Genomic DNA, 71,565 nt, shown 5'->3' with positions numbered 1-71,565 from the left:
TCACCTTGCACTTGCCTGGATCGTATTTCATTCCTAGGGCTAGAAAGGGGATATTGGGACAGTCCTAACTCAACCATAAAGGCTGGGAGCTAGGCAGGGGGAGTTCCCCAAAGGAAGATGCCTTGCTATAATCAGAAGAAGGTGAAGGTTAATGTTAATCCTACCAGATGCTCTTTTCAGGGCTCTCTCTCCATTCCCACATCCAGCTGGGTAACCCCATTACTCCCAGAGACCATGACTCCATCTGGGACCCCCATCCCCACCCCCAGTCTTTGCCCACTAGCTTCCTGGGGCTCCACAACCTGTCCCTGAAACCTGCCCGCACCTGGCATGACAGGATGAGGAATTGGGAACCGGCTACTGGTGATGGAAGAGGCAGACAGTCTCTGCTTGTTCCCATAACAAATGGGCGCCTGTCAGAGAGGAACTTAGGAAAAGACACGGCCCCTGAAGGTCTCTCGCTTGTAGACTTTAAAATTTTCCGCTGCACCCTGGTATGACTGTTAATTAATATTATTATTATCTTTCACTGAGATGGATGGGAATACTAATTGATCCTCTCCCACCAGTCTCTCCATAGTCATACTTATCTTTAGACAAATAACAATCTAAGGACGAATGATGGACTCTCGGCATTTAGCACTCTTTTTGTAAAGTGGATAAGCAAGAGGGCAATGAGGCTGAACTTCTGCAGTTAAGCTCCCTGTGCCAATCTGCCTGCCACCATCCCGGGACCCTCTGCTCTGAACTCTCCTCCCCGCTGCCCTCAGAGGTCCCACCCTTCTGCCTGTCCCTCTTTCCCCATCCTGTCCCTTCTGTGGCCATACCACCAGTTCCTCAGTTTAGGGGCAGAGAAAGGGAGAGATCTCTCTGAAATAAAGCGTGGCACAGTGGAAGGAAAGGGGTCTATGGAGTCAAACACACAAGACCCAAATCCTCCTGCTGTTATTCCTTAGCTGTGTGACCATGAGAAGTCACCTGTCCCTCAAAGCTGCCTCAGTTTTGTGGAAATAAGAAAGACCACCCAAATAAGAAGACATTCTGTTGTCATATATGGTCTGGCCATTGTCCATTTGTCTATTCAATCTCCCAGTTTCCTCGCTGGTAAAATGGAGAAGAAAATAAACCCTAACTCAGAGATGGTAGGGGAAATAGTAGTAAGACATGATCTAAAAATCCCTTGAAGAAAACCCCCCTGCACTGTCAGTGGGAAGGTAATTTGGTACGGCCACTATGGAGAACAGTATGGTGGTTCCTTAAAAAACTAAAAATAGAGTTACCATATGATCCAGCAATCCCACTCCTGGGCATATATCTGGAAAAGATGAAAACTCTAACATGCACCCCAAGAGCAACACTATTTATAGTAGCCAAGACATGGAAGCAACCTAAATGTCCATCGACAGAGGAATGGAAGATGTGGTCTATATATACAATGGAATATTACTCAGCCATGAAAAAGAATGAAATAATGCCATTTGCAGCAACATGGATAGGCCTAGAGATTATTATACTGAGTGAAGTAAGTCAGAGAAAGACAAATATCATATGATATCACATATATGTGGAATCTAAAAAAATGATACAAATGAACTTATTTATAAAACAGAAATAGATCCACAGACGTAGAAACAAACTTATGGTTACTCAAGGGGAAAGGGAGGGAGGGATAAATTAGGAGCTTGGGATTAACAGATACACACTACTATATATAAAATAGATAAACGGGGACCTACTGTATAGCACAGGGAACTATATCCAACATCTTGTAATAACCTATAATAACCTATAATGTATATATATATATACATATATATGTAAAACTGAATCACTTTGCTTATACCTAGAACATTGTGAATCAACTTTACTTCAATTTAAAAAAAAATCACTTGACTTCATGCCTGGCATTCATTCATGCAACCCACAAATGTTTTTCAAGCACCTTTTCTTGGTGATGGGGATATATATTGCAATGCGCAAACAGGAAAGGTCCCTAATCCCATGGAACTCACATTTTAGTGGTAATATGCAGCTTACAATGCAGCAAGCAATAAATAAAATACTTTCAGACAGTGATAAATGCCATGAAGAAAAGCAAAGAGGGCCTGGGAGAGTGGGTCACTGGGAAGTGGGGTGGGCTGGTACTTTAAAAGGGTGGTCAGGAAAGACCTCTTACTAAAGACTATATTCAGACCTGAAGGAGCCAGCCACGCAATGACCTGGAGGAGAGGCATCCAGACAGGGGGACAGAGAGCATTTGCGAGGAGCATGATGAAGTGCAGGGTGGCTGGAAGGGCGTGAGCCCAGGGGACAGATGCAGATACTGCCTCAGAGAAGCAGGCACGAGTCAGCTCACAGAGAGGACTTTGGCTTTTATTTTAAAAGCAAAGAAAAGACACCAGGGCTTCCCTGGTGGCACAGTGGTTGGGAATCTGCCTGCCAATGCAGCGGACACGGGTTCGAGCCCTGGTCCGGGAGGATCCCACATGCCGCAGAGCAACTAAGCCCGAGAGCCACAACTACTGAGCATGCGCTCTAGAGCCCGCGAGCCACAACTGCTGAAGCCCGTGTGCCTAGAGCCCTGTGCTCTGCAACAAGAGAAGCCACCACAACGAGAAGCCCATGCACCGCAACGAAGAGCGCCCCCGCTCGCCGCAACTAGAGAAAGCCCACGCACAGCAATGCAAGACCCAGCGCAGCCAAAAACGAATAAATAAGTTAAAAAAAAAAAAATGTCACCAGAGGGTTGAAACAGGGTGATGCCACGTAACCGGATTTGCATTTCTAATGGATCATCCAGAGTTAAGAAACTGCCCTGGTGGTTTGGGCAAGAGGTGGGTGGCTTGGACCAAAGCAGCAGCAGAGAGGGAGGGAAATGATCTGACCCAGTGTATATTGGAGGCAGAGCCAGCAGACCCTGCTGACGAGCGGGACTTGGGGAAAGGGAGGGACAAGAGAGGATGGTTCCTGGGTGCAGTGAATGGAGAAGGAGCCGTAATTAATACCTTAATTGCTATTAATCACCAGTTGCTGGGAAGAGGCGGGAGTGAGGAGAGAAGTGTGGCTGGAGGAGGGGGAGAGAGATTCGCCTCCAGCCTGCTTCGAAAATACATGAAAACTACCTCTGTGATGCACAGTTCTCCATACACACAGGCCCCTGCTTTTCTGCCCTCTCCCTTCTGATCCTGACGCAGCCCCTCCCTTCCCTTCCACAGGGAGGAGGAGACGGTTTCTGTGGCCAAACTTTCCTAATTACCTTCACAGCGGCTCTCAGGTCCCTGGACGACTCTCCTGAAAAAGAGAAATCGCCTCTAGATGTGGGCCCCAAGCAGGGAGCAGGCCTGCGATTGGCCCAAGATAATTGGGCTGTTGTCTAGGTCTCCAGAACGGGCTGTTTGGGAACATTAGCTGAGGCCACTGGCATCTTGCTGGGCTGGGGCATGCAGAGAGGCAGAATGAACCAAGCAGGGGGGTGTCCTGGTCATCAGAAACTCCGCTGGGGCCTGGGGCTGCCTCGGGTCCCCTGGGGGTGGAGGTGGGGGGAGGACTGAGCCACCAGCATTGCTGGGAGCTGCGTCATCCTCCCTGGTTTCTTCTCCCAAGAGCCATCTTCCCCTTCAGACTTGCTTCTCCATTGGCTCTTAAGGGGTATAGTAGACAGAGCATTGTGTTCCCAGAAGCCCTAAAACAGCTGGGACTCCCCACCCTGCTGCTGGATCCAATTCACTCACCTGAACCTCCGTTTTCTAATCTGTAAAACAGAGATAAGGACGCCTCCTGACTGGTATTGTTCAAGGATTGAGGGAAATGATGTATGTGAAAGTGTCGAGAAGAGTCTCTGGAATGTCCCATAAGTATTGTTCCTTGCATCCTTTACTTTCAATGGAGCCACTCTCAAAATGCCTCCTTTGCCCCTACGCCCAGCTCAAACGACACGAACCCCCAGACTCTTCCTGGATTCCTCAGTGAGGTTTCTCTCCTCTGCCCCATGCCCCCTACTAAGTGCTTGTCTGCACCTTCCATATTGCCTCCCAGCTCCTACTGAAGCCCCCGATGGGTGATTAGCAAGGTCCCTGTTAGAACAATCGCTGACGTCATTCTGTGTTTACAGGGCGCCAGGCACTGCACTGGGCATTTCCCATGTGTTACCCCAGGAGACAAGAGCTATTACCACCCCCCGTTTCAGAGATAAGCAAACAGATGCTCCGAAAGCCTGAAATGCTCTCCCAAATTTGCCTTGTTAGTAAATGAGAGAGCTGGGCTTCAAACCCCTGGCTTATCTGGCCGCACCTCCCACATCATGGCCCCCATGCTGCACCTGAACTTGCTCACCTCCATTTTCTCGTTCAAGGTTTATAATAACCCAGGTAAGGAGGAATTATTCTCTCTCTTCTCGATCAGACCCATTTCACAGATGAAAACAATCAAGGCCCAGCAGGATACAGTAACCGACTCAATACCAAGAGCCCCTAAGTAGTAGGTAAAAGATAAACTTACCTCGATTGATGGGGTTTTTTTTCTATTTATATTTGTTTTTATTTTGACTGACCCATTTGAAAATAAGTTGCAATCATCACATTTCACCTGTAAATACTATGAACAGGAATAGAACATTTGCCCACAAAAATACAAGGAATTTACCATTGATATGATAATATTAACTAATAGAAAGTTCATATCAAAATTTCCTTAAATGATCCCAAGCTGTCCTTTGTAGTTCTTCTTTGTTTTAAAAATGAAGTGTGGGCTTCCCTGGTGGCGCAGTGGTTGAGAGTCCGCCTGCCAATGCAGGGAACATGGGTTCGTGCCCCGGTCCAGGAAGATCCCACATGCCGCGGAGCGGCTGGGCCCGTGAGCCATGGCCGCAGAGCCTGCGCATCCGGAGACTGTGCTCCGCAACGGGAGAGGCCACAACAGTGAGAGGCCCGCGTACCGCAAAAAAAAAAAAAAAAGAAGAAGTGTAATTTCTATACCATAACAATAAACCATTATAAGTAGACAATCTCATGCTTTTTAGTAAATTTTAGAGCTGATTGATGGGTTTTAACCTAACAGGCATGGAGATGAAGTAAGGACACAGCATCACAACACAGCCTTTTTCCATCAACACAACCTCTCCCTTAAAGGACAAACATCTAGTTGTCCTGAAACCTCATTGCTGGATGTAAACTTGAAGTTGAAGCCTCAGTTCTAACTCTGGAATTAACTCACTCCCAAGTGGGTTTGGGATGGAAGAATTAACAACTGTCGGTTATTTTCCCGATACTTGTCACATGTTTGCTGAAGGGCAAAGGCGTTGAGATGGCAGGTGAAGACACCTTCTCTGGGGTCGGCAGTGAAGACCCCAGAAGAAAAAGAAGAGCTTTCTAGGCTGTCATTCAAAGCATCATTCTGTCCTCTTGCACGAATGCTGTTTCTGACCCCAGATCTTGGGATGCCAAGTTGTTCCTCCAGACATCAGAAGGGCAGGAGGCAAGATATCGTAGCTGTTAAGAGCACGTCTTGGCTCTCAATTGGGGCTGGGTTGGAGCCCAGCTCTGTCACTCCCTCACAGTGTAACCTTGGACAAGTGGCTTTACCTCTGTGTGCTGAGGATTTAATGAAACAGTGGGTGAAAAGTCTTTAGCCATCTTCTAAAGCTTAGTAAGAACTCAAGAAAGAGCTCCAGCACAGAGAGGAAGTGCCCAACGAAGAACGGGAGGGCTTGGAGAAACATGCTGTCTTCTTCCCAGTGAGATGGCAGTGAGGGGGAATGAAGCAAGTCCTGGCGTTGACCCTGGACAACATCAGCTCAATGACAAGTGCTCTCAGCTTCACTCTCATTAAGGGCTCTTATGAGGATAAAATAAAGCCCCACCTGTAAAGTATACAGCCTAGAGCAGGGCGTTCAATAAGCCTTGGGCATCTTTCCTTTCGGCTGCCTCAATTGCCTTGCATCCAGCCCTGGGTACAAGAGATTTGCCATCACCCTCCAGAAAGCCAGAGCCATTTGTTCCTTGGTGTTCTCTCTCCTCTCCGCAGCCCTATCCATCCTCCCCGGGTGTCCCGAGGCACCACCCACACCCAAGTCCCGGCCGCCATCCATCTCCCACCAAACTCACGGGGCTCCTTTGAAATTCAGGGTTCCCTCTTTCCCGTTGGCTCATTTCCTCCTTATTAAATCCAACTCTGCCACCCTCTCCTGAGAGCAGTCTCAGAGGCCCCTCCAAGTCGAAGATGAGAACGTTGTCAAAGTGGCCTAATTGCACTCTGGGGAGCCTGGCATGGAGTCTCATCCCTGGCTCGCTCCTTACTGACGTGTAGTAAGTAACTCGTAGATTTCTCCCGGAGTCCCTGCTCCTGTAGAGTCTGGAGAAAGGCTGTTTCTCCACCCTGGAAGTCAGGCAGATTCTCCAAACAGTTTGCCTCCCACTTGAAGAGCCCAATTCTCAACCCATTCATGGTGTCTCCGACGTGGACATGTTTGAGTGGGTTTACAGCTCACCTCTCAACCAACCAGAACACCCAATGATCTAAAATGTCCCCACACGTGCTCACAAGAGAACACCTACATCCTCACGCACTGCAGCTGGCCTAGACATTAATGTATTTCCGAAAAAATGGGTTCCATGCAAATCCAAGTTTCAGCAGGAAGGTCATCCCAGCAGGGGTGCCAGACAAGAGATGAATAAGGTGTTTCCCCTGGAAGTGAGTCTGAATCACGAATCACCTGAAAATCAGAAGACAGAACCAAAGTGGTGGTATCCAGCTGTTCATCTGAGAGCAAAGTGGGCTCCAAACAAAAGCAGTCTGAGCTGGAGGATCGGGGACACGTCAGAAAAGAGTCCATGGTGGGTCACGTGAACAGCTTTGGGAGATGTTTAGGTGGGGAGCAACACCCATCACCCCCATGTCACTCTGTGTTACTCCGTGACATCACATTGGTAGCCTGAGATCAGCCACGGTGGGAGTATTTACACCCCAGTAATTGACAAACTCTGCAAATTAGAGTTTAGTTTCACTGTGCTTTGGTTTGGTTGTGGGGTTTAGGTTTTGCAGAAAGCTGGTTGTTAAGGGTTACCAGCACACCAATGGTAGCATGGCAGGGTAGTAGGGTGGTTAAGCTCACAGGGGTTGTAACCAGACAGACTGGGAAATCTGAGTATGTTATTTACCCTTGCTGAGCCTCGATTTTGTAATCTGTAAAGAGTGTTGGGTCACCTTAAAGGGATTCATCAGATTAAATGCCCTCCTTGTACAAAGCACTCACCTCAATGTCAGGCACACAGGAATCCCTCTCTAATAATTATATCACAATAGCCATGCTCCTGGTGCCACTGCAAGCAGGTTAAAGACTTCTTTTCCTGCAATCCCTTCCACGGTCATGCCTGACCAACTTAAAGGAGACAGGCAGCTCAGAAGCCAAAGAAAGCTGAACACATATAGATGGTTTCAGAAGTGCCGAAGTCAAGAAGAAAATGTCTACTTCTCATCTCTGCCAACTTACTTTTTGGGTGTTTGTTTAAAAAAAATAGAATTCAGGAAGCCAAGTCATTCTAGGAGGATTTTTCAATAATTGCCTTTTTTTCCTTCAGATGTTCAGAGATGATTTCTGCCACCATCGAGATACAGATAAAAAGGAAGTCGAGTGTTTCAGTGCCGAGCCCGGCCTGCCTTGTGAGCAGGGAGGTTATAACGAGAAGATAGCTGTCTCCAAGTAAAGCTAATCCGTCGTTTTCATGTCCAACCTTTACAAATCGCGCCCGGGTGGTGGAGTTTGAATCACTCTCTCTGAAAACAAATGCAAAACCTTTCAAGTTCATTCAAAGTCATTACAACACTTTCCAGAACTGAATCCATTACCGTAACCTCCGTGGGTGTGTAAAGTATGAAATTACCAGCACCCTCGCAGAGCCAGAGAATGGGCAAATTAGCAGAAATTGATTATGGGAGCTTCGGGAGCAGCCCCTGTTGTATTAAGTGTCTTGATGACGAACAGCAATATATTATTTGTGAAGTTTTGTTTGATGAGATTGTCTTGTCCACTAATGACGCTCTGCCTTGGTGATCGCAGATTTCGCCATCTAACAAACTGACGTGGGGGTTGAGCTTACTGTGTTGTGACTAATGAAAACAAGACAATGAAATTGTTCTGATAGGTCCAGTATCCATTTTGTGTGACAATCCGGATGAGAATGTGGTCACTCCAAGTGAGCTCACCGTGGTTTCTCCTCCCTCGACACCATGGGTCATACTTCCAGAGCAGACTATAATTTAGACTTTTTGTCCTTTTCATCACTCCCTTCTCACACCCTGTGCCTTGCTTCTCTTCCCCTTTATTATCTTATGGATCCACTTCCGAGCCAAGTTTGTTAGCAGGCAGGATCAAGGTACCCTAAGAGATAAGCCATCCCAATGTAATCCTTTCTTCTAGCTCCTGTTTTCTTAATTTATACTTTGATTTGTCTCAAAGCAAGATGGACTTCGCTGGGAATGGAGAAGGAAAAACAGCAGTAGGACAAAACCTTCCAAGATTAGCATACTGAGACCTCTAGGGAAGTTACAATAATGTAACTTCTGGAAAGGGGTGCAGGTCAGTGACCTCCCGTTCTGCCAACCCAGCCGTAACCGAATAACCCCAGGCATGGGCACCTGAGCGAAGCTGGGCAAACTGGATTCCCTACTGGGACTTAGACATTTGGAAGGCTAAGATTTAAGGGCTGTATGTCATTGAACCTGAGTCCTGGCAGTCCAAAGAGAAGCATCATGGACTCTTGGGCTTATGTCACATGGGGCACACCTGGCTGTTGCAGGTTCTTAGTTCCCCAGCCAGGGATTGAACCCGGGGCCGTGGCAGTGAAAGCACCAAGTCCTAACCACTGAGCCGCCAGGAAACTCCCAGTTCTTGCCGTTATTGATTCTTGGTTATCCACTACTTTCTGGGGTGCCTTTTGCTACCCCCGTTCCTTCTCAATAAAGCCCCACTTTTTAAAACTTAAGTTTGCCAGAGTCCATTTCTATTGCTTGCAAACCAAATAACTTTAATACAGTAAAATTCAGAGAAGGTAAAAGCAATCAAACTGGGCTGAGCAATATGGCCAGTGATTTCCACGCTGCTTATGTGGTGAGTGGAAAAGAGTCTGGGCTTTGAAGTCAGACCCAGGTTTGAATTCTAGCTCGGCTGCCTGTTGGCTGAATAGCTGAGAGTTGGTTCCCTCATGTCTCTGTGCCTTGATTTCCTCCTCTGTAAAATGAGAATAAAACTGCTAAACTCTCAGGGCTATTTTTTTTTAACCCCACATTTGTTTATTTATTTATTTTTGGCTGTGTTGGGTCTTCGTTTCTGTGCGAGGGCTTTCTCTAGTTGTGGCAAGCGGGGGCCACTCTTCGTCGCGGTGCGCGGGCCTCTCACTATCGCGGCCTCTCTTGTTGCGGAGCACAGGCTCCAGACGCGCAGGCTCAGTAGTTGTGGCTCACGGGCCCAGTTGCTCTGCGGCATGTGGGATCCTCCCAGACCAGGGCTCGAACCCGTGTCCCCTGCATTAGCAGGCAGATTCTCAACCACTGCGCCACCAGGGAAGCCCTCAGGGCTATTTTTTATGTTTATTTTTTTATTGAAGTGTAGTTGAATTATAATGTTTCAGGTGTATAGCAAAGTGGTTCAGTTATACATATATTTTTCTTCAGATACTTTTCCATTATGGGTTATTACAAGCTATTGAATGTAGTTCCCTGTGCTATACAGTAGGCCCTGTTTATCTCTTTTATGTATAGTAGTGTGTATATGTTAATCCCAAATTCCAAAATTATCCCTTCCCCTCCTTTCCCCTTTGATAACCATAAGTTTGTTTTCTATGTCTGTGAGTCTATTTCTGTATTGTAAATAAGTTCGTTTGTATAATTTTTTTAGATTCCACATATAAGTGATATCGTGATATTTGTCTTTCCTGTCTGACTTATTTCACTTAGTATGATAATCTCTGGGTCCATCCATGTTGCTACAAATGACACTGTTTCATTCTTTTTTTACGCTTGAGTAATATTCCTTTGTGTGTATGTACCATATCTTCTTTTTCCATTCATCTGTTGATGGACCTTTAAGTTGCTTACATCTTGGGGCCATTTTTTTTTTGGCCATGCCGCACAGTAGGCAGGATCTTAGTTCACTAACCAGGGATTGGACCCATGCCCCTGCAGTGAAAGCGTGGAGTTTTAACCACTGGACTGCCAGGGAAGTCCCCTCGGAGCCATTTTGAAGAGTACACAAGACACCATGTGTAAAGCACAGCATGGACATGTTGTAGGTAATCAACAGTTACTCTTCAAATGGGAATCCTGAGACAGAGTCAGCGTTGCCCTCCCAGGTCATGCTGGAGCCAGGAGTGGTCACATGGCTGCAGAGAAGAGGTTGACATAACCTGGATCTACCTAACTTACTTGAACCTACTTAAAGGTGCAGGAAAATGGTACCTAACAGAACCCCCTCTTAGAAAGGCTAGTTCTCCAGAGAATGGCATGAGCAACATTGAGGAAGCTGGTGTGTCCCCCAACCATCAAGGCTTCCCTATAGAAGGATGTTTGGGCATCTTCAAGCAGGAGCCAAAAGCAGAAGGGGGAACTGGAATAATGAATCACAGATCACTGCATACATTTGAAGCCACCACAAGATCCCCTGAAACCTACATTTCTAGCCTCCCCATCACTCCAACTTCCATCATACCCTCCAGTCCAGCACATCAAAGAGACACTCCCTATTCCCTGGTATACAAGAAAAGCTAATGGTTGTGAGTTGAGTTCGTTTCCCACTAACCCACAGACACTCTCCCATCGACACTTCAAACTTGGGACGTGAAGACATGATGTGAAAGAAGCCAGACACAAAAAGATAAACATTGTACAATTCTGTTTGTATGAAATGTCCAGAATAGGCAAATCTGTAGACACAGAAAGTAGAATTGTTGCCAGAGCTGGTGGGAGGAGGAAATGGGTTCCTCTCTGGGGTGATGAAAATGTTCTGGAATTAGATAGTGATGATACTTGCATAACTTTGTGAATGTACTAAAAACCACGGAAGTGTGCACTTTCAAAGGGTGAATTTGGTGATATATGGATTATATCCCAATCCAAAAAAAAAGAGGAAAATAGTGGAAAATGGAAAAGAAGAGGGAAGAAAAAATGGAGGAAAGAAAGGGTTGGACTTAGGCTCTTAGGAGTTGGATTAACTCTTAGGAAGAGTGAGAGATGCTAAGTGTGGTGGTTAAGAGCATGAATTCTGAAGTGCAGCTGCCTGGGTTCAATTCCCAGCTCTTCCGCTTACCAGCTGTGCCTTTAAGGCTGGTCCTCTCACCTCTTTTGGCCTCACTCCCCCGGAGGTAATATAGGAACGATTTGGGGATTGTTGGGAGGATAAAACTAGATAATCCATGCAAGGTGCTTAGCACAGTACGTGGCACATACTCAGGGCTCAGTAAATACGTGTTAGTTTCCTTAGGAAGGGAGGAAATCATTGAGTTGAAGGGAGAGAAGAATTGCGGTAGAGGAAAAGGAGAGGGAAGTTGAGGAGTTGGGAGAGCAGGAGGGGAGGAGGTTGGGGCTCTCTCTGAGGGGTAGGAAAAGTCTGAGGAAGAAGCTTGCTTGGAGAAACAGGCTGGTGCCCTTGAGAGAGATCAGGGTGGTCCCAGCCCAGAAACTGCAGTCAGATCTCTTCCCTTCCCACCCCTGCTTGAGTGAAGTGCTCAGAATCAACCCCACCAGCAAGGACCACAGCCCTCCAATGTCAGCTTATGTTTCCCAGTCTGCTGGTTGCCCCAGTGAAGCAGGAACACAGAATGTCTGTCCTCTCCCTCTTCTAAGTCAAAGCCGGGGTGGAGGTGGGAACAGAAGAAGGTGGCAATATTTACTGAGCTCTCACCATCCCGGATGCCTTAGCATGCATGGCCTTGGGGTGCAGCTACCCCCAGATCGACTCTGTGATGCTCCCACCATCTTGGGTGCCTTAGCGTGCATGACATCTTAGCAATCAGGGTCCCCAGACCAACCTTGTGGTGCAGGGATGGCCGCCCTCGTGCTACAGAGGAGAAAACCAGGGCTCAGGAAGATGAAAGAACTTCATCGAGTCCTTCACTCATCCATTCAATCCATTCAGCAATATCTATTGAGCACCTCGTGCCAGATGACATCTCCAGGGCTGTGGATACAGCAGGGCAAAGACAAGAGTAATTTACATTCTCCTGCAAGAGACAATAAGCAGGAGATAAATCACTGAACGCAATGATTACAGATTGTGCCAACTGTGGGGAAGGAAAGAGGGACGCACTATTGAGCGGCGAGACAGGAGCACCGCTTCCACTAGGGTGGCCTCTCGGAGGAGGTGACATGAGAGGGTGGGATCTGAAAGGTGAAATAGAGCCAGGGTGTCCAGATCGTGGGAAAGAGCATTCTTGTAAGTACAAAGGCCCTGGGACAGAACTAGCTCACCTTGCATGGTAACAACTTGCACAATACAAAAGCCAGTACTGTGTTTAACTCTAGCAGGTACACAAGTGGTGCTTAATAAATGTCATCAGCTCGCTGTTCATCTCAAAGGCCCTTGCAGCTTCCAAACCCATGAAACCAAGTGGTCCTCCAAAGCAGCAAACGTCTTCTCTCTGCGTGTATCCTCAGTGCCAGGCACAGAGTGGAGGCCTTTTACCAAATGACTTACTAAGGAGACTGTGTCGTTGGCTGTTCTGTACTTGCTAAGTGAGGATGCACAGGAAATCAAAAACGCCTGGCTTGGATGTCAGGGAGACCCAAATTCAAATCCCAGCTCTGCCTGTTAGCGCCTGTGTGATTTGGGGCTCAATTTTTATCCAAGACTCAGTCCCCTCGCCTTGAAATGGGCATGAAATAGACACTTCCCCGTGGGTTCCTTGTGAGCACAAAATGAGATAATGTATCTGTGGTAAGAATTTTTTTTTCAATCATGAGATTTTTCTGGTTTTAGCCAATCCACATTCACTCTGAGCCTGCACTAATTCCTTCTCTTCTGTTGTCTTTTAATCCTCATATGAGACCATTAAGGGAGGTACTGTTTTTGCCCCACTTTATGGAAAAGGAAACTACGCCCAGAGAGGTTAAGGAACTTGCCTAAAGTCACACAGCTGTAAACAGCTAATAAGCAGGATCTGACTCCAAATCCACGGCATTACCCTGCCTCTGCCCTATAAGCGGTGTGTGTGTGTGTGTGTGTGTGTGTGAGCTATTTTTTAGCAACTTATTATCTTCCCCTCCCTATCATCTCCATGATATCTGCCAAGCCACTTGTTTCCTGATAGTTTCTGATACGAATTTACTCACCCAAAATGCACCTACATACACACACACACACACACTTTCTCTCATGAAGGAATCCATATTTTCAGATAATGAAAGAAGATGCAACTGCCTTGACTCCCCAGTCTCCCCTTTTCTGCAGACGATCCCATGCTGTTCTAGTTAATAGGCCCTGCCGCCCCTTCTGACCTGCTCCCCCAAACCCAGCAAGTTCTCCCAAAGCATCCAATCATCGCCTCCCCCCCTCCCTGCCTCTGGCACCGCAGGGAGCGCCTCGCGGAAGCTTGAGCAGAAGGATGATGCTTCTGTCAAAGGGAGCAGGACAGGTTTCCGCAGATCAGAGGGGAATGACTTCGCTGCTCCTCGCTCTGTTAACATAATGAGGGGATAATCTGGTCTTTAAATCACAGCCCAAGTGGTAAATCTGCATTGTCAGCCTTCAACGTGATTTACAAAATAATTTTAAAATGCATGAACCTTCTTCTCGATAAAGCATGGGGGTGCTAAGTTGGCTTCTAAATATTTTATCACCCAAGGTGAGCTGTTTGCCTTGTGGCCATCACATATGGAGCCAGCGAGGGGCGCGACAGGTGTGTGAGCTTCTGAAGACCCTCCCACATCAAGTTCACGGCCATCAAGTGAGGATCCGGGAGGGTGTGGGTGGTTTATGTTGCCTCTGGTCCTTTGAACGTGCTTTTCTAGCCAACTTCCTGGAAAATGGCTGCTTGCAGGTGTCCCCAGCAGACTCAAATGCCCTTCGCTCATTAGGACTGAGCAAGAGATCATTGACTTCGAGGGTCTCCCCGGCAAGAATCTGTGGAAGGCTAAGGGGAACCTGCAGGGTGGGCTGGGAGTGACACTCAGATGAGCACTTTGGAGAACACGTAGGGGGAAACAGCAGCCTCTCCCATCATCTTCACCACCTGGAAGAGATTGCAGCTGGCCAGGGTGAGAAGCAAGAACAAAGACTCGTTCAATCTGGGAAGAGAAGAAATGCTATACTTGAAAGAAGGGTTGTTGTTGGGTTTTTTAAATATTTATTTATTTATTTGGCTGCATCGGGTCTTAGTTGCGGCACACGGAATCTTTAGCTGCAGCATGCATGTGGGATCTAGTTCCCTGACCAGGGAAAGAACCCCAGGCCCCCTGCATTGGGAGTGCAGAGTCTTAGCCACTGGACCACCAGGGAAGTCTCAGAAGGGTTGTTTTGCTTTGTTTTGTTTTTTCATGTCACTAACTTCTTATTCAAGGGGACGATCATGTCCATATCCCCGGAGCTAAATGTTGAGTGTTGCTGTCCCAAACTGATTCTGAGCAGGACTTCCCAAAAGCCACGGTGGGACTCGAGTGAGAGCTCTCATAAGCAAACAGGGTAAGGGGGGTCCCGGGAGAAGGAGAACCAGGTGTGGCTTTCTTGACATAAGAGAAGCCATTTTTGGCCTAAGCCTTTTTTATGATCTGAGCCTGGTTACATTGCTTGCCCTTGAACAGGTCTCAGTTAAGGGAACAAAAGGATTCAAGTACAAAGGAAAAGCAATTAAGAAACAATAGTTCCCCCAAAAGTCAGAGTCCTAATTCGTCCTCAAGGGAAATATATTACAATCTGATACGTATCTTTAGTTTCTGCAGGAACTAAGGCCCTCACCTGGGTGGAGGATGGTAACTACACACTGAGACCCCAGGTTGGTCAGAAACTAAGGGATGATGATGTTGACCTTTTCTGACCCTCCTGACTTCAGTCAACTAAAGCTTGGACTCTTGTCAACCTTTGCCCCAGTTCTATGCTAAATTCTCCTCTGCTCAAGCCCCTTCATGAATATGCATCCACCCAAACCCCTTCATGAATATGCATGTACCTTAGCTTAAAACTTCCCCAACTTTGCTGATGGGGAGACACTGCTTTGGGAAAGATCCCTGGTGTTCTCCTTACTTGCTGCCAGTAATAAGTCCTTTCTTCTTCCGATCTTTGGCTTGGTTGTGTCTTTTTGCTCAACAGCCACCGAGAGGTGAACCCAGTTTTCGGGTAACACCCTATCACATGGACATCAACCCATCACTGGACCTGGCTCCTCCCTGTCACTGGAAGAGGAGAAGTGGTGGCTGGACAACGGGCAGGGGAGTAACCGAATCAGAATATCTGGGAAGAGGAGCCCAGGAACCAGCATTTATAATCAACTTCTGCCGTGGTTCTCACGCACACTAAAATTTTAGAACTTCTGGGCTATCGTAAAGGTTCTGAACCCTATCTGAACATTAGAATTTGTAAAGGGGGAGTTTTAAGAAGTACTGATACTCCAGCTCCTACCCCTGGAAATCCTGATTTAATCGATGCACCATGTGGCTTGGACATGGAGAACTTTATAAGCTCTCCCAGGTGATTCTGAGATGCAGCCAAGGTTGACCACCACGGAACCGGAGGAACTTAAGGCTCTTGGATTTCCATGAATTCGTGCCTGCATTCAACTTGAATTTCTCTAAGTGATGGCATGCTCACCACTTCACCTGGTAGTTCATTCCTTGACTGATTGTCTAATTTTAACACCTTATTCCTCCAACTGAGCTGAAACTTCACTCCACACCAATTCCACATGCTGGTCCTACCTGCCTTGAGATCAGGTCACCCCAACAGACAAACTCTAGAGTTGATGAAATTTGCATTCACTGAAATTGGTGAAATTGCATTCCCTTTGCCCTGTTACATCCTTATTTCTTCTCCAGGGCCCTCACCTCTTTCCCTCCCTCTAATCCCACCTGGAAGCCAGTGCCCTAATCTCTCTCCCTCCATGAAAACACTCTCAAGCAGGTGTCTGAGATGAGTCAGTTGCACCTTAGAATGAAGGAGTCAATGGAGGAGGGAGTCTTAGATGTCAGAGACCTGGCTCCAGCTGGCTCTGCCCATGTAGCACCTTGGATAAGACCCATTCACTCTCTGGGTTTCAGAGTTTTCACCCCCAAAACTAGGGGAATTCGTCTAGATTCATTTTTAGCTCCCACAATCCAATCTGGGAAAGGAATGGGAAAGGTAGGAATAATGGTTGATGTAGTCAACCAATGGAAGGAGAATGATGGGGGTTGGAGAAGAGATGGAAGGAGACAGGAATTGAGGGAAGAAAGGTAAGAGGTTAGGAAGGAAGGGGAATAGAGTCAAACAAGACCGGGAGGATGGGAGGGAGAGAGAGAAGCAGAAAATGGGGGAAGGAAGGAAGGAAGGAACGGAGGAAAGAGGGAGGGAGAGAGGGAAAGAGGGAAGGAAGAATGGAAGAGTGGGCCACAGGAGTCTTTTGAGAACTTTCTAAGGCATCAAACAAAATATTTTGAAAATGTAGACAACACTACTCTTTATATAGTTACTTATTACACGGTGCTGGTGTGCTGTTTGAATCACAAATTGCATGCTAATGGCCTAATTCATAAACCACTGACATTCTTTATGAGTTCTTAGCATTCAGAAATGAAGAATTTGTGTTCAAAATATAATTTGCATTGCAAAATTCAATAATTTAGTTTCTCATATTCATTAATGCCTAAAACCACAACACATAACTTATCCCATTCCAACTCCCTCCTTAGGACACTGAGAAAATAAGTGTTTCAGCTGGGATCTCAAGTACTGCTTGTTAGGGCCAAGTTTGGAACTGCTCTGAGAGTCATCACCAGGGGCAGCCATGCGGGTTTCCCTTAAGGAGTGGGCGCTGAAGGAGTCTGCACAGTAAGAAAAAAGAACTAGAAGAGCCTCTCAAGCACATGTTTATTTCAACTTCCCAACTGCAGGAACCCCACCTGAAACTTCAATTCCTGCTGAAAGAAATGTACAGTTTCCAGGGAAATGGTCGGTGGAAAATCCAGCAAAATAATCGATGTAACATTTAGTTGAATGGTCTGTGCTACCCACAGAAATATTGTCCAGGGACTTCCCTGGTGGCGCAGAGGATAAGATTTTGCATTCCCAATGCAGGGGGCCTGGGATCGATCCCTGGTCTGGGAACAAAATCCTACATGCCTGCCTCAACTAAGAGTTCGCATGCCACAACTAAGGAGCCCTTGAACCACAACTAAGGAGACCACCTGCCGCAACTAAGACCCAACACAACCAAATAAATAAATAACTCAATATTTAAAAAAAAAAAAAGAAATATTGTCCAATCAGATGTTTAATGGAAAAGACCATAGAATACTCTGCAAACTAAAACTAGGAACATTCTCTTGGCAAATATCTTTGCTGTGACTTAGGGACCCTGCCGCATCTATCTGAAGGATGAAGTTGGATTCATAGCCTGCCCAGCTATTTTTGTTTCCTGGTACAAGATAAGCACTGAGAATTGTTGAAAGAAAGGAGGGATCGATTGTTTATGGAAGAGCTGATGAGAATGCTTACCTGGCCCAGTGTCCCCTTAAGAACAGGTCTTCAGGGATATATGTGGGGTTGATCTCCAACACACCTATCTTGGTTTGATAGGTTATATTGCAATGTGCTAGGGTAAATCTTTTGGAGCAATATGTAGGCTCTTGGTTTGAACCAGAACCTTTCAGAACCAAGACCTGAGTGTCAGGACAATGAAATTGAACACATATAATTCCCAGAGTTCGAAGTTCTACATTTTAGTTCTCAAAACAAAACCTCCAACTTGCCGTGTGGATTTGTGCAATTCATGTCCTCTCTCTGAACCTTGTAAATAGGGAGGTTTGGTTCCTAAAAACTCTTCCAACCCTGAAACTTCTAGGACTTCAAGATGTGACCCTAGTACCATGCCCAAAATTGGATATTTGTCACTCCTGTCTGGATATGTCTGCCTGAGAGCTGGTTATCCAAGCCTTAGAAGGTCAAAGACCAAAGACCTTACTAGAATGTAAAGGGGTCCCTTAAAAGGAACCACATGCCTGTCATTCAATGCTGTATTCCCAGCACCCAGCCTGCACGTCATCAGTGCTCGAGAAATAACCACTCATTCATTCAACGGATGTGCTCTGAACACTGACAATGTGATGGTCTACATCCTAGGCAGTAAGGGTACAGTGATAAACAACATAAATCAAGTCTCTACCTCTGTAGGGCTTACATTAGAGTGGAAGAAACAGACAATAAACAAGCACACATAAACAAAACAAACAAACAAGTTCAAATAGTGATAAGAGCTGATAAAATAAGGTAATGGGATGGAGAGTGATGGAGATGGGCTACTTAGATTAGGTGCTCAGGCACATCCCCTCTGACAGTGGAGGGAGCATATGAGTTGAGATCTAGACCAAAAGGAGGCAGCCATGGGAAGATGCTGAAGCAGAGCATTCTGGGAAGAGGAAGTAGCAAGAGCAAAGGTCCTGAGGCAGAAACATGCTCTGTGTGTTCAGAGAAGATGAACAAAGGCCCCAGGGGAGGGAGTATTGTGAGTGAGGGACCGTGAGTAAGTAAGGTGGTCAGAAGAGCAGTGGGAGCGGATTATGTAGAGCCTTCCAGGCCCCTGGTCAAGAGTTAGGAATTTATTCTAAATGTGACAGGAAACTCTGGAATGTATTAAGTAGGTGAGTGGCATTATCTGGTCCTTAGCTCTAAAGATCCCACTGGATGCTTCATGGAAAACTGAATTGTTGAATGAATGGGGTACGAAGTACCTACTCTGTGCACCTTGGAAGAGAGTCAGCCTGGGAGGGTGATGCCCATCCATGAGAAGGACGTGGTCCGGCATTTCAGAAAGCCAGGGTGACGCCTGCTGCAGTGGCATCTGGCTGGGAAAGCCACTGAAACCACCTGGTACCCAGTACCTCTCTGTGAAGCCTGAAGTGGCTCTCATTCCAAAATCCACTCAACCTCCTCCTCCCATCTCTGCAAACTCTGCAGCCTTGTCGTAAGAGCAAGTCATTCGTCAGCAAATCTAAAATATTTATTGTGCATATTTTAAAGCCAAAGTGCTACATCATTGAGTTGTGCCCAGATGGGGACAAGGCTTCACAGTGCCGATGACTGGGATGAGGACGTGCCGGACAAAATTGCAGACAATTAATCTGTGCAAATGGAACTCTTCAAAGGGGACTGAAGGACTCACTTAAGCACCAGAGACAAACCAGCCCATAATGATCACCATTAAAATTTAATACAATTTGCTTATTTTGAAAAAATGAAATTCCTCATATCCTTTATGGCTATCACTTACCCTACTGGGAGAATGTGAGAGACGGTAGGACTGCTTTGAGGGCGAATCTTGAACCAGATTCTAGAAAGGGGGTCTCTCCAAAGGCATCCATGTTGGTAGACATTCAACCATCACTATTTTCCTTTGGGAGAGTTTGGATAATATGCATAAGTCCTTGGTGGGCATGTTGGAGGAAGAGAAGCTGGTGGCGAGGTGAGCGAGGTGGTGGTTGTTATTGACCTTGAACAGACTCTAGTTTCCTCTAAGTCTCGGGACTCTTTATTTAAAATGTGGGGGTGAGAGGAAAATTTATTCCGTGGGGTGGTGGCGAGGACTGAACAAGATGGCGCATGCAACATGTTGAGTACTGTGCTTGGCACGTGGTCTCATTGGATCCATGTACATCGTCATCTCATCGCCATTGTTGGTTGGGCCACCATTGTTATGGCTGAACTACTCACATACCAGCTGTTGGGCTTTGGGCAAGTCTCCTAACCTTCCCATAAAATGGGATGATGATTTTCTCTTCCCTGTGGAGTTCTTGGGAAGATTAGACAAGGTAATGCCTGCCTAACACTTAGGGCCGAGTGCAAGTCCAGTGAAGAGCTGTTCCCATCATTATCACCATCTTCATCATGTTCAGAGATTGACTTCACCATCCGGTCAGGAATCATCTTGGAATTGAGGCTGGTGCTAAGATGTTGTTGGAGGGAAACTAGGCACTAGGAAGTCTCTCCATCCAGGTGTCTGCTCTGCCTAATCCCTGAGCCTCTCCATGCCCCAGGGTCCCCAATCAGTATATTGGGGATCACATTGGACCCACACTCTCCATTAGCACTGTTTTCAAATAAAATGCAATTATAGATACGAAGGCATTAGGAAGGTTTAAAAACAGCTCTCTATAAATATAAGGTGTGGATGGTTATTGTTTATTAAGTAGAGAGGAAAATTTTTTGTTATTGTTTTGAGTCCCCCAGCCCTGAGATAGCAGACATATATACACTAATACGTATAAAATGGATAACTAATAAGAACCTGCTGTATAAAAAAATTAATAAAATTCTAAAATTAAAAAAAAAAAAGATAAATCAGAGCAATGTCAAGTCAGAGTGAAACATGGGTTTCCAGGATCCAGGGTACCGAGTTTCATTGGGACTTTTTTTTTTTCTTTTTGCAATCTTTGCTGAAAGACATTTGAAGTGAAGTTAATAATTGAAACGTAATGAATAACTGCAGTTTGGGGTCCAGAGCACAATCATAATTGCCAGTTTATTACTTTTTTAATATATTTGCCGAGTATTAATAATATTGAAATAATGCAAGAAGATCATGGAAAATAAATGAAATATATCATTTGTCAAGGAAAAAGGATTTCCAAACTGTAGGCACTGCTCTTATGAGTTCTGTGATGAACGCAGCAGGGTACCACATCATTCATCGTGGAGACATCACCTGCAAAGTTTGGTTCCTGCAGAATTCTCATCAGGTCAAATCAAGGTGAAGCTACAGAAGGCTCCTAGTGTAGACAGCCCCGCCATCTCTTATGTGCTTCTCAGGGGTGTAGGGAGCATGGTGCAGTAGAAAGTCCCCAAGCTAGGAATAATAATACCCTGGTTTTCGCCCCAGCTCTTTGGTTTGATCTTGGACAAGTCCCTTCCCTGCTCAAGTTCTCCTGGTCCTCAATATAAAGTAAAAAGCAAAAAAGGAAAAAAAGATAAAGGGATTGGAATAGATCCTGGATCCCAACTCTGTCATCTCTAAGAACCCATTTTATTATTTTTCTCCCCCAGGGACTGCCTGTTTTGAAAGGTCTTCATATACTAATTTGAACCTAACTCAATTCAACAAGGCTTGTCTTCTACCCCAGGAGCAGTGTAGGGAATATACATCCTCATCTGTAAAGTAGGCAGGTTGATTTGGGCAGAGGTATCTCAGCACTGGTGAACCCTGGCTAGCGATGGGGACGGTCACAACGAATTTGTTACTAAAATCAGCTAAAGTAATGAAGTCTGCAACTGAGTGTCTAAAACAAACGGGAGTGGATTCGAAGGTCCCTCTGACAAAGCCATTCTTGCTTCTTTAGGTACAGACACATTTCCTTTTGTCTGCTGCATGTCTAAGGCATTCACCTTATGACAGGCGGGCACCCAGCTAAGGAAATGAGTCCCAGGAAAGAAGTGGGCTCACAGCTGAGGTTCTGGGGCCCACCACCATTCCTGGTCTGTGTCTTCCATCCTCAGCCTATAGTAAAAGGCAGTGCAGTGGGTCTGGAGGGTGGGATCTCGGCCACAGTAAGCCTGGAGAACAGAGCATTGAGCCAAAGGGAGTTATTCTCCAGCCTTAAGATCTCATGGAGTGTGCCTCATAGTTTGGGCTTCCTTGGGGTCTGTTGGTTTTTTCTTGCTTTCTGTTTCTCCCTTTGGGAGTGGAATGTCCGTCCTGCACCTGTCCCAGCATTGTATTTTAGAAGCGCATCATTTGTTGGGTTTCACACGGTTCACAGCTGGAGAGCAATTTGCCTCAGGATGACTCATACCTGGTGTCTCACTCATTTCTGATTGAGATGATACTTAGATGAGACTTTGGATTTTAGACTTGAGAGTTGATGCTGGAATGAGTTAAGATTTGGGAGCTGTTGGGATGTAATGAATATATTTTGCATGTGAGAAAACATGAACTGTGGGGACCAGGGGTGGAATGCTATAGACTGCATGTTTGTAGATCCCCCAAGTTCATATGTGAACTCCTAACCCCCAAGGTGATGGTATGAGGAGGCGGGGCCTTGGGAAGTGATTAGGTCATGAGGGTGGGGCCTTCATGAATGCAATTAGTTCTCTTATAAAAGACACCCTAGAGAACTCCCTCACCCCTTCCACCATGTGAAGACACAGAGAGAAAACAGCCATCTATAAACCAGGAAACAGACCCTCATCAGGTACCAAATCTGCTGGCACCTTGATCTTGGACTTCCCAGCCTCTAGAACTGTGAGAAATAAATTTCTGTTGTTTATACGCCACTCAGTCTATGGTAGTTTTGATATAGCAACACAAATGGACTAAAACACTGATTCTAATATTTTAATGAACATTCTTCCCAATTTATATAGATATCCATATATATATGTATTCTGTTTTATGTAAACACGATAATATATGTGCTCAGCTACAGTCTGTTTTTTTTTCCCCTGTTCTATTCTATGCCAGGAACTTCTACTCATTACAGCAAAGCCCGGCAGAAGTTTTCCATTGTACTTATTTACTATTAATAATCCACCACTGACATTCACACAGCTATCAAAAAGTAGCTGTAAAAAGAACAAGAAAGCTTTTTTGTGTACTGATAGAGAACGATCTTCAAGATTGGTTGTTAAGTGTAAAAAGCAAGGTTAGGACAGTGTTTACTTTGCTCCCATTTGTGTAAAAAAAAAGAAAGAAAGAACAAGTAAGGTGGAGTAGGAAAAATATATAAACATACTTGCTCTGGAGAACCAAAGAGCTGGTGGTGCTGGTTGTTTCTAGGAGAAGCCCCAGTGGGCAGGGGCCTGAGGCTGGAGAGAGACATCTCATTGCAGACCCAACTCTATCTTTGGAATTTTGGGCTGTATGATTGTATTAACCCAGACAAAACACGTGTGTGTTGTGTTTTTATGTTTTACATACTTCACTGTGTATGAGTTAAGATTTGGGGTCTGTTGGGATGTAATGAATGTATTTTGCATATGAGAAAAACATGAATTTGGGAGGGCCAGGGGCAGAATGCTACAGACTAAACGTTTGTAGCCCCCTAAAAATCCACCCAATTCTTACTGACCTCTCAGTGTATAAAAATATATCATTTTATATGACACAAATGAACCTATCTACAAGACAGAAACAGACTCACAGACATAGAAAAGAGACTTGTGGATGCCAAGGCGGGGGGTAGGGGGGTGGTTAATGGACTGGGAGTTGGGGATTAGCAGATGCAAACTATTACATACAGGATGGGTAAACAACAAGGTCCTGCTGTATAGCACAGGGAACTACATTCAATATCCCGTGAAAAACCATAATGGAAAAGAACATAGGACTTCCCTGGTGGCGCAGTGGTTAAGAATCCGCCTGCCAATGCAGGGGACACGGGTTCGAGCCCTGGTCCGGGAAGATCTCACATGCCGCGGAGCAACTAAGCCCGTGTGCCACAGCTACTGAGCCTGCGCTCTAGAGCCCACGAGCCACAAGTACTGAGCCTGTGCGCTTAGAGGCTGTGCTCCACAGCAAGAGAAGCCACCGCAATAAGCCCGCACACTGCAACAAAGAGAAGCCCCCGCTCACAGCAACGAGAGAAAGCCTGAGCGCAGCAATGAAGACGCAGGGCAGCCAATAAATAAATAAATAAATAAAATGTTTTTTCAAAAAAAAGGTGCTGTGGTTACCAAGAACTTGAACCAGTTATGTCTAGTGCCAAAGCCCTTGCAGCCTTGGACTCAGAAGGCCATACAATTTGTCACCCAAACAAGAACACCGGTCCTTATCAATAATGCCAAGAATGCAGGCATAAAGCAGGACCGTCCCAGGCCACACTAGAAAACAACTCAAGATAAAGAACGTGAAAGGAACAATGACGTCCATTAAAAGATCAGAGACCAGGGCTTCCCTGGTGGCGCAGTGGTTGAGAGTCCGCCTGCCGATGCAGGGGACACGTGTTCGTGCCCCGGTCCGGCAGGATCCCACATGCCGCGGAGCGGCTGGGCCCGTGAGCCATGGTCGCTGAGCCTGCGCGTCCGGAGCCTGTGCTCCGCAACGGGAGAGGCCGCAACAGTGAGAGGCCCGCGTACCGAAAAAAAAAAAAAAAAAAAAAAAAGACCAGAGACCATTAAGCTGAGCATGGGATTCAGGGAGGGAAGAGTTCTCAGTGTAACCAGAAGATGGCTTTCTCGAAACAATTCCTCCCTCTGCTACAACAGGAAACCCCCTTCTACCCCAGTCCCACATGTGAAATATATTTGACATTTCAAAAAATAATTGTCACTTTTATTAATGTTTTAACCTATAAATTTTAAATGTGACAGATGAGTGAGAAACGGCAGTCTGTTTCAATGAAAATTTCATACTCTCCAGCAATAAATCATAGACCAAAGAGAACCCGACATGGGTCACAATATTTCTTGCCTGTCTGTGTAGGGGTTACTGGAGTTTGCCAACGTTAACTTAGCAGAAGGATTCCACTTGGGAACTTAGAATCCCTTGTCGAGAAGGATGGGAAGCCGGCCCCCTCTCACCCGCTCCACCGGGTGCCCCTGCTCCAGACTCTGTTCCAACATTAGGGCCCATTCCCAAACTTTTCATCCAGAATCTCTGCTAATATTCTATTTTCTCTCTTGTGAAGTCTTCAAGACATGCTTTATCCTATCCTTGGTTGGCAACAAACCAATTCCATCTATTCTATATGTTTTAAGAAACCCAGAGAAGGAGCTGCTAGGGTCTCCCCTGGTCATCCAAGCTGGCTTTTAATCCCAAGGTCGGTTCCTTCCTTCAACACCATCTCAGGAAACCTTCAAATCTGGTTTGTGGTTTACAAAGAATTGAGTCAATTCACTGTGATCTAGATTCGCTCTTGGAAAACTTTAAGTATACAAGAATAATTTGGAGGTAGTGGTGTGGTTGAAAATGCAGATTCCTGGACCAGGAGCTTATAAATGCTGATCCCGTGGGTTGGGGGAATGGGGACCAGGAGTGTGCCTTGGACACAGGCATCCCAGGTGAGTCTAACAAAGGCAGTTTGAAGATCACGCTTTCCGAAGCACCAGGCTGAACAAGCCTTGGTGGGAGCATGAAGCGCGAAGCCTGGGGTGGTGGGTGCTTTGGGGAAACTGGGATATTTCCAGCCAGAACCACCTGGGTATCAGCTCTCTGATCCTCCTGGCTCTGCCCCACATACTCCTTCTAAACCAGAGTTTAGCAAAGCTCGTCTTCTGAGGCCAGATTGAAATGCCAGAATGTATGGAGATTAATCACAGAATAATACAAACTGCAGCTTATCGTCTCCCATATATTTGACATAATTACCCTACAAGCAACATGAAAATGTTATACTGTAATAACTCCCAGCCCGAAGAAAAAGCAGTGTTGCTGATAACATGAAAGTAGAGAAGACAGAATAGAGCCCTTCGAAAACTTTTAATTAATTTTTCCCCCTTTCAGCATAATTGATGTCAATTAAGGCTTCAGTGTTTTCAAAGCGCCTGGCCTCAGAGCAAAGGAATTTAGGGCTGGTGCGGGTTGACTGCAGAGCAAAGCTGGGCCCTCCTGCATTTCTGCATCTTTTTTTTTTTTTTTTTAAAGTACAGTTGATTTACAATATTGTGTTAATTTCTGCTGTACAGCAAAGTAATTCAGTTATACATATATATATATAAATATATATATATACATATTCTTTTTCATATTCTTTTCCATTCTGGTTTAACACAGGATGTTGAGTATAGTGCCCTGTGCTATACAGTAGGACCTTGTTTTTTATCCATCCTCTATATAATAGTTTGCATCTGCTAATCCCAAATCCCAATCCATCCCTCCCCTACTCCCTCTCCCTTAGCAACCACAATTCTGTTCTCTATGTCTATGTGAGACTGTTTCTGTTTCGTAGATAAGTTCATTTGTGTCATATTTTAGATCCCACATATAAGTGATACCATATGGTATTTATCTTTCTCTGTCTGACTTACTTCACTTAGTATGATAATCTCTAGGTCCATCCATGTTGCTGCAAATAGCATTATTTCATTGTTGTTTATGGCTGAGCGATATGCCATTGTATATATAGGTACCACATCTTCTTTATCCATTCATCTGTCAATGGACATTTAGGTTGCTTCCACATCTTGGCTACTGTAAATAATGTTGCTGTGAACATAGGGGTCTGCATCTTTTAAACATGTAACAGACTGCATCACTTCCCTGTTCAAACTTCTTTCACAGCTCCCATTTCCTGCCCAGCAGAACACAAAGACCCAGGGTCTTTGGTGTCCTTCAGGAGCCTTCTGGTCAGGCACTTGCTTGCTACCTTGCCAATTTCACCTCTTGCCCCTCCCCCACGGGCCCCAGTCTTCCCAAATCGCTTGCAATTTTTCCAATGTACCATTCTTAGTCCATTTGAGCCACTATAACAAAGTACAATAGACTAGGTGGCTAATAAACAACAGAAATTTATTTCTCACAGTTCTGGAGGCTGGAAGTACAAGACCAGGGCACCAACCCGGTTGGGTTCTCGTGAGAGTTCTCTTCTGGGCTGCAGACGGCTGTCTTCTCGTTGTGTGCTCACATGGCAGAAGGAGTGTAAGAGAGCTTCCTGGGGTGTCCTTATAAAGGCACTAATCCCATTCATAAAGGCTCCACCTCCATGATCTAATTATCCCCCAAGCCCCACCTCCTCATACCACCACATTGGGGTCAGGATTTCAACATATGAATTTGGTGGGAGGGGGGGACACTGCACCTTCATTCCTCCAAATATTTGCACTGGACATCCATCCCCACACCCTCCCCACCCACTTCTTCATCTGGCCAGCCCAACTCATCCTTCAAAGCTCAGATAGCATCTCCTTCCAAAAGCCTTCCCTCCTCACCGGCAGCTGAGATTTCCACCTTGGGTTCCCAAAGCCTCCAGGTGTCTCCTCTCACCCAGAGCTTATCACACTCGCACTGTTCTATGAGTCACTTTCTCTCTCTCCTCCACTAGAAAGTGAATGTACCTTATTCAACTCTGTAACCCAGCATCTACAGTGTCTAGGATAGAAGATGCCTCAGAGAATATTGGAAGAATGAATGAATAAATTATTTATGATTACTAATCTCACACACTGTTGATGCCCATTGTATAGGAAACTATACAGTACATTCCTGGCAAGAAACCACTCATCTGTCATGATGAACTACTTTGAAGCGTTGCTCAAACCAGCTTCTAGTGCTTGCTTCAGCAGCACGTATACTAAAATTGGAACGATACAGAGAAGATTAGCATGGGAAATGAAATTGAGTTATTTGTGGTGAGGTGGATGGACCTAGAGTCTGTCATACAGAGTGAAGTAAGTCAGAAAGAGAAAAACAAATACCATATGCTAACACATATATATGGAATCTAAAAAAAAATAAAAAGAAGAACCTAGTTGCAGGACAGGAATAAAGACGCAGACGTCTTTATTCAACTAGAGAGTCCAGAGAATGGACTTGAGGACACGGGGAGGGGGAAGGGTAAGCTGGGACGAAGTGAGAGAGTGGCATGGACATATATACACTACCAAACGTAAAATAGATAGCTAGTGGGAAGCAGCCGCATAGCACAGGGAGATCAGCTCGGTGCTTTGTGACCACCTAGAGGGGTGGGATAGGGAGGGTGGGAGGGAGACGCAAGAGGAAAGAGATATGGGGATATATGTATACGTATAGCTAATTCACTTTGCTATACAGCAGAAACTAACACACCATTGTAAAGCAATTATACTCCAATAAAGATGTTAAAAAAAAAGCCAACACAAATAAAAGCCAAAGTCTTAACAGTGAAAAAAAGCAAATTATATAACCCATTGTTTCCCTTTTTTATTGAAGTATAGTTGATTTACAATATTGTGTTAGTTTCAGGTATACAGCAAAGTAATACAGTTATAAATAAATTTTTTTCAGATTCTTTTCCACCATAGGTCATTACAAGACATTGAACAGAGTTCCCTGTGTTACACAGTAAATCCTTGTTGTTTATCTATTTTATATACAGTGGTGTGTATCTGTTAATCCCATACTCCTAATTTATCCCTCCCCCCATTATGTCTCTTTTTGCCTAGCCTGCCAGGAAGCTCAAAGTTAAATGCCATACTTAATCATCACGATGGTGCTAGTCTAGATTTTGCTGATTAATTTTCTCTTTTCCTCTCTGTTATTTTATTATTGTTACTCTTTTCTACTTTCAATATACTGGCCCTATTTTCTCATTTTATTCATCATTGGTATTGCAAACATCTTCATATAGTTGGGCTGCAAAGAATAAGTAAAGGAAATACCCGCTGATGCATGCTTTATGTCTGACTTAACAGATAAGCACACCATTTAGATAAATAACAAGCATAATTTGTCTAAGCAGTAACCAAATAGCAAATGTCTGTTAAGCATTAACTGTGAGACAGGCAGTAAGCTAAGCCCTATGCATCCAAAGAAGAAAAACATATGGTTCCCTCACTGAAGGAGTTCCTTGTCTGCTGGGAAGCAGATGTGATTACAGCCCAGCACGGGTACCTGCCATGATAGAAGTTTGTCCTGGGTGCCATAGGAGTAGGGAAAGCAAAGCATGAGGCTTCCTGGGGAAGTTGGGGAGAGGTTTTCTAGAGAAAGCAATGTTGAGTAGGGTCTTAACGGATACGTAGGAGTACATCAGTTTGCTTCAAAAAAGTGAAGTGATATTGTTGGAGGACCACATATGGAGTGGGGGTGGGAGGTCGGTAGATGACCAGCCTGTTAAGACAAGGAAAGGCTAGATCATGAAACACACAGAGGAAGACCTTGCTGCCAAGTTTAGATCTTATCCTACAGGCCACTGGTCTATAATAACTGTTTGGCATACGGGGACCCCATTTCAATGTTCAGAAATTTCATGGCAGTAGTTTCAGTGCAAATTGTCTGAGAAAACACATCACAGCAAAAGTTATGGTAAGTCCAGTGATGCATTTAAATTAATTTGTACTTTGTTCAGCCCAATCAAATCTATAGACGTTTGAAAAATAGCTGCACCCAGCAAAACATAAGCTGTTCTCCTCGTAGCTATAAATAAAATACGACTGTGTCTATTGCACGTGGTTACCCTTCTCCCCAGCACCTTACATTGTGATGCTCAGCATTGAAGTACTATAGTCTCTGCGTTATGTCTTTCCACTGTGGTACCAACTCATGGACTGTTTTTATCAGATGCTTCTCTCTTTTATTTAACTAGGCCCGTTCTGCACCTTTTCTCTTCTCTATAAGTGCTCTTCACTTTCTTCAATATTCTTTATTGATAATCTGTTGTTGTCAAGTTACACTCTGATGCGTTCATCTAAATTGGTGGTCCTCAAACTCTCAGGCTCATCAGCATCACCCAGAGGTTAAAACACAGATTGCTGGGCCCCGCCCCAGAGTTCCTAATTCAGTGGACTGGGACCTGAGCATGGCGTTCTAACAAATTCCCAGGTGATACTGATGCTGCTGGTTGAGGGACCGTTGATTTACATTATCTCTCTTCTACTTTATTAGCAATCTGTCTATGGGTTCATGGATTTCTTACATATTTGTACCCTCTTAAAATTTTCAAACCCTTGATTTCAAAAACCAGCGGTCCCCAACCTTTTTGGCACCAGGGACCGGTTTCGTGGAAGACAGTTTTTCCACCGACGGGGGGTGGGGGGAATGGTTCAGGCAGTAATGCGAGCGATGGGGAGTGATGGGGAGTGATGGGGAGCGGTGGAGAGTGGTGGGGAGCGGTGGGGAGCGGTGGGGAGCGATGGGGAGCGATGGGGAGTGGTGGGGAGAGATGGAGAGCGGTGGGGAGCGGTGGGGAGCAATGGGGAGCAGTGGGGAGCGGTGGGGAGCGGTGGGGAGCAATGGGGAGCGGTGGGGAGCGGTGGGGAGCAATGGGGAGCGGTGGGGAGCGATGGGGAGCGGTGGGGAGCGGTGGAGAGCGGTGGGGAGCGGTGGGGAGCGATGGGGAGCGGTGGGGAGCGGTGGGGATCAATGGGGAGCGGTGGGGAGCAGTGGGGAGCGGTGGGGAGCAGTGGGGAGCGGCAGATGAAGCTTCACTCACTCGCCCGCCAAGTGAGCGCTCAGCCCTGTTCCTAACAGGCCACAGACCGGTGCTGGTCCACGGCCCAGGGGTGGGCACCCCTGTCAGAAACAAATGCTCAAAAAATATGAAATAATTAACTTAAGAAATAAATGTCAGGCAATGCGTAAAATCCCTATAACAGTTTAACATCTGCTTGATGTCTACGATGGATGGTACATATTCCTAAGAATTATAGGAATTCTTAACTCATTTCAAACTAAGTAAATGAATGCCTCTAATTTGCATTGCCTCTGTCACCTGTCAGTATATGTAAACACTTATCAATTAAGAGCCAAACCTTTTGTGTGATCACTCTATGTTTATATATTCATTATGAGAAACTGAATACACAAACAGACAATGGCCAGAGCATATTAAAATAGGTTTCTAACCCACAATCGGCAGCAAACAGCCCAGGAAGGTTATCTACACTAACCAGGCCAGGAAGCCAGCCTGCTCGCTATAGCTACATATATTCCATAGGTCAGACTGTAGGAAGTTAGACCATTATCTCTAACAACCAGTCCAGGAAGCCAAAATTGGCCCCAAACGGTCAGGACTTGATTAATAACTGACGACTTCCCTAATTGTTGTCCATTCTGCCAGCATGGAACTCACCAGAGAATGTCTCGTATATACCCCTAACCAACCACTAAGATGCCCCACTTCTAAGTAGCTCATCCCCAATTCCCCATGCCAACAGCCTCCACTCAGGGCACATCTGAAGACCCCCCCTTTTTCTCCTACAAAGCTTTTCCTCTCCTCTGCCTGCCTTTGAGCCTCTGCCCAAACACAAGGGAGTCAGCCACCATCACTCGCGTCTTGGCTAGCTCTGAATAAACAGCCTTTGCTTGTGCTCGTTTGGTCGGTCTTCGTTTCCTCAGTCAGATGGAGGAACCAGAGGAAAGCCCCAGCCAACTGAACCTTGGGGAGGGGTCTCTAAGCATTTCATAAAAAGATTTACACATGTAAGACCCATTAGGATATTATATACAATGGTTGCTGTGCGCATGTGCTCTCGGGCCCTTCTCCGTAATTATGCTGAAGGACTACGTGGCCCTGGTGATGGCAGCCATGGCTGTGGGCAAGTGGGAGCCCTCTAGGAATTTCTGAGCTGAGACATGTATGATCTGTGCGTTAAAATCATCATCCCAGCAGCAGTGCAGAGGATGAGGAATAAGGAAGGGCAGGAAGAGTCAATCAGGGTTTCTTTAAGGAGATTGAACAAGAACTGTAGACCAGATCCTGTCTCCATGTACCTTTCCTGGTCCTGAAATGAATTCCCATTGCCCTTGGAGAGCCAAGGTTTCATTCCTGATCACAAAGGATGGGGTCACTGTCTTCCCAGGCAGGGCCTCATGTGGCCTCCGTGTGAAGCTGCGCGCAGTCCCAGGCCACAGTCATGCTTTGTTTATTTTTCCCCTGGCTGCAGTGCCTGACGTGCAGGATCTTAGTTCCCACACCAGGGATTGAACCCACGCCCTGGCAGCTGAGTCCTAACCATTGGACCGCAGGGGAATGCCCAAGGTCATGGTTATTTAATTAGCACAGTAGATTTTCATCAGGAAACCAAGAGGCACATTCACAGCTGAGAATCCCCTCTTAATTGCTGGGTGTGGGAGGCCCATCAGTCCTTTGATGGGCCCGTGGCTTGCTCTTTTGCCCTCCAACATCTGGCCTTGCTGGGGCTATGGAAATGATTCCAGGCTAGGTGATAGGCATCCCAGGAATGAGACTCTGCCCAGAATATTTGGCCAGACTTCTTAAATTTCATGAGGATGGGAAATGCGCATTCCACACTCTCGGAGGTGCTGCAAGCCAGAACACCAGAAAACCCTGATCTTCCAATAAATTAAGTCGGACGCCCCGAGTTGGATCCAAGCCTCGGTGCCTAGCAACGGTGGGCACCCGACGGCACAAGTGCCTTACCCTCTCCATCCCTCCACTTCCCTGTTTGCAAAACGGGTGCAACGTGAACATCTGCCTCTCAGAGCAAAATGGTGCAAGTGAAGGGCTTGGTGGTCTGACCCACAACAAGCGCCACCAATAATGACACATACATCTCGAGCTCCAGGTGGCACTTTGTAGCATCCCGCAGTGGACGTCAGCAATTTCCAAATGCAAGCCCCTTGGGCCCATGCAGATCTACAGCAGCACTTCATGACCTTTTATTCATCACCACCTCCCCAAAGAGTCTTTTAGACTTTTTTTTCTTAATTGCCACCCCACCCACGAAATTTTAATAGCACAGATACACTGTATACCCGTTTATGGACTATGGTTCTTTGGAGAGCAAAAAAAACATGAATTTTTTTCACCTCCAAGAACCAATTTTCTGAACAGGGGTGAAATCTTATATGCATCTTTTATTCTCTTCCCTGCCCAGAGGGAAGCGACCTAAGATTCACTGTGTATATACGTGTACAAAGCATATACACACATATATTGATGATGGTAGCTTTACATTAATTGATTAGTATGACAATGTGAAATATTTACATTTTACATACAGGAGGAACTAGTGTTAAAAGAAATAAAGCACCTCCTAATTTTTTTTAAAAAAGAGCCAATTTTCACTCACGTTAAGAATGCATGATCTCAGGGCTTCCCTGGTGGCACAGTGGTTAAGAATCCGCCTGCCAATGCAGGGAACACGGGTTCGAGCCCTGGTCTGGGAAGATCCCACATGCCGCAGAGCAACTAAGCCCGTGTACCACAACTACTGAGCCCACGTGCCACAACTACTGAAGCCCTCGTGCCTAGAGCCCGTGCACCGCAACGAAGAGTAGCGCCCGCTTGCCGCAGCTACAGAAAGCCCACATGCAGCAACGAAGACCCAACACAGCCAAAAATAAATAAACAAGTAAATTTATAAAAACAGAAAAAATGCATGATCTCAAAGAGAGTGAACTGAGAAAAGTAAGACAGTCCACACATATTCAGTTTAAAGTACAACCTCCGATACCAAAATATTTCTCTTCCAGTGCATGCGTTGCATACATGCACACGTGTGTGTGTGTGTGTGCATGTGTGTGTTAGTGAGGGAGACATGGTAGTGACGGGAGATGGTAGTGTTTGTCTTTTTGTATGTGGTTTTGTGTGTGTCTGTGTGTTTGGGGGGTGGTTTAATTGATGGGCTGACTTGGCAAGATGAAAAATGGGTAGGAAAAAACCTTAGTCCTCCACATTTTTTTCCTGTTCAGTGAGATCTGAAGTCCGGATCCCTCTCGTCACTCTACCTGGCAGGGCTCTGAAGGTTACCTTCCTCCCACCCCCACAGTCACACGTGCTCATGGCCTGTTCATCGCCCTGTGGTCCTGGCCGGATCCACTGGAGAGAGCACTCCCTGCACCCCGGGGAGGGAACCACAGGAGAAGAAGGTGGACTCAGCATCCGTGGGCTCAGCTATTCTCCATCCTACCTTGTGCTTGGCATATGGAGGTACAAAGATGGACAGTTCACGGCTCTGACACTCAAGGTGGCCACAGTTGAACAAAGGTGACTGATCTCTCCCACCTTCCTGCTCCCACACTCTTTTGTTGGCCCCCAAGCTCATCTTCCCGGTGGCCAAAGCAAAGAGAGAAACTCCATAAGTGACAAGATTCCTGGTTTCCTTGGATAAAAACCTACTAACCGTTGAAGAAAAACATTGCCTTTTTGTCTCAGAGGCATGAGAGAAATTGTTCTTGCAGAAGTTGTAAACGATAGCCCAGCTGACATTACGGGGGCATTTAAATCAACACCCTTACATCATATTTAACATCCTTAGGCGATATCCTGTGATAAACCATAGTGGAAAAGAATATGAAAAAGAATATATATATATATGTATAACTGAGTCACTTTGCTGTACAGAAGAAATTAACACAACATTGTAAATCAACTATACTTCAATAAAGGTTTTTTAAAAAACATCTTTAGAGATGTTTTGGAGAGGAGCCTCCCCATTCAAGCCCATGTGCCAATCAGTGAAAACAATGGTCCCAATTACCAAAAGCTGGAAAGCCCTCTCATGTCCTTCAGTGATTGACTGGATTAGTGAAGTGTACCACATCGATGCTGTGGAAAACTACTCAGGGACAGAAAGGACAGAGCTATGGATGCAGGTCACACCCTGGGTGCATCTCATAGGCACTATGCTGAGAGAAGATGGGCCAATCTCAAGAAGTTACATACTGGGGAATTCCCTGGTGGCACAATGGTTAAGAATCCGCCTGCCAATGCAGGGGACACGGGTTCAAGCCCTGGTCCAGGAAGATCCCACGTGCCACGGAGCAACTAAACCTGTGCGCCACAACTACTGAGCCTGCGCTCTAGAGCCCGTGAGCCACAACTACTGAGCTCGTGTGCCACAACTACTGGAGCCCACGTGCCTAGAGCCCGTGCTCCACAACAATAGAAGCCACCGCAATGAGAAGCCCGTGCACCGCAACGAAGAGTAGCCCACAACTAGAGAAAGTCCACACACAGCAACAAAGACCCAATACAGCCCAGAATAAATAAATAAATTTATTTAAAAAAGAAAAAGAATAACAACTCTGAACTACTCAACAACAACGCTAGAATCCAGAATACAAGAAAAAAACAAAAGTTATGTACTTTATGATTCCACTCACGTCGTAGCCCCTAAATGACAAAACTCTGGCGATGGAAAACGAGATCTGACATGGGGTGGAAGGGGTGGGAAGTGCAATTCTAAACAAGTAGCACGAGGGTCCTGTTTAGGGTGATGGTCAAGTTCTGCATCTTAGTTATAGTGGCGGTAACAGGAACCTGTATGTAGGAGGAAACTGCATAGAACTACACACACGCGCACACACACACACACACACACACAGAAATGAGGTCTGTCCTCACCTTAGCATTGCACCGACTTCCTGATATTAACATTGTACTACAGTTACATAGGGTGTCACCCCTGGGGTTCACGGGACTCTGTGTACTAGTTTTGCAATTTCCTGTGAGTCTATAATTATTTCAAAATGCCAAGTAAAAACAACAACTAAAGACGACGGCCGTTATCTAGGCGTTCTCGCGAGTTCTCCAACCCCGAGACTTCTGCCTCCAGCTTGAAGGTGAATCCTCGCTGGGTCAGCACAACCCCCCTGCCCTTCCTGCAGCGCCCCCAAGTCAAGGCTGATGCAGCGCTCAGCTCTCAGGTGGCTGCGCTGTGATTCCAGTGCATCTTTGATTCCTCACTTTTGGTCTCTTACCACTTAAGCTGCCTGTGTTTCATGCTCCCTGAGTGATCTCCATCCTTTCATCCAGGCCCTTTGATGACTTAGTTCTGGTCAGTCACTAATCCGGCCGAGCTTCCTGCTTCCCACCAGGTTTTCTTCCGCCTTCTCATCATTTCCTTTGTTGTTGGCCCTTTGCTGGGCTGAAAGGCCACGATGGAAATGCCAGGGGAGTGCAGGACCTCTGACCACCGCTGTTGTATCCCTCTGGTCTAAGAAATACTAAGCTGACCCCAGGGCTTTGGCTCAGGGATCCTGCTTTCCAAACCATGACCTGTGATTTAATCCGTATCATTTCATAATTTGGAATTGGAGTCCTAGAAAAATCTGGCAACAGGTGGTCCCTACTGCAGGTACCTGCGGCCAGAGAACTCATTCAGGAGAATGAAAAAGGCCATGGAGTTTAAAGAATCAGGAGGTGGGCATTCAAGGAGTCGCATCACCGTTTGCCAACAAGGCTTTACCTCTCCTGGAGACGTGAATGACTGTACTGTACCTGCAGATGTGCTCCAAGCATCTGATGAGATAAAGGCAGGAAAGGGATCGGCAAACAGGACAGCACTTTGCAAATAAAATTTACAAGTTACTACCTTAGTTTCACCTTCTTCCTCTTCCAAGAACACTTTTTTGCTGTTGCCTCATTGGCCATTCATCTGATGTCATCTGTCATTAGACAAACTGAAGATTGTCCCACCTGAAGGCAAGGGAGCTGGAGTATCTACAAGCTCCACCCACTGTAGGTTAAGAGACGCTCCCAGGGCTCCTAGCTCTCCTGCACTTCCAGCCTACCCCGCGTATTAGCCAAGCACTATTAGCCAAGCTCTAGAGCCCGTGAGCCACAACTGCTGAAGCCCATGCGCCTGGAGCCCGTGCTCCACAACGGGAGAAGCCACTGCAATGAGAGGCCCGCGCACTGCAATGAAGAGAACCCCCGCTCCTCGCAACTAGAGAAAACCCACGTGCAGCAACAAAGACCCAATGCAGCCAAAAGTAAATAAATTATTAAATAAATAAATAATAAACTGTACCTGTCCAGCTGTCCAGGGAATGGAGCAGAAAAATCCCCCTGAACTTGGATCTGACCCTAGTTCCCATACCTGGTAGCTTGGTTTGTGAACCTAAACAAGCTATTTCCTTTCTCTGGACCTCAGTTTCTTCATCTGTGAATGGGTGACCAACACCCACACCCTGGGTGTTTTCTGGGGCATTCAAAGTCTCGAAAGAGATCCCAGAAGTGAACAAGCTTTGGAAGCTCTAAGATGTTCTGCACATAGGAAGGACATTTTCAACCCAAATGCCCCCAAGATAAAGGGTGGGTCCAGCAGGAGGCCCACGTGGATCAGAACTAAGGTGAGGCCCTGGGTGCAAAATGTAGGGGGACCCCAAATGACTCACTCATCCGGACAGATAACACTGCAGTGCACTGCTTCTTTTAAAATCAAAAGTAATCCTCCAAATACCCATGATGAACAGAATATCAACATCTTTAAATGAAGACGGGATCTGACCCTGCAGCTCCGCCAAGCCTTGCTCTCCTCACCCTGGTCTCAACCCCGAGACCTGGACTCCAGTGCGGGAGTGATTGAACGGCTAGTGTCGAGGAGGGGAATTCCGTGAGCGCAAGGTCATCCTATGGGTTTGGAGGTCGAGCCTGGACCAGGGTCCAAATCTCCTAGCCTCTAACCAGGAGTTCTTTCTATCCCACTGGGTGGCATGTGCCCTGCCAGGAAGATGCTTCAGGGAAGGTGTGTGCATGTGTGTCCCCTGCCCTCACCATCAATACTAAAGTCAACCCGTACGAGCAGGTGGTTTTCTCCAGAAGAGCCAGGAAGCATGAGAAACATCTTTACCGCTGCCCCTGATCTTCTACGTTCTTATCCACATTCTGAGCCCTTGGTGTTTCCATCCAAAGCTGAACTTGAAGGGACTGAAGCCCATTTCAGTAGAAATAGCAGGTCCTAAGACTGCTTCCCAGGAATCCTTCCTCCAGGATGATAAGAGATGCACTGGAGAGGGTTCCCACCCCTGAATCTTTCCCTTGGTGGAGCGCTGGGGCTGCGCAAACAGATGAGGCAGTGTTTTCTGCACAGCTGCTCCAGAGCTGGGCAGAGAGGGTACCTGCATCTTGGCTTTTCGTAGTTTCATGCCCCTCCTCACATGTCTCTGTTGGTAATTACGTGTGTGCCACCTGATTAATATCTGCCTCCCTCGCCCCTCCCCAAACCAGGCTTTCCGTGGGGTGGGGTCTGCCTCCATCCTGCTCACTGCTCCACCCCCGGGGGAGCGCAGAGTACGCCTCCCATACAGATTTGTTGGAAGTATGAACCGTGGAGTTCATTGAATCCATGGAGTGAGGCAAGGTCCGAGGTCTGAGCAGCCCTGGTTTACACTTACAAATGAGAGGCCCCATTCTAAGCTCTGCGCAGCGGGGACGCGTGTAATCGCTGAGACCGTCCCGAAGGCAGGTACCGCTAGGAGCCCCGTCTCATGGCTGAGGAAGTGACGGCACAGGAAGCTTAAGCCATTTGCGCATCACGCTCTGCAGGCCCTCCCTCGACACAAAGTCCAAGCAGAAACATGATGCCCATGGTGGGTGCACAGAGAGAGGTGCAGGCAGCAGGTGGCATCACCATCTGCCCGCTTCTGGGACTCTCCCTCCTTCCTCCCCGCTGGTCCCTCCTTCTTAGTAAGCCTTGTGGTCTCCACTGGTTTTGCCCCATTGGAGCCTGTGTTTATCGCAGACACATAGGGGCCTCTCCTCTCTCACACCACACTGACGCTCTGAGCATCTCAAGGATCCCAAAGGCTTACACTGCCGTCTAGATACAGACTCTCCAAAGCATTAGACCAAGTGGTTCTCAACCAGGGCCAGCTTCCCCAGCCACCCCCGCCGCCAGGGGACATCTGGCAATGTCTGGAGACGTTTGTGATTGTCATGCCTGGGAAGGGGGTGCAGTTGGCGTCTACTGGGTAGAGGTCAGAGATTGGGCACCCATCCACTGCACAGGGTGGCCCCTACAACGCAGAGTGACCTGGCCTCAGATGTCACTAGGGCTGAGGTTGGGAAATTCCAGTTGATTCCACTCTGTGCTAAGAAGTATTCCCAGCTGCTTCCTGGGCGTGTCCACTTGGCTGTCCCCCAGGGTCTCAAACTCAATATCTTCCAGAAGGAACTCATTGTCTGCACCCCTCCCCCAATACTTCCGGTTGGCTTGCCTTCCAGCATTTTCCACCTCTGGAAATCTGGTTCCACTCACATGACTATTCCAGCTGGAACCGGCATCATCCGCGCACATCACACACACAGCAAATTCAGCAACCCCCCCCCACCCCGCCTAAATGCCAGCTGAGAATTCTTCTTGCCCTCCCATCACCTCCGCCCTGCTCGGGCCACCACGTTCTCTCCACTACACCAGTAACAGCCTCTTTGCTGGCCTTTGTCCCTGCAGCTTCACCAGCGACCCTCTCCAGCCCACCACCCAAGCAATGGGCAGAGAGATCCTTCTAGAGCAAGAAAACGTCACCTCCTCCAGAAGACTCCCCACTTAGTACCGACTTTGGTGGTGGTTGCTTGCATAACATTGTGAAGGTGCTGAATGCCACCGGCTTGTGCATTTGAAAATGTTGAAATTTTACTCCGTGTATATTTTACCACAATTTCTTAAAAACCTCCCCACTGGCCTCTGGGCTCCTCTCTGCGGCTTCCACGATCCGGCCCCTGCCTATCCCTCCAGTCTTCTTTCTTGCTAAGGACTCAATCATTGGACTTTTCCTGGGGACTGGAGCAGGGGGCAGGAGGGTGGGGGCAGGTGGCTGAGATCTTGCAGGTGGAAACAGTGAGGCAGTGAGATTAAGAAAGCAGGCTATGGGCTTCCCTGGTGGCGCAGTGGTTGAGAATCTGCCTGCTAACTCAGGGGACACAGGTTCGAGCCCTGGTCTGGGAGGATCCCACATGCTGTGGAGCAACTAGGCCCATGAGCCACAACTACTGAGCCTGCGCGTCCGGAGCCTGTGCTCCGCAACAAGAGAGGCCGCAATAGTGAGAGGCCCGCGCACCGCGATGAAGAGTAGCCCCTGCTTGCCACAACTAGAGAAAGCCCTCGCACAGAAATGAAGACCCAACACAGCAAAAATAAATTAATTAATTAAAATGATCCAGGATGTACCTTTAAAAAAAAAAAAAGAAAGCAGGTTACTCTTGTAGAGTGTGGCACATGGTGTTTTCTGAAGATGCTGCCAACACTACATCCAACACCCCAGGCTCTTCTTAGCATGTGACTCTGATACTCTTCCCAGGGAGGCTCGGATCTGTGTTCAATCCCCGTGTATCAGGACAGGCTGGTGATGGTGGCAGAGGGGATATGGCTTCTGAGGCTAAGTTACAAAAGGCCGTGCAGCTGGCACCTTGCTCCTTGGATCCCAAGCCTGTGACTGCCCTGCTGCCGCCATGTTGTCAGGAAGCCCAATCTAGCCCACGTGGAGAGATTGTTACCAACCCAGGTTCTTGGCCTCCTTAATCAACAGACACTGATCAGAGGCCAGACAAGAAATTCAGGCAAGGCTTTATTGGGGCCCCTGCTGCAGCAAGGGTGGGGAGTGAGAACAAGTAAGAGGTTCCATTGCTCACTCGCTCCCCAGGGTGGGGGGCAAGCTAGTTCTTTATATGGGGTGAGGGTAGGGGTGGGTCCAGGGGTCAGGTCAGAGGGCCGGCTTAGGTAGTTTGCCCACCCTTTGGGGGTGTTGAGTGCAGGGGGCGTGCACACCATCCTGCTTTTGCTCCCAACGCCCTGTTTTTGCTCCCGGCTCTTCAGAAGTGGCAGTTAGGCTTTTTGGTCTTTCTGTATCTTGTTGTCCATAATTTGCCCCAACTGCACATGCATGCAGTTATTTTTAGTCCCTTACAGGTTCTTTGTATATTCTTGCTCAAGGAGACCTTTGTGCAGGTGCAAGCCCTTCCGCAAAGGGTCCCAGGTCCCGGGTCCCAGCCTGTCTCAAGATGCATGGAAAGGCTTTGAGGAGACACAGAGGAGTGCTCAGCCTGCTTGGCTGTACCCCCTGTCGCTCCAATTCCAGTCCCTGCATGAGAGAGACCAAACCAGAACCAGCGGCTGAGCACTTTCTGAATTCCCGACCCTCAAAGACGACAAAGGATAAAAAATGATCCTTGCTGGTTTTAGCCGCTGCTTTTCTGGTGACTTGTTATGAAGCAACAAAGGAGACAGGCAGGGGTGGTGCCCAAGAGCACAGATGCCAGTCAGCCAGCCTCCACCCATTCCCCCCCCCACCTCTTACCAGGGGTGCAGCTTGGGCAGTTATCTCCCCTCCCTAAGCCCCAGTCTCCTCATTGTGGAAGAGGTAATCACAGCACCTGCCTCACAGGTATCTTAAGACTGAAGAAGATAAAGTGTACTCAGCAGGTGGTAAGCACTTGATACTGTAGCTGTGGTTATTATTCTGAGGTTTAAAACCATCCTGTTACCGTGCCTGTATTAATCTCCCAGGACCACCATGACAAAGTACCCCAAACCGGGCAGCTAAAAACAACAGAAATTTATTCTCTCCACGTTCTAGAGGCCGGAAGTCCAAGATCAAGGTGTCGGGAGGGTCATGCTCACTCTGAAGGCTCCAGGGTAGGATCTTCCCGCCTCTTCTAGTTTCTGGAGGCTCCAGATGTCCCTCGGCTACGGCAGCACTGCCCCATTCTATGCCTCTGACTTACTGGCCTCCTCTCTGTGTGTCTGTGTCTTCCAATGGCCTTCTTATAAAGACACCAGTCGTTGGGTCTAGAGTCCACCCTAATCCAGTGTGATCTCATCTTAATTTAACTAATTACATCTGCAAAGACCCTCTTTCTTTCTTTTTTTTTTAATATTTATTTATTTAGCTGCACCGGGTCTTAGTTGCGGCAGGCGTGTGGGATCTAGTTCCCCGACCATGGATCGAACCCAGGCCCCCCACATTGGGAGCACAGAGTCTCAGCCACTGGACTACCAGGGAGGTCCAGAGATCCTCTTTCCCATTAAGGTCCCAGGTACTGGAATCACGACTCCAGTATCTTTCGGAGTATAGCCTTGAACCCACAGCAGGCCCACGTTTAGGTAGGCAAGTACAGCACGCTTAGCACACACCTCACCTCAAAGGGCCTCGTGGGTAAAAAGTGAAGGTCAGATGCAGACATCAGACCATCCAGGTCTGACACCAGCTCGTTCCGTGGTGCAGATTCAGGACCCAGTCCCAGGCAAAGAGAAAAACAAACAGCTCGTTCCGGGAATTACAGGTGAGGCCTCAGCTCACCTGTCGGGCTCCCCGAGGCTGCTGCTTCCAGGCAAGGACTCCACAACCCAGAGGGGTGCAGGAGGGAGCAAACCCCACAAAGAAGCAAGGAGACGGGATGGGGGAGTCAGCTCTCCCAGCGCATCAATATTTCATTAGTCATCACAGCCTCGTTCCTCCTCTGGGGCTCCGACCATTCCGTTAAATGAAGCATTTCTAACCAAGGAAATAGAAATGAACATGGAACAAATGCCGATGTACTGAGAGAACCCGCATGTCCTCCCAGCAGGGAGAGGTCCCCCCGCCCTGCGGTTGCAATACTAGCAACTTACTGCGGTTGCTGATGAAAGGGCAGGAATCCTCAGGTGCAGCAGCATCTGGTGCCATGACCACACTAGGGGCCACCAGGAGGTCCTCAGACCCCAAGGATGGTGGATGAGGAGGCAGAAGCACACAGCTCGGCTCAGTGATCAGAACACTGGGTTTGGGTCTTGGTCCTGGCCCATGACCTTGGACGCATCCTTGGCCTCACCGAGCCTCTGCAGGAGCGTCCCTCGGTGGGAACCACGGTGGACGCCCCCTCCTTGCAGGACAGCGGCAAGGGTCAGATGGGAGCCAGGAGCTTGGGAAACTCTAAAGTGCTCCCAGGTGTAAGAAAGGCATGCGCGCCGGGTGACCCACCCTAAATGGTGTTCCCGGGAGGCTTCCAGAAGAAGCCAAAGCAGATCACTCGTGGCTGCGCACAGGGGAGACGCCTCCTGGGGACAATCGGGGACAGCTGAGCAGCAGTGAGGTGATGTCCTCCCTCTCCATCTGTCAGTCCTACCGTGACAAGCTCACACCTGCAGGGTAGGTGAGAAATTGGGGCTCAAGCAGGAGAAGGAGCTTTCCCAAGGCACACGTCTGGGAGGCAGAAGAGCGAGTGCCCTGGAGCACGGCTGCCTGAGCCCACCCGCCTACGTCTCCCTGAACCACACTTCCTGCGTGCCAGCCTCAGCCCCACTTACAGAGTCTCTTGTCCCCTGGGCTGGGCCCCTGCATTTGAGAGAGGGTGGTGGGATAGCTGTGCCACCAGACAGCCTGCAGGACAGGGGATGCCATTCCCCTAAGAGGGACTTCCTAGACCCAAAAATCACATCCACACCTGATATTTCATGGGACCTGGTGACAAGCAGTTTTGCTCACTGGTGCGTCCCCAGTACCTGGCAGAGGACTTGGCACAGAAAGGCTCTCAGGAGACATGTGCGGGATTTAGTTGGATGAAACGGGCTTGGGGAGGACCATCCGTGGGCCCATTTTACAGACAAGAAGACTGAGGCCCAGAGCGAGACAGGAACGTCCCCAAAGTCACAACCCTGAGCAGGAAGAGGTGCATCCGTCTGTTCCCCGCCTTCCTCAGACCTCTCCGCCTCGATTTTGCACCACTCCCCAGTCTCAGCTGGGCCAAGGTGTGATCCTGGGGGTCTCGGAGCCCCTGCTGGAGAAGGGTCTCATAGCCTCCAGGGCAGAGGTTTGGGCAGCCGTGATGGTGAGAGACTGGGACGAGCATCTTCCCTTCCCAGACACCTTGGAGAAACACCTTCCTCCTGGGGCCTGACCCTGCCGGGGTCCCCCTGCAGGCGGGCCGAGCGGAAGGAGAGGGCAAAGTGCTTGCAAAGCCGGGTTCTGTCTGCAGCCTCTGAAAAGACCCACGGCACCCACGGCTGATTGTAACAAGATGCAGAATAAAATTTACGCCCCCACCCAAGAGAATCATAGAAGAGGCGAGATGCGGGTGGCAACGCACAGTGCAAAGATCGGAAGTTCGGCGTGGATGACGCTGGCTTTGAACCCTGACTGCGCGGAGGACTGTGCAGCCGCGGGTGTTCCCAGCCTCAGCCCAGGGCCCGTGGCGCTGGCCTCCTAGGGATGCTGCAAGAATCGAACCCCATGGCACGGGTGAGGAGCGCCTGGTGTGTAGTAGGTGCATAATAAATGCTCTTTGCTTCTCTGCGCCTTCTCATCCCAGTCTTTCTCCTTCTTCCGTCACTTTTTCTTCTTCCCCCTCCCCCATACTGTAGTCCCTGCATCCCAAGAGGCCCGCAAATCCCAGATAGGGAACCTCCGGAGAGCCAGGTGACCGTCCCCTTCCCCCGAGGGACAGGGAGGAAGCAGGGGCTCCAGGGTCGTAGGTGAAAGGAGGGCTGGGAGTCTGCGCTGCCCTGGGGGCTGCCCAACACGCCCCGCCCCCAGACCCCCGTTGCCTGCCAGCCTGGAACAAGCTCACAGTCCCCTTTGTGTCACCCACCCCCTCGATCTGAGGGTCTCTCCTGCACCCTGATTCCTTTGCATTCGGTTTTTTTTCTTGTGTTTTTCTTAATTTTAATTTTTATTGGAGTATAGTTGCTTTACAACGTTGTTACTTTCTGCTGTACAGCAAAGTAAATCAGTCATTCGTATACATATATCCCCACTTTTTTGGATTTCCTTCCCATTTAGGTCACCACAGAGCACTGAGTTCCTTGTGCTATACAGTAGGTTTTCACTGGTTATCTGTTTTATACATAGTAGTGTATATATGTCAATCCCTTCTCCCAATTCATCCCACCCCCCTCCCCCCTTGGTGTCCATACATTTGTTCTCTACATCTGTGTCTCTATTTCTGCTTTGCAAATAAGTTCACCTGTACCATTTTTCTCAATTCCACATATAAGTGATATTATGCGATGTTTGGTTTTCTCTTTCTGACTTACTTCACTCTGGTCCATCCACGTCTCTGCAAATGGCACAATTGTTCCTTTTTATGGCTGAGTAGTATTCCGTTGAATAAACGTACCACATCTTCTTTATCCATTCCTCTGTTGATGGACATTTCGGTTGCTTCCATGTCCTGGCTATTGTGAATAGTGCTGCTATGAACATTGGGGTGCATGTGTCTTTCTAAACTATGGTTTTCTCCAGGTATATGTGTCTCTGGTTTTTCATTGTCCGTTTCACTCTCTGTTCCTCTCTCAGATTCTCTGCCCTTCTTTCCGCCTTTTTCTGAACCTCCCTGGGTCTCTTCCTGTCTCTCTCTCTTCTTTCTCTGGACGCAGCTCCTTCCTCTCTGTCTTCCTCTGACTTCAGTCCACTCGTCTCTGTCTGCACCTCTGTCTTTATCTCTTTTACTGTTGTTGATATGTTTCTCTGGGCCTCTCCTGTGTGTGGGTGTGGGTGTGGGTCCATCTGTTATTCTGTCCTTCTCTCTCGCTCTCTCTCCCTTCCCCCATCCTCCAGACACTCCAGCGGGGACCCAAATATTTGGGAAAGTTCAGGCGGCTGTTGGAACAGGCAGAGGTTGTGCATCTTCCTCAGTGTTCACAGAGGCCTCATATCAGCGTCCCTGCCCTTGGGTATCATGTGCTGGAAAATGACAAATGGAAATTCACTGACGGGATAAGCAAAGGCCATGGGTTGCTCCCTTTTTGGCTATAAAGGAAATCCAGGCCTCTGACTCTCAAGGGAGCAGCCCAAGATGTCAGAGGATGGGAAACAAGTGACCACGCTGAAGCCCTGAAGCCCTGAAGCCAGGGTCTGTGTCCTGGTTGTCTCACCTGCAGCATCAAGTCCCCATTCTGCAGATGAGGAGCCTGGGGGCCTCAGTCTCCTTATCTGCAAAATGGGGCAACAGTGCCTGCTCTGCGAGCTCCTGTCTCCCCTGGTCTCTTCCCCTCACCGCAGCCAGGATCCTATCAGCCCTGAGGCTCATCTCCAGGAAGAGGCACCGAGGTCAGCTTGGGGAGACCGAGGCCAGGTCTTCACTCAACCCATGTGTCCAGCCTCCAGGGAGACTCCCCTTCCAGACCCTACAAGAGGGGCCCAGGAAACACTCATGAATTGATGAATCAATTACTGGTTCTTCAGTCCTGCTCAGCAGAGGACCAGCTCCATGGGACACTGTGGTCACTGCCAAGGTCACGCTCCCCACGCACCCATCCCTGCCCCTCCTCCACGTCTTTATAGAACCTCTTCCCAGGTGACTTACCCTATGTTTTACCCATCATGTTTATTGTCTGTATGTCACACACACACAGACACACACACACAAATGTCAGCTCCATGATGACAGGGGTTTTTGTCGCTTTTGTTCATGGCTAAATTCCCAGTGCTCCAAACAGCACCTGGCACATCAGACATCCAGTAAGTAATAGTTGTTAAATGAATGAGTGAATGGAGTGATAAATGCGTGAATGAGTGAAGGCATGAATGAATGAATGAGTGATGGATGGGTGATGGATGGATGGATGAGCGAATGAATCAATTAATGGACAAATGTATGAAGTAGTGAATGAATGAATGACAAATGAATGAATGAGTGTATAAGTGAGTGAAGAAATGAATGAAGAGATGAGTGGATGGGTACGTGAATATACAAATTACGAACAAATCCGCGGATGGATGGTTGGAGGGTGGACGAGTGTGTGAGTAAATGAGGGGAATGAATGGATGAGTGAATGAATGAACCTTCACTGCCAGGCAGGGTCCTCTCCGAGGGGGCAGTGGGACAGTTCCATGGGCCATCCAGCCAGGTCTGGACTTGAGGACACAGGTCTGGGCCGAGCTTCCGCCGCAAAGGGGAGGCACCTACTTACCCTTCTTCTTGTCCTATTTACCTTTTTATGAGCAAAAGTCGCCTCCCCTGAACCCCCAAACCCCCCCTGAATCCAAGCCACGCCTCCCCCAGTCCAAACTCTTTCATCTCACCTGGGTGATGGGAGAAGCCCCTCCCTGCCATCTGCTCTCCACTCACCAGACCAAAGGAGCTTCAGCAGTTGTTCTCACACCACCCCTGCACAGCACAGTCACCTGGGGAACTTTTTAAAAATACCAGTGCCTGGGCCCACTTTTGAGGTTTTGATTCCTTTAGGTTCAGTTGTTAGAAGTTTGATTTTATTTTAAAGCCCCTGAATGATGCCTGGGTTGAGAACCGCTGTCTTGAAGCCGATGCATCTCTGCACCATCTCTGGAGGTGTCCCATTGCTCCCAAAGCAGGAATGAATGGGATGGGATGGAATAGAAGAATAGAATAGAACAGAATAGTATAGAGTAGAATCCTAAACCCAGCTTAATCATCAGCACCTCCTTACCCTGGACCACGGGCACTCTCCAGCCCACATCTTCTGCCTCCTCATCACCCCTCTAACGTCTATCACTCTCCCTCGATGCTCCTTCCTTCTTTCCCTAAAACACATAAGCTTGTTCCCACCTCAGGTACTTTGCACTTGCTGCCACCTGCCTGGTCCTCTGTTTCCCCACCTGGTAGGTTCCTCACTTGAGTCTCAGCACAATGCCACCTCTTCCAAGAAGCCCTCCCTGACTCTCCTTCCTAGAGTAGCACCTCCCAGCCACCCTCCAGCTCACAGCCCTGTTTTCTTCACTATGTGAATTTCTCATGGGTACTATTGGTTCATGCGTGTACCATCTGTTTCCATGTAACTGCAGGGATTTTGTCAGTCATCCCCATTGACGTGTCCTCAGACCCCCCAGAACAGTTCTTGACACATAACAGGTGTTTGGTAAATATTTATTTAATGAATGAGATTCTTTTCAGCCGTGTTGTCAGTTCCTTTAGAACACACATGCTTTCTCTTGTTATTATTCCTTTCGTTCCCCTAGCAGGGTTTTTCACCTTCGGCACTTTGACGTGAGGGACTAGACGGTTCTTTGTGGTGGGAGCATCCTGTGCACTGTGGAAGTTGAGCAGCACCCCTGGCCTCCACCCACTAGATGCCAGTAGCACTCGTCCCCAGTAATGACAACCAAAAATGTCTCCAGACATTCCCAAAAGCCCCAGGTGGAGAGGGAGCGGTGAATCTCCCCAGTTGAGACACCCTGCCCTGCAGTATTTAACCCACTGCTGGGCACTCAGGAAGCTGAAAACAAATGTCCCTGGACTGATTGGAATGTCAAGTCCAGCCTCAGTTCCACCATGTGACCAGCAGGTGGCAGCAAAGACCGCTCGCTCACTAGCACGGTTGCTCTCGCTTTGTGAAAAAAATTTTCTTTCCTCAGCCTAGAAACTGGTTTTGCAACCACGTTCACGCGGTGCAATGGGACTTTGTGAGCCATCCACTCAGTTTGCGCTTTTCCGAACTAGAGCGAAAGAGAAGCAGCAGCAACATCCTGAACCCAAGAGCAGACAGGGTCGGCAGAAGTGGAAAGGAAATCATCTTGGAATCAGGCAGATCTGAATTTCAGTCCTAGTTGTACCCTTTCTCTCCTTAATTTAGTCCACCTGTGCCTCAGTTCCCTGACCTGTACCCTGCCTCGCTTACCTCCAGTCATCACCAACAACCATGTCTCACCTGCCAGTCTCTCCTCAACCATGTGGCCGCTCAGAGAGCAAGGGCTTGCTCTGGTGGGTCACTGCCCCTAGTTCCTGCCATGAAATGGCCTGTCCTCGGGGGTTTGTTGAACGACTGATTGATTGATGAGCTCGTTGAGCAATGCAGGTAAGGGATGACTCAATGGGTTTCAGCTGTGATGATGTCATGCCATGCTGAGGATGATGACATCATGGCGATGGTCATGTTATGATGAGGAGGAGGATGTCATAGTTCAAGTAATGATGTCATGGTCAGGAGGAGGATGTCATGGTCAGGAGATGTCATGGTGAGAGTAAGGGTGTCATGGTGGGGTGAGGTCATGGTGAGGAGGATGACATCATGCAGTTGATAATGGTGTTCTCATGGTCCACACCAGTGGTCCCCAAACCTCTTGCCATCAGCCCTGCCCGGGCAGTTTCTTTTCTTTCCTTTTTTTTTGAATTTATTGTATTTATTTTTTAATTTATTTTGGGGCTGCATCAGGTCTTAGTTGTGGTACACGGGATCTTTCATTGTGGCTTGCAGGCTTCTCTCTAGTTGTGGCGTGCTGGTTTTCTCTCTTTGGTTGTGGCACGTGGGCTCCAGAGCACGTGGGCTCTATCATTTGCGGCACACAGGCTCTCTAGTTGAGGCACGCGAGCTCAGTAGTTGTGGCGTGTGGGCTTAGTTGCTCCGTGGCATGTGGAATGTTAGTTCCCCGACCAGGGATCTAACCCGCGTCCCTGCATTGGAAGGCCAATTCTTTACCACTGGACCACCAGGGAAGCCCCTCGGGCAGTTGCTTAAACCTGAGGTTCCCCAATCCCTCCCCACATCTCATGACGCAGCATCTTACAGGAACAGGTTCCAAACCTTAGCTGATGTTGGAATCATCTGAAGAGGCCTTGAAAATTATCGGTGCCTGGACTCCCTCCCTAGAGGTGATCAGAGCAGGGATTCAGCCCCGGAATCAGGGGTTTTAAGATGCCCTCATGATTCTAAGATGCAGGAAGGTGACAGCCAGCCCTGCCACTTAACAAACTCCCAGGTCAGTGTGATACAAAGGGTGATCCCAGACCAGGAGCATCTGCACCACCTGGGAACCGGTGAGAACTGTGAACTGTGGGACCCCACCCAGCCCCACGGACTCAAGAGACTCTGGCCAGGTGGATTTGGACATGCAGCCACCTTGGGGCCCCCATCCCCATGGGCCGAAATATCAGGATAAAAGAGGGATGGAATTTTCTGGGGGAGGGACAAAGTGTTACGATTAGTCCCCAAAGATCACCCTATCAATTGACCAACTCTGTGGGAAACTTTCAACTCCATATTCTAGACCAAAGCTCCACCCCACACGATAAACACCCTGTATCAAAACTGGAGTGATTTTCACCCCAAAGGAGCCAAGTCTTCTCAATACCAACAGGGCTGAGGAGATAGGTGCACCCCCTCACCCAGACTCGCTGTAGCCACGCCAAGAAAACATCTTCCTCTGGCCACACAACTGCTATGGGGTGTCATTGTTTCAGAGCAGAAGGGCTGCAGTATGTCACCAGGACCCGGCCTGTGATAGTACAGACCTCCCATGCTAGTGCAGAAGCGAGCCACAACCCCTGCTGCTTTCAAGGAGACCGCGTGTGTTTACGCTGTGTAAATCCTCCCAATCAAAGCTGGTTAGAGATGCAGGATCGCCAGCCCCGCACCCGACCTACCGAATCAGAGGCTGCATTTTCATAAGATCTCCATGAATTTGAGATGCGCCAGTATGAACCAGATGCCAGGCCACTCTCCTTCTTGAGGTTTTTATTGTTGTCGTTCCCCCAAATGCAGCCTCTTATGGAGCTGAGACCATCACCACAGGAAACCCCACCTGTGTTTTATAAAGTTACACACAGGCATCTGTCCGGGTTCTAAGCCAGTCTGGTGCTCATCTCAACCCAGGCTGTACTTCGGGAAAAACCGGAGCAGTTCTGGAAGCTAACGGTGCTTGGGCCCCCAACCCCAGAGACCGTGATTTCATGGCCTGAAGTGACACCTGGGCATTTTTTAAATTCCCCGGGTGACTGCAGTGGGGTATTAGGGTTGAGATCTGCTGATGCCCAGGCATAGGCCTTATTCAGGGGATGTCAGAGGACTTAGCACATGACACTGGTTATGTGTTTCCCAGTGTGTTTAAATCTCACTGGCCTTGGATGTTACACCTGGGAACTGGGCTCCATCAACACTTTGATGTGGAAACTATTTCTATCACAGGCTCGGGGTGTCCTGAGCTCACATGTAGAGTTTGGAATGAAGGCTAACTGCAAAGCCGACGGTCCAGGAGATGCTCGTTGTGTTTGGAGGATCACTGTTTCCCATTAAGTGTGAGTGCGGGTAATTCTCTCCGCGGTGAGCTTGCCAATGAGCGCTTCTTGGGCATCACAAGTTTGCTTCTTGCCCTTCCTGCTGATTGTGGCTTGCTGACCCTTCCTCTCCTCCCATGAGGACCTCCTGGCACCTGTGAAGTGACACATGAATGGGACCACTGACCGCCTGAACGTCCAAGAGGGGCTTTCGTCTCTGGGATGACTCTGTGTTGTTTCAAAAGCGAGTCGCTGACCACGGAGAATCATTGCATTAACTGAGCCTTTTCTGCTTGAGGCTCAGGACTCTAGACCAGGTGAGCACGAGCCCGGCTGGGGTCAGGGAGGACACGTCCACCTCATGGTTGCTGCGAAGCCCAGATCTCTGCCGCCTGCCCTCCAATTTCCCATGGTGCCTCGTGCCTGGTTCCAGGTCGCGGGAAGCATGAAGCCCGGTGTCTGAGACGCAGCATCCTCCACACACAGGATCCACGTCGCAGCCAGCCGGCATGAACCTGCTCAGAAAAGCTGTGATAAAGGAGAACATGCCTCTAGCTTGCTGTGTGTTTTTGCAACACTTACCTAACCTCTCTGGTCCTCCGTTTCTTTAACAAAGAAGAGAAACCCATCCAAAGGGCAGGAGTGAGGATGAAGTGAAGCCAGAGGAGACTCACGGAGGTTGCAATCAGTAAGTTCTGTACATGATGAAGGAGGTGCTTTTGCTTTTTCATGGGTTTGGCACTCAGCCTCCTCCAGCCCACACGAGACACACGTGTCTAGACAGAGCACACACCGTGCCAGGCAGCACTCAGATAGCAGCCAGGGCTGGAGCCCGGTCCACAGCGGCTCTCAGGTGGTGGCCTTTGAGGAAGAGGAAGCCGCAGCCCACCGAGATGGGTCCATGAGGCCCCCACGCCAAGCCCCTCCCTTCCACCACGACCAGGCATCGGGGCTCAGATGGCCTGGTCCTGCCTCCATCTCAGGCTGAGCAGGCGGGCTGCTGCCAGGAAGGCCGCCCCGGTGAGGAGCTCGGCGATGAAGCTGATCCAGCCCAGGGCCAGGGACCAGCCGAAGCGGATGTCCACCTGGTCCAGCAGGGCCTTCTCCTCCAGGAGAAACAGCGCCTCCCGGAAGGCGGCGGCTGAATACGCGATGTAGACGCTGATGCCCGCGAGGGTCACCAAGGCTGAAGGGGTTGCAAAGGAGAGCAGATCAGACCCCCATCCCCGGGCCCTGCCCCTCCTTCCCACTGCCGGTCCCTCTGCCCAGTGTGCTCCCTCCTCCCTTCCCCTCCCTTCCTGCCACTGGTAACTCCTGCCCATCCCCGCATCTCAGCTCCTGGCGATTCCTGGACCCCCCCCACCCCCGCCCACAAGCCAGTCCAACCCACCGTGGGGTTTCACAGCATCACATGGCCCTCCATCACTTCCCAGGTCAGAATTTGTTTGTGAAACGACTTAACCAATGCCTGTCTGCCCCAATGTGAGCTCCAGAGGGTCCACCCTGGATGCCCAGCCCCTAGAGCAGCACCCTGCACACGGCAGTGCTCCATGCATACGTTATTAGAACGCACTGTCCAGTCCCATAGCCACTGGCCCCACACGGCTCTTTAAACTTTTATTAATTTAAATGAACATCTCAGCTCCACATTGGCACCTGCCACACGCCAAGTGCTCGTTGCCTGTTTCGTGGCAAATTAGAGAATTTCTCCATCAGGAGAGTTCCCCTGGAAGGTGCTGTTTGGAGAATTAGTCACTGGGCAAACTATTAATGCCAATATTAATAATAATAGCAGGTGGGTTGAGGGGATCAGAGCCTCACCGTATTCTCATCTCCAGGCATTACTTTTCTTTATTTCCCTCCATGGATTCTGTGTGTGTGTGTCATTACTGTTCTTGGTTCTTTTTTAAGGTCCATTTCAAATGCACCAGAAGCAGGGAGGCCATAAAACAACCAGCTGTGAGTTTGGTTTTAATCAATCAAAGCAACGCCTGTCAGGATGGCAGGTGCACATGAAAGACTGAGGGTGGCCAGAGTGAGGGTCTCCCTCCAGCCCATGGCCCTAACACTGACGCTCTCATAACACGCTTCTTCTGTGAAATAATCAAAGCCATTCTCAGAATCTGCTCTCACCCCTATGCTTCTCTCTTGGGAACACAGACCCAGGGACCCTGGGTGGGGAGCTACTGATCCCTTCCAGCTAGGAGATCACAGGAGGGGGAAGCAAGTCCCAGAAGCGATGGGACCCCCCCCAACCCTTCCCTTCTGGGGGATCGGGCACAGCCCCTCCTGGAACCCGGGCCCCGTACAGGGTGGGCACCTACCTCCAAAGAGGAAGAGGGTCCCCGTGAGCAGGAGAAGGAGGGAGGCTCGCAGGAGGAAGCTCAGAAACCCTGTCATCCCCCCAAAAACCATCAGGATGAGGCTGAGGGGCAGCAGAATCACAAACGTCCCATGCATGGCTTAGGGGAGACAGGAGGACAGCAGGTTACTAACATCCTTCTGTTAATCAACAGACATTCACTGAGCACCTCCTGTGGGCCAGCACCCAAACGCTGGGGGAAGAAATCAACACCACTGCTGCTTATAATAATGATGGTAGGGCTTCCCTGGTGGCGCAGTGGTTGAGAGTCCACCTGCCGATGCAGGGGACACGGGTTCGTGCCCCGGTCCGGGAAGATCCCACATGCCGCGGAGCGGCTAGGCCCATGAGCCATGGCCGCTGAGCCTGCGCGTCCGGAGCCTGTGCTCCACAACGGGAGAGGCCACAACACTGAGAGGCCCGCGTACCGCAAAAAATAATAATAATAATGATAATAATATTATTAATAGCAACAGTTATCGAGGCTCAGCTATGCCAGACTTTGTGCTGTATGAGTATCAGCTCAAGTAATTCTCACACACCCTGCGAGGGAAGTATTATTCTTGTTCATTCGCTTCTTCACTCAGCACGTGTATTGAGTGCATGCTTTGTGCCAGGCTCTGTCCCCGGCACAGCAGCTTCAGCGGCAAATCCACCAGGACTCCTGCCCTCGTCGGGCTGTGTGGATTCAAGCAAGTGAACAAATAAGTGACAAAGTTGAGAGATGGTGACAAACTCCTGGGGCGGGGCGTGAATAAAGCAGAGGAGGGGCCGGAGCAGTGGCTCCACTCAAGAAGTGACATTGGAGCAAAGACCTGAAGAAGGCGAGGAAGGCAGCTGCGCAAGGGCCGGAAGGGAGGGGCCGCAGGGAGGGGCGGGGGCGGAGTCTGAGATGGGAGGGCGTGTGCCCGGTGCGGCTGAGGCTGGCAAAAGCCGGCGAGGGCAGCGGGGAGTCAGGGAGGGGAAGGCAGTGCAGGAGGAAGGCAGAGTTAACAGCAGCTCACGTGGGGCTCCTGAGCCATCGGGAAGATTTTGAACTTCTCTCTGAATGAGATGGAGGCCACCAGACAGTTTGGGGCGGAAGAAACTAGAATTTAGCTTCAGTTTCTAAAGGTCGCTCTGGCCACTATATTGAGAGTGGACAGCAGAGGGCGTAGTGGGTTGAAAGGCGGCTCCCAAGTTCACATCCAGCAGGAAACTGTGAATGTGACCTCATTAGGGACAAGAGTCGTTGCCGATGTAAGGAAGTCCAGGGTCTCCAGATGAGCTCATCTCGGGTGAGACCCAATGACTTTATTTATTTATTTATTTATTTAAACATCTTTATTGAAGTATAATTGCTTTACAATGGTGTGTTAGTTTCTGCTGTATAACAGAGTGAATCAGCTATACGTATACATATATCCCCATATCTCTTCCCTCTTGCATCTCCCTCCTTCCCACCCTCCCTATCCCACCCCTCCAGGTGGTCACAAAGCACCGAGCTGATCTCCCTGTGCTATGCGGCTGCTTCCCACTAGCTAGCTATTTTACATTTGGTAGTGTATATATGTCAGTGCCACTCTCTCACTTCGTCCCAGCTTACCCTTCCCCCTCCCCATGTCCTCAAGTCCATTCTCTAGGTCTGTGTCTTTATTCCTGTTCTGCCCCTAGGTTCTTCAGAACCTTTTTTATTGTTTTTAGATTCCATATATATGTGTTAGCATATGGTACTTGTTTTTCTCTTTCTGACTTACTTCACTCTGTATGACAGTCTCTAGGTCCATCCACCTCACTACAAATAACTCAATTTCGTTTCTTTTTATGGCTGAATAATATTCCATTGTATATATGTGCCACATCTTCTTTATCCATTCATCTGTCGATTGTCACTTAGGTTGCTTCCATGTCCTGGCTATTGTAAATAGAGCTGCAATGAACATTGTGGTACATGACTCTTTTTGAATTTTTGTTTTCTCAGGGTATATGCCCAGTAGTGGGATTGCTGGATCGTATGGTAGTTCTATTTTTAGTTTTTTAAGGAAGCTCCATACTGTTCTCCACAGTGGCTGTATCAATTTACATTCCCACCGACAGTGCAAGAGGGTTCCTTTTTCTTCACACCCTCTCCAGCATTCAGCGTTTGTAGATGTTTTGATGATGGCCATTCTGACTGGTGTGAGGTGATGCCTCATTGTAGTTTTGATTTGCATTTCTCTAATATTAGTGACGTTGAGCATACTTTCATGTCTCTGTTGGCAATCTGTATATCTTCTTTGACTTTATAAGAGAAAGGGGGGGAAATACAGAGGAGAAGATGAGGTGAAAACAGAGATGGAGATCAGAGTAATGCTTCTACAAGCCAAGGACCACCCGGGAGGGACGGCAGCCCCCAGAAGCCAGGAGTGAGGGCTGGAATGGATTCTCCCCCAGAACCTCCAGAAGGACCAATCCTGCTGACACCTTGATTTTGGACTTCTGACCTCCAGAACTTGAGACGATAAATTCCTGTTGCTTTAAGCCGCCGAGCTTGCGGTAACTTCTCAGCTGGCCGAGAAAACAGTACAGGGACCCAGCTGGAAGCAGGAAGACCATGGGGTGGCTACTGCAATAACCCTGGACCTGGATGGAAGCAGTGGGGTGGTGAGAAGTGGTCAGGTCCCAGGTATATTTTGAAGGTAAAACAAGCAACCACTTTGATGAGAGTAGGAGAAAAAGAGAGGGGCAAGGTGACACTGAGATTTAGGGCCTGAGCCACGGGATGGATGAGTTGCCATCTGCCAAGATGGGAAAGATGGGGGAGGCAGAGTGGGCTGCGGTGGATACCAGGACTTGTCAAGGGTGAGATGCCTGCTGGACTCCAAGCAGAGATGCCACAAGCAGTGGTTTACAGTAGAGCAGAGTTCAGTGGGAGATCTGGGTGGGTGTCAATATGGTACCATTATTATGAAGGTTGGAACAGAGAGCAGACAGAGTGGGACCCAACTCAGCCAGGGTGTTTGAGAAAATTTCACAGGGGCTGAGCTGCAGCTAAGACGTGAAGGAATGCGGCTTCACCAGAGGACGGAGGCGATGGTCAACAAGTGTGTATCCAGCACCTGCCAGGTTCCAGGGCTCAGCAGGGAGCAAAGCCAGCAAGGATGCAGGAGTTCATATCCTTCCCAGCCACTGGAAGCATTCTCTGCTGGAGAAGAGTGACAGGTGGGGGGATGAGCAGGAGAGAATAGGGGGAGGCCAGAGAAAGAACGACTCAGAAAAGTGCCACCAGCATCCATCCCCCGCTCCTCTGACCCCAAATTGCTTGTCTTTTGTGAGTCACTTAATCCTCAGAACCCCATTTTCACATCCATGAAATGGAGGTCATAACGTGCAGCTCATGGTGTTATCATAAGAACAATGTGTGTGGAGAAAATGGAGAGTTCCATAGAGCAAGTATTAAGTAAACCATAACCCTGCCAACAATAAAGATGATGAAGACAATCACTCAGTCGGACTTCCACTGTGATCAAATCACTTTGTCTTCAGGACCCTAAATGCCACCAGCCTTGGCAAGTCGAGGAAACAAAGCTGATTTCCTTTCCGGGGCTGTCACACGATAAAATGTGATTCCAGGGGGCGGGACCTGTAGTCCTTCCTCCTTCCCTCCTTCCTTCCCTCCCTCCCTCGCTCCCTCCATTCCTTCCTTCCTTCCTTCCTTCTTTCTTTCCTTTCTTTCTAAAGGAAAAACTTTGGGAAAGGAAGCACAACAGCTGGTGTGAAAACCTGGTTCTGTAAGCTCTGTCTCCTGCATGGCATTGTCTCCAGATGATGGCTGAGAAATGAAATCATTTCTCATTTAGAAAGTAATGAGGTTTCCCGGAGCTGGTTTGGCCCAGCAGTCCCACATGTGAGGTCCCCAGACAAGGCTGCTGCTGAGTTCGCGTCCATGTGCAATTAAATGTCTGTGCAAGAACAGGACACCCACTGGGAAAGCTGTAAGATCTCCTGCTGAAATTTGGTTTAGTATATATATATTTTTTTGGTATGTGCCTTGGTATTTTTTATTTTCTGATTTTCAGGACTGCTGTCTGGGGACATAAATATTGATTCTGGGTTATGTTCTACTTGGAAATGTCCCCACCTCCAGTCACATCTCACTCAGAAACAAACGTCTATGGGCCCCATAGAGCCTGGGGCTGCTGCAGGGGACATGGTCTCTGCCCTCATGGAGACCACAGTCCAGTACAGGAGACAGACTAGTAGGAAATAAAGGGGATAATTACAGACCAAGTGTCACAAAGGACATGAGTGTGATGATGCAGAAAAACAGGGTGGGCAGCGAGGGGGGTGCACTTCTATAGATGAGATCGTTGTTTTAATTTCCTAGAGCTGACATAACAAATTACTACAAACTAGGTGTCTTAATAGCAGGAGGAATTTATTCTCTCACGGTTCTGGAGGCCCTAAGTCCAAAATCAAGGTGTCAGCAGGACCGCGCTCCCTTCAGAGACTCCAGGGGAGGATCCTTCCTTGACTCTTCCAGCTTCTGGCAGTTGCCGGCAATCCTTGGCATTCCTTGGCTCGTGGCAGCATCCCTCCGTCCACCTTCATCTTCCTATGACCTTCTTTTCTCTCCTCTGTGATTCTCCTTTTTTTTTTACCAGGACACTCGTCACAGGATTTAGGTTAATCCACAATGATCTCATCTCGAGAGCCTTAACTCAATTACACCTGCGAAGTTACTTTTCCCAAATGAGGTCCCATTCACAGGTACCGAGGGTTAGGATGTGGACACATCTTTTGTGGGGGGGCGGTGATACCTTTCAATCCACTACAGTTTTTACAGTAGGAGCTCAAGACGTGAGAGCTAAGATTACCGTCTAGAGTTAATAATACTAATAATGTTGGAGATCAGGAAGATAACTAACATGCAGCCCTGTCCTCAAGGAAGCTATGTTCTGATGACAATAGACTCGAAAATTTACAAAAATTATAAAAATCCACTTCCTTACCAGGCATAACAGGACTGAATATCTCTGAGCATTTCTTGGAGTCTCCAAGTCATACTGACAAGGTTTGAAAATAAAGATAGTGACACCTTCCCCTTTGGGAAATGGTTCCTGAGACTTCCTTCTTTCGCCAGAGCTTCTGATGTTTCTGGAGAATAATACTTCTCTGCTCTCTTTAAGAGAAGGACTGTTACTTCGCTAACCACCCCGGGGCTTCCTGACCTCGCAAGCATTCTGCAAGGCTGCTTTTCCCATCGAGCTATTCTCTGAACAGTGCAATAATGAATCATTCACACAGTTATCCTTGGCGTGAACGACTTGGCATTTTTCTGGGTTTGCTTTTCCTTTGCAGCAAAGCACTTCTGAGTCGAAAAGATCTCTTGCACCTGGTACGTATTTGCTCTTGATGGAAAAAAATGACCTGTCAACATTATTAGTGTTATTAATTCTACATGGTAATCTTAGTTCTCACGTGTTGAGTTCCTACTGTAGGCAGTGGAGGATAGCAGAACTCTGAACCCAAGAAACAGGCTGGGAACTTTTCCCCTGGTCTGCCGTGGCCTCCGGTCTTGGCACACTCACGTTATACTGGAATTACCCTCGACGTAGCATCATTCTAAAAGAATAGAAACTGCCTGGGTTCAAATCCCAGATCAACCAGTTACCGTGCAAACTTTGGTAACTTACCTAACCTCTCTGTGCCTCGGTTTCCTCATTTGAAAAGTGAGGAGTATAATAACAGTACCTGCCTCGTGGGTCTGTTGTGAAGATTAAATGGGTTAAACACGTAAAGACCTCAGGACAGGGTCTGGCACACAGCACCTGTTCTGTAATCATTGACTGTTATTTTTATTGCCCTTCAACCACTCCACTGAAAGTGGTCCCCACCTCCTTTTATTACATGCCCCTGTTTTATTTCCTTTGTTATACCTACTGCTATTTGAAGCCATTTTATGTTAATTTATTCACTGGTCCGTGTGTTTATTATCTGTCTCCTGCACTAGACACTAAGCCTATGTGGCAAGGACCCCACCTGTCTCATCATGTTTTATCCCCAGCACTAAGCAAAGGCATTTGCAATGATTAGCTCCATTTTACAGATGAGAAGCCTGAGGTTCAGGGAGACAATATGACTTAGAGCAGAAGGAGGAGACAATAACTGACCTCCTGCTTTGGGTGATACCCTACGCTGGATGCTTTCCTTCTGTGATCTCATTTCATCTCAAAACAGCCCAGTTATTTTCTCAATTTATTATTTTATTGAAGTATAGTTGAATGACAATGTTGTGTTAACTACTGCTGCACAGCAGAGTGACTCAGTCATACATATATACACATTCTTTTTCATATTCTTTTCCATCCACAGGATATTGAATATAGTTCCCTGTGCTATACAGTAGGACCTTGCTGTTTATAAAACAGCCCATTTATGGAAGGAGGTGGCTGGCCAGAGGTCACACAGCTGGGAGGAAGGAGGGCCCTTATCTATGATGTGGCTGACCCCACCCCCCACATCCTGCTGGGAGAGGCACATGACTCAGCTCAGCCAATCAGCACATTCCTTCCCTTCGGCCACACTGACTGGCTCAGACCTGGGCACATGATCCAATCTAGTCCAGTCAGAGACCTACCTGGAGGTTTTGCAGAATGACTGGGCAACAGGCTCCTTCTGCTTAGGTTGCTGATTCTGGAGAGGATTTAGTTGAAAGCAGAACCCAAACAGAAGCAAAGCCCAGAGAGGAGAAAAAGAAATCGAGTTTAGCTCTGGATCCCAGGGGGCTTGAGCTTTTCAGTTTCGTGGACCAGGAATTCCTTTTCTGTTTCAACTAGTATGATTTGCGTTTCCGTCACTTACCATCAAAAGACTCCTGGCTGATACAGCTAGCCTGGTTGGTTCTAGACTGTGGCTCTTTTATGTAAACTGTGCTGAATTTGAAGACCCCCCCGCCACCAAAACAAATTCCAGTCCCTAGCCAGGGAACCAAACCCATGACATCCCCAGAGCTAATCAGGAAGATAAAACATCCAAGCAAGGTGGATTTTTATTGGGTACTGAAGTAGGCTACCTGCTTGGATTTTCTTGGAGGGAAAACCAATGGTTCTTCCCATACACCCCCACGGGGATTTGTCTAGGAGGCTGACTCACAGAACACGCTGCTTGTCACCTGGCCTCTCTCCTCTATGGGCTCTGCATAAAGGGAATGAAACGTCTTCATATAATAAAAGAACTTGGACAACATTCAAAACTCTTTCTGGGGATAAAGAGAGTCTGTGAAAAAGCTCTCTCTGGGGGTGATTTGCAGTGAGCACGAGGTCTGACGCGCAGCCTCCTCTCTGTGATGATACAATGGTAGTAAGAGCAGCTAACACTTATGGCAGACTTAAAGGAGCCGGACACTGCATGAGGCTCTTTAAACACGCTCTCCCGCTTCATCCTTGAATTAGCCTTATGAGGAGACATGACAGTTATCTTCATTTTGCCCATGGGGGAACTGAGGCTCGAAGAGGTAAGAAATTTGCCCAAAGCCACGTGCCTAGTTGGTGGTGAAGCAGGGGGTTAGACCTAGGGCCAAGGGAACAGATGAACAGACTGTGGATGTGAGTTTTGCCTGTTTCTCAAAACCCTGGACAACACACGGTTGGTTCGTTATCAAGTTTCATGAAGAGACCAGACCAGTGGTGACTGTGGTTAGCCATCCAGTTTACTCACTGATGTGATAAGCAGGCTGAATGCCAGCACCCAGCCCAGCAAAGGGCCATAGATGTGACTGCACCTAAAAGAGGCTGGGGGGACTTCCCTGGTGGCTCAGTGGTTAAGAATCTGCCTGCCAATGCAGGGGACACGGGTTAGAGCCCCGGTCCGGGAAGATCCCACATGCCGCGGAGCAACCAAGCCCGTGCGCCACAACTACTGAGCCCGCATGCCACAACTGCTGAGCCCGCACGCCACACCTACTGAAGCCCTTGTGCCTAGAGCCCATGCTCCACAACAAGAGAAGCCACCGCAATGAGAAGCCCACGCACTGCAGCAAAGAGTAGCCCCCGCTCGCCGCAACTAGAGAAAGCCCATGCGCAGCAACGAAGACCCGACACGGCCAAAAATAAATAAAATAATAATAATAATAAATAAAAAATAAATAAAATAAGCTGCACAGGAACAATTTTAAAGTCCAAAGAGACACCAGCTTTGTTTTAAGGCTGTAGTAGCTTGATACACCATCTCCTTGCTACCTTCTCCAGCCTTCTCTGTGGACCACAGCACTACATTCAGAAGCCTGTTAGCCAACACAGGAGTTTTTGAACAGGAATTCTTGATTACTCTTGATATGCCCTGAGAACACCCAAAGTTCCTCCTAGCACAGCTTGGGGCTGAGGACAGAGTTCGTGAGACCACTTCCTTTCCTCCACCCCCCTCATATTCCAAGCATCTAGGGGATATCTCCTTCAACGGAACTTCATTCAGTGGTGTGCTGGAGCTGGATTATATCACAGGGTCAGCTGTTAAGTTTTCAGCAGTATGAGGAGCCAGTTGACATCATGTTGACAGCCTGAAACTGACCACAGTGGGAATATTTTACACCACAGAGATTGGCAAATGCCACAAATCAAGACTCTCCCCTCCCGCAGACAGCCAATTGTTAAATATTTTCCAGCCCACCACTGGACTTTAGAGAAAGAGTCTGGTTCATTCATATACTCATTCAGTCATTCAACAAATTTGGATTGAGTTCTACCTCTAAATAATAGAGTTTGCATTCACTCGCATGCCTGCTCAGCAAACCTTGGCTCATGGGCTACTCTATACCAGGCTCTGTGCTAAACACAGGGAATCCAGCAGTGGCAAGAAAGACGTGGTCCCTGCCCTCATGGAGCTCAGGGTCGAAAAAAATGCCACACAACCTGTAGCACGAGTAGGAGCTGACCAAGTCAAGCTGGAAGGATGGGAGCAGGGAGACTCCAATTGGAGGCAATGGCATGTGCAAAGTTCCTGTGGCAGGAGGAAACTGAGCACCCCTCCAGGAACTGGACCAAGGCCAGCATAGCCAGAGAGGAAAGAGCAAAGGGGAGAGTGGAGTTGGAGAGGGACCCTGGCAGCCCTTGTGGGCCATGCTAGGGACTTGTCTTCATTCTAAGAGTCACATCCCCAAGCCTCACTCAGTAAGTCTATCAAAAGCTGCGCATACTTTTCAAGGTCTATGGAACTCAGTCCTCATTTCCTCATCGTGTCCTTTCTGTGGTACCTCTCTGGGCCTCAGTTTCCTCTTTGGAAAAATAAAGATTAAGACAGAGATGACAAAGAACTTCATAGGGAGGCTGTGGAGATGAAATGAGGACACAGATGGAGAGCGTTCAGCTCCATGTCTGGCCAGCTGCGAGCCTCAGTGAATCGAACTATGACTTTGACTTCCCTCCTTCCTCCACTGTTTATTCAGCCCGTTTGCTTTCTCAAATTCTATCCTCCCACCTTTCCAGAGTTCCAATCACTGTGCCAGGCACTGGGAAATCAGCCAGGAACAACAGACACATGGTCCCTGGCGACAGGGAGCCGTCCTCTGCCTCCTGGTTGCTTCTCTTGAATCATTCAACAAATATTTACTGCATCCCTCCTACTGCCAAGCGCTTGTTCTCAACACCGAGGATGCAGAGAAGGCTGACAAGGGGTTGTGACAGTCAGCTCCCCGGGCTGGTTTAGGTGTCTCTTCGGGCTCCCAGCCACCCTCCCTCGTGCTGCTTGTCACTCTGAAATGTAACTGCGCACTTCCACCTCGGTCTCACCAGCTAGTCTGTGCGCCCCCTGAGCGCCTGGCCTGGGCCTTCGGCAGCAGCACGGTGCCTGGCGCACAGAAAGCCTTCAGCCAACGTTTGTTGAATGAATCCTCAACCACACGTTACGGGTGGAGCAAGTGGACCCGGTTCCTGCTCCTACCCGCGTTCCCCTCTCCCGCCGGTGCCAGAGGCGGCCCCGACCGCCCTCTCCAACGCAGCGCCAACGCCCCCCACCCCACCTCGCCTGCTGTTTGGACAAAAGCTCCCAAACTGGTGTCCAGCCCCGGGTCCTCCCCCATCCCACACTCCCCGGACTCACTGAGAAGTTGTCGGCTCGAGTCGCTGAAGGTCACGTTCTCCTGCCAGAAGGGGTTCATCAGCGGCGCGCACGGGCTCTGGACTGGATGGGGCAGAGGACTCGGTGGGCGGGGGCCCCGGGGTTCGGACCCCGGACCGAGGCTTCGCCCCGGCGCCTCTCGGAACTGCGAAGGCAGCCCCAGAAGCCCTGCCCACCTGCCCTTCCGACCCCAGATACCGCGTTTCGCGCCCCGGGGCTTGGGGGGTGGATGCGCTCCAAGCAACAAGTCCCGGGCGAGCCCGGCGCCGCGCAGGGGCGGCGGTGGCGGCCACCGCCCCGGGTACCCGGGTACGTCCTTACCCCGGCAGGTCCGCCAGAGGCCGGAGTGCGAGCTCAGAGGTTCGAGCTGGCTGCGGTTGGAGGCCCCTGCCGGGTCCCGCGCCCCCGGGCCGCTCCGCTGCAGCCGCTCTGTGTCAATGATGTACCAGAAGTCCGTGCCGATGGCGGCCGCCAGGAGCACAAAGCTGAGCGCCCCGGTCAGCGCCGCCGCGCCGGCCAGCGCTCCCAGGTGCACCTGCATCGCCGAGCCGGGACCCCACGCGCCGCCCGCAGCCCCCCGCGCCGCCTCCCGCGTCCCTGAGCTCGGAGCCGGAGAGCCGGCCTCCGGACCTCGATCCCTCCCTCCGACCCTGGCTCCGCCCCTCAGCCCCTCACCTGCGCCCTGGGACCTGCCCCGGCTCCTCCCTCAAACCCCATACCAGCCAAACCCCACCTCAGTCAACACTCCCAGCCCTAGCGCAGCCCCTCACCCCCACTCCTCACTTTCCCCCGACCCTTCTCCCTCCTACCCCCTCCCGCGCTCTCCACGAACCCCCAGCCGTTCGCCACTACGCCCTGCCTCTGCCTTTCCTCCCCAAGCCCGGCTCCTCTCCTCGCACCACCGACTCAACTTCCCACTTCCCTCCGGGTGCGCCAGGAGTCTTCCCTCTGCCGCCCTTCCCACCGCTCCCTCCTCTGCTCACAGCGCCCAGGTGACCTGCACTGTGAGAAGGGCTGGGTGGGGTGGGGGAGGGAGGGCGGCCTTCCCGCAAACTGGGGGAGCAAGAAGGACGGGCAACGGCTGTCGGGTTTGCAGGTAATCTTCAATAGCCTCTCGCTCCAGCTTCAACCACCCTTCCTCCAAAATCCACCTTCAGTTGATTTTTCTAGGCTGGCTACAGAGGAAAAAGACAGATCAGGTTCTTTTTTATAAAAGCTCTTTAACAGCTTACCAGCAAGGTCCTACTGTATAGCACAGGGAACTCTGCTCAATATTCTGTAATAAGCTAAATGCGGAAAGAATTTGAAAAAGAATAGACACATGTATATGTATAATCGAATCACTTTGCTGTGCACCTGAAACTAACACAACATTGTAAATCAACTATTGCCCAATATAAAATTTTTTTAAAAAATTTTAAGTTCTTTAAAGCAATGGGCCACGTCTTCTGAGTCCATCATCTCTACCACCAAAGTCTTCATCAACATCACTGCCACCACCAGCACCACCACCAGCACCACCAGCACCACCACCACCATCACCACTACCGCCAGCACCACCAGCACCACCACCATCATCACCATCACCATTCTTTTCTTCTATCATCCATCCTCTTCTTTATCATCACCATCACCCTTATCAATTCCACCACATTTTTCACCACCATGAAACCTTTCATTATTTCAAGAAAGATTCTTGAGTGCCTACGATGTGGCAGACACTACAGTTTGTATTAAAAATGTAGCCATAAACAATCCAAACACAGCCCCTACCCTTAAGAAGTGTGTGGTGTAGGCTTCCCAGCTTTTTCAAAGCCAGGAATGCAGAGGAAAAAAATCATACTTGCATGGCACACCGGGATAAATAGAAGACGCTTCTAGAAGCTGGAGATGACCAGCCTCAGGGGCTGCAGCTACCAAAGGCCCCTGGAGGCTGCCGTTTATGGCTGAGAGACCAAAATCTTGGCGCTCCTGTGACACGTTCTTAAGGAAATATTGTGCCAACTCCCAAAATTTGATGAATTGGGGAGAGAATCCTTCAACAAAGCTTGCTTTGAACAGGGTACTCTGAGAGAAAGTAAAAGAGGGGAGGTCTCACTGGGATTCGGAATCCAGGAAGTGACATGGAGGATGAGACACAAAGAATATAAAGGCACTTCACGCCTAGGGGATGGCTTATACAAAGGGTTTGGTACATTTTAGAGGAACTCCAAGAGTAATCAGGCTGGAACATAGTGAGAGAGGAGTAGGTAGAGGGAAATGAGACTGGAGGAATAGGTTGGGGCCAGGCCATGCATGTCCTGGGGTCACAGTAAAGAGTTCGGTTTCTAGTCTAGGCTTCTGACCAGTTTTGAGAAGAGTAGTGAAATGCTGTAATTTACATTTTTAAAATCTCACTCTCCGTATCGGCTTTAGTGTGGAACAGAGACTGTAAGGAAACAGGAAAGCAAGTGAGGAAGCCAGTTAGGAGCAACATAGAAGTAGAAGCAGCAAGAGATGCTTGGATGCCTAGGCTACGGTGGTGGCAGCAGTGAGGAGGGAGGGAAGTAAATAGATTTTTTTTTTTAATTGAGAGGGGTAGAATTGATAGGACTTGGGGATAGACTAAGGCTGAGAACCATTCTTTTCCTTGTTGCTTTATTCTCTCTTACCACCACCACCTTAATCTTCATCATTGGCATCCTCACCTCCATTAGCAGCAGCAGCAACACACTGAACAGAGCCATCATCAGCGAGAACACATCCTCCCCTTGATGTTACACACATTCTACTGCATCACCCCTTCAACCACCGTCTTGATTAAGATTGATCTCTCCCATTACCATCCCCACTGATGGTTTTGCCTTCAACTCCATCACCTTATTACTGTTATCTTCCATTGCATCATCATCCAAGCAGTCCTCCACTGTTCCATCTACATTAGGGAGCCTACATGAAGGTAAAATTCAATAAGGCTGGTCCCAGGACCCCTAATAATGTCTTTAAGGTTTAATCTCTTCTCTCTCCCTTTCTCTCCATCTCTCAAGTGTTTTTCCTCTCTTGGCCTCATTCTTATTCAGACTCTCATTTGTTGGACCCCAGGAGCTACCTTTCACTGCTTAGCAACCCCAACAAAAAGAACAAATCTCTTTCTCAGTGGTGCAAGTCACATTTCCAGAATCAAAGCCCATATCCCCATCTCTGAACCAATCTCTATGAGTGACAGGGATAGAAAGCTCTGATTGGCCAAGCCTGGATGGCCTGCCTGCTCCTGGAACCAAGGCAGGGTGAATTGGTCCCATCCTAACCATTTGAGTTTAAGCAGTGTCAAGGCTGCCAGATGTACCAAATAAAAGCACAGTGTGCCTGGTTAAATTTGAATTTCAAATAAATAATACGATTTTAGTATAAATATGTTCCATGCAATATTTGGGATACACTTATACTTTTTAAATTGTTATTGTTGTTGTTTAATCTGAAGTTCAATTTTAACTGAGTGTCCTGTCTTTTATGTGGCAAACATAGCTGGCTCCCCAAAGGAAAACCAAGGTGCTATGACCAGAACCAAGAGAAGGGGTGATGGCAGGGTGGATGGTGGCCCTCCACCCAGCACATGCATTTTCCTTCACTAGGTCCCACATCTCTCGTCTGCATAAGGAGAACTTCTTCCTGGCCCCTTTGTAAAGACAACCTTGTAAGCTTTGATCATTCTACTTTTCCTGAGGATTTTGATATAATGTACCTGAATCGTGCTCGGTCACTCTAAAAAGCACAGAGAGTAATGTTTTTCAATGAATCTGGGGAGGGATGGAGCACATCAAATACCGGATGCTATCATTACTCAACCAGTCAACTGAAGAGGCAGGATAAAACCTGAAGGCTCCTGAGGCAGAATGCAAAGGAAGCACAGCATTTAAGCTTCAAGCCACACCAGGCGCCATGCTGGGTACCGGACTGGTGGAGAAAGGGCATTGAACAGGGATCCCAGAGGCTGGTTTTGAGTCTTAAATCAGCATCTTACAGGCTGTGTGAGCCCAGAGAAATTGCCTGTCTTCTCTGAGCCTCAGTTTTCTCGGCTGTAAAATGGGGGCACTCATACGTACCAATCTCAGAAGGTCACCATGAGGGTGTAATGATGGTGGGTATAAGTACTTTGTGACCTATGCAGAGTCATACCAACATAATTATTAGCATATGTGGAAACGCTCTGAGAAGAGGGGAGGAGTGCATTTCAAACATGCAAAGAAGAAATATTTTAAAAAAGAGGAGGGCATCAGCACCTGCGCTGCCTCATACTGAGAAGCAGGAATTTGCTTTTCAGCACCACGGACAGCAATCTGCTGGCAGCCGGGAAGCAGAGGGAGCCAGAATTTGGGGCATCCATGGAGCCAAACGAATATTGACTGAGCACATCCTGGGGCCAGGCACACTAGAGAATACAAAGATGTATGTGGTCTTGACGTCCAAATAACTTAATCTCTTCAAGTCATCAACATTCCTAGACTGATACAGCTGGGGCAAGGCTTCTGATACTTGAAAAGTGGGGAGAATCAAAGGGAACATGTTTTCTTTTCCAACAATTGCTGAATATCTGCTGTGCGTTCACATATGCCATCTAATTTTCTCACTAGACTACCACCCTCAAAGAGAACAGTTACTGCAATGTCCTATGCATTGTTACATTCCAAGTGCCCAGCATGGCGCCTGGCATATGGCAGATACTCAGTAGTTTTTGAATGGATGTGTGAAGGAATTCTTATAAAATCCTATTTTACTCTTTAAAAAAGAATTAAAAAAAAAGAGGAAGGCAGAAGGAAGGGAGGATGTCGAGATACCGGGAAGAAAGGTTACTTTTCATTATGAAGCATTGAGCATCATGGGAAAGCCGACATTTTTTTAATCAGTGAGATCTGGATTTGTGCAACTCTGCAGCCCTGAGGCCCTGCTTGCCTCGCCAGCCTCACAAACCCAGGCTTCAAACACGTGAAGTTTGTTCCTGCCTCTGAGCATCCGCACATGCTGTTCCCTTTAACTGAAATACTCTTATCCCCACCTTTTTTTTCCTTTTTATTTCTTTCCATTTTCGGGGGGGGGCTTAACTTAAAAATTAGTTCTTTGGAAAGGGCTTAGCCAACCCCCGATTTAGGTTGAAAGCTCTTAGGATACGATGATTTATGATGATTCAGGTGTGGTTAAGGTCCATTGTATCTCCTTAGGCTCTCAACTGCTCAGCGGCACGCCTACAACATTTACCACACACACCTGTGACTCTCCACATATGGACTTTTCTCCCCAAGTGAGAAGGCTGGAATTACTGGAGAGTGAAGGCCCCCAGGAACACCGAGCACTGATGAAGTTGGAGGATAAATAGCCCTAGCTATCTCACCCCTTTGGGGAGGGAAAGGCTCTGAAGCCTGTTCTACTCTGTCCCCCAGAGTTTCCAAGGGGGAGTGAACCCCAGCTGCCCACTGCAATGATGTCTTCAATTGATTTCCTTTCTTCTTCATCTTAATTCCCCACTCTTGTACCAGTGTGTCCTAGGATCACCCCCCAAATACAATTACTGGCTCTCAAATCCTTATATCAGAGTCTACTTCGAAAGAAACCCAACCTAAAACATATGCTATCTTAGCACTGAGACTCTCCCCATAGTAATTAATGATTATCGAGTGACGAAGTCATTTGCTACCTGTCCGTCTACTCCTTTGGACATTCAAGCAGGATGGTAGTTACTAGAGGATGGTTCATCCAACACCATTCTGATCCACCTCCCCCTTCTTATTTCTAGGTACCTTCCAGCCAGTGGTGGCCACGTAACATAATTCTGACCAATGAAGTAGAAGCAAGAGTCTGTTGGGAAGGGCTCCCCCAATTTAAAAAAGGCCAGGCCCTGGGAGGAGAAGGCTTTTGGTCCACTTGTAATACAGACGTGATGTCTGGAGTTACAACAGTCATCTTACAACCATGAGTTTAACCCTCCTGGTGGGAGGCAAAAACAAAAAGAGTCTGAGTCTCTGATAGCATCGTTGAACAGCTGCCCCATCCTTGAATTGCCTACCTCAGAAATTCTTGTTATAAGATAAAAATAAGCCCCTATCAGTTTAAGCCACCATCTTCGGGTTGTCTGTGTTTGCAACTGAATGCCTTATGAACTGCGGCAGACACAGAATATGTTGGTCCTACACCATGCATATCATTGGCCTTTAGGTTAGTACATGATACACAGTAGACGTGTAATGAAGATTTGTGGATTCAGTAAATGAAAAGCCTTCCCAAAAGTCTCTTCTTGCAAGCACAGAGCTTATTTTGTGTGGCAAACTTGTAAGGAACCAACTCAAGGCTTTAGACATATAGCCAGGATATCGGTTCAGTTATTAAGATCGCCACACTAGAGACAAATGGCCTCTGTTTATTAAATCTCATGAGGTCATGATGTTCTGCTGGCCAGTTGGACTCCATGGACTTGACCCCTGCATAACTGTTTAAGTGCAAAGCCTCCATCTGTCCATTAGAAACTTCTAGAAGGACTGGCTGCCACTCTTCATATCCTATATGATGTAATCAGCTTAGAATGAAAAGGGATCAGTAACTCACTGGTCTAATTTTCCCATTGCACACCTGGCGTGATGCCAAGATGAAGTCTGAGTTGCCCTTTTTTCATTTCAGGGAGTCTCTTCCCAAATTGGAATAAAAATCCCTCAGCCAGAGAGAAGCCGCTTCCAGGAGCAATGTGGTAGGGAAAGAGCTAGGACCATGAGCCAGTGTTCCTGGATTCCAGCACCACTAGCCTGCTGAGAGGTCTGAACTGATTGCTTCCCTTCTCTGAGCCTCAGTTTTCTCATCGGTAAAAAGGGCTCGTAGAAGTCCTCTTCTGGGAATCTATTCCTGCCACAGTTTACATGCTGCATAGTTGCAATGTGGCAGGCATCATAGATTTCTTTTTTTTTTTAATAGATTTCTTTTCTGAATCTTGACATCAATCCTATGAAAGAAATATGCTCTTCCCCTGACCCAGTCTTATAATGGGTACAATTGGTATACAAAAAAACTGCACCAAATTAATGTATACAATTCAGTGAGTTTAGACATATGTACACACTTGTGTCACCATGACCACAGTCAAGGTAATAAACATGTTCTTCACCTCCAAAAATTTCCTTGTGTCCCTCTGTTGTTTTGTTGTCGCTATTGTTTTGTTTTTATTTTTCAGTAAGAACACTTAGCCTGAGATCTACCCTCTTAACAAATGGTAATCTCAGCCAGCAGCACACTGACAGGTACACCCCACAGGCGCACCCGGAAATAAGGCTTAATCTGGGCGCCTCGTGGCCAGTCAAGTCGATGCATAAAATTAACCATCACAGGGAATTCCCGTGCGGTCCAGTAGTTAGGACTCCACGCTCTCACTGCCAAGGGCCCAGGTTCAATCCCTGGTCGGGGAACTAAGATCCTGCATGCCCTGCGGCGTGGCCGAAAAGAAAGAAAAAAGAATTAACCATCACAGAGGGGATGAGGAATAACTGTAAATAGCCATGAGGTTGCTTTTGGGGGTGAAACAAATGTTCTAAAACTAGAATATGGTGATGGTTGCACAACTCTGTAGATATACTAAAAACTATTTTGTATATATAAATATATATACACTATAGATAGATAGATAGATAGATAGATATGCAAATATAGATATGCAAATTTATAGACGCCTAGGCCAGACTTGCCCAGGCCTGAACAAAAGGAACAGAAAGGGAAGAGTTCAGGAGCAACGAGAATGGTGATGCAATGACGGTGGAGGTGACAAGGACGATAGTAACCACAACGGCACCGCTTACTGAAAGTGGACGTCTGCTCTGTGTCAGACACTGTGGCATCCATGATATCACTTCATGAACACGGCGATCCTGGGAGGTAGTTCTGGTTGAGAGGCTGGGGGTCTATGACCAGCACACAGCTCTGGAGCCAGGCTACCCAGGATCAAACCACACCTGCAGCCCTTCCTAGCCTGGGACTACGAGCAAGGTCCAGAGCCTCCCTAAGCCTCAGTCTCTCCATCTGTAGAGAAGACATAAGATGATCCTGACCTTGGGATTACAAGGACACGACCTGGAATCAAGCACGTGAAGCCCTGAGCAGAGTCCCCGGAAACCCCTAGAAAACAGCCAGTGTAAATGTTAGCTCTGGCTACTAGCGTGGGTCCCTGTTGTACAAAACATGACACAGTCATTCAGAGTTTGACCCAGCAAGGTCAGATATCTAATAAGGCACAGACGTGGCTTTCAAATCCAGGCCAGACTCCCAACTCTGGGCTGTTGCCACTACCTGGGTATGAATCTGAACAATTAGGCCTGACACCTTCACCTACCCCAGTGCTGCAGACAGCAGACAGCCTGCCCCAGCCCTCCCCCTGAAAGCATTTGCAGCTCCCAAGGAGACAGCATCTCTCCAGATTGTTAGTGCCAGAATTGCCACATCAGTGCCCAGCGTCAGCCTGCAGCCAGCTCCCTGCAGCCCTCCCAGGCTGGGGTAAGCAAAGGTCAGACTAGAAATTTGCTAATAGAGATTCTGGACATCACAAAGGGTAGGTCTGGAACCATCCAGATCTCCGAGGTCATGTTCTCTTGAAATTGCCTGCTGCTGGGGCCATTGCCACTCCCTTCCCCACCAGGACCTGCAACCATGAGAGACAGATTTCGTCCTTCTCAATACAGTGGCTCAGCAGGGTCTGGGGGAGAGGCGGA

At 48.2% G+C, this 71,565-nt stretch overlaps 1 protein-coding gene and 1 pseudogene across 10 annotated transcripts; one reads left to right on the top strand and one right to left on the bottom strand.

Moving 5' to 3' along the window:
* Positions 1 to 27,363: 27,363 nt before the first annotated feature.
* Positions 27,364 to 27,422, top strand: LOC115867699 (U6 spliceosomal RNA; annotated as a pseudogene).
* A 16,727-nt stretch (positions 27,423 to 44,149) lies between these two features.
* On the bottom strand, positions 44,150 to 63,445 carry TMEM114 (transmembrane protein 114). 10 transcript variants are annotated; one of them, XR_009559070.1, is made up of 5 exons: positions 63,173 to 63,445; positions 62,834 to 62,914; positions 52,743 to 52,880; positions 49,789 to 51,604; positions 44,150 to 48,819 (listed from the first exon to the last, which is right to left on the bottom strand). XR_009559070.1 is itself a non-coding variant. In XM_030883793.2 (4 exons), exons 1-4 carry the CDS (start codon positions 63,390 to 63,392, stop codon positions 51,372 to 51,374), a joined length of 672 nt encoding a protein of 223 aa, XP_030739653.1. In that variant the 5' UTR covers positions 63,393 to 63,445; the 3' UTR covers positions 44,150 to 51,371. The 10 variants fall into 10 exon arrangements, 7 of the variants coding, with proteins under 7 accessions (XP_030739653.1, XP_030739654.1, XP_060141013.1 ...); XR_009559071.1 differs by having other exon boundaries at positions 44,150 to 50,573; positions 51,001 to 51,604; XR_009559072.1 differs by having other exon boundaries at positions 44,150 to 45,134; positions 51,001 to 51,604.
* Positions 63,446 to 71,565: the final 8,120 nt, after the last annotated feature.

Source organism: Globicephala melas, chromosome 15, assembly GCF_963455315.2.
Source record: "Globicephala melas chromosome 15, mGloMel1.2, whole genome shotgun sequence".
Taxonomy (NCBI): Eukaryota; Metazoa; Chordata; class Mammalia; order Artiodactyla; family Delphinidae; genus Globicephala; species Globicephala melas.
The sequence above is the reverse complement of the archived record's forward strand: the minus strand, read 5'-3'. Positions and strand labels throughout refer to the sequence as shown.

Bases quoted from the DNA above. Each gene is read 5' to 3' on its own strand.
- TMEM114 (XM_030883793.2), bottom strand. From the start codon at position 63,392: ATGCAGGTGCACCTGGGAGCGCTGGCCGGCGCGGCGGCGCTGACCGGG. The intron at 62,915-63,172 runs GTAAGGACGTAC...TGCCCCATCCAG, and splicing joins CCTCTGGCGGACCTGCCGGG to TCCAGAGCCCGTGCGCGCCG. The intron at 52,881-62,833 runs GTGAGTCCGGGG...GTCTCCCCTAAG, and splicing joins CTCGAGCCGACAACTTCTCA to CCATGCATGGGACGTTTGTG.